The 53,382-nt window shown below is 31.2% G+C and overlaps 1 protein-coding gene and 1 non-coding gene across 3 annotated transcripts; both read right to left on the bottom strand.

The window, feature by feature from the left end:
* Positions 1–10,057: 10,057 nt before the first annotated feature.
* Mir184a (microRNA mir-184a) lies at positions 10,058–10,122 on the bottom strand. Its single transcript, NR_040124.1, has one exon. It is a non-coding gene; the product is annotated as a microRNA mir-184a (primary transcript).
* A 42-nt stretch (positions 10,123–10,164) lies between these two features.
* On the bottom strand, positions 10,165–46,657 carry LOC115033416. Of its 2 annotated transcripts, none has more exons than XR_003838760.1 (3): positions 46,531–46,657; positions 23,828–24,054; positions 10,165–12,604 (listed from the first exon to the last, which is right to left on the bottom strand). XR_003838760.1 is itself a non-coding variant. In XM_029485903.1 (3 exons), exons 1-3 carry the CDS (start codon positions 46,632–46,634, stop codon positions 12,443–12,445), a joined length of 489 nt encoding a protein of 162 aa, XP_029341763.1. In that variant the 5' UTR covers positions 46,635–46,651; the 3' UTR covers positions 10,165–12,442. The 2 variants fall into 2 exon arrangements, 1 of the variants encoding a protein (XP_029341763.1); XM_029485903.1 differs by having other exon boundaries at positions 46,535–46,651.
* Positions 46,658–53,382: the final 6,725 nt, after the last annotated feature.

Genomic DNA, 53,382 nt, shown 5'->3' with positions numbered 1-53,382 from the left:
TTTCTGGGGGGGGGCAAGTGCCCCTGCTTGCCCCCCCCCGCAATTATGCCACTGAATATAATATGCTGATGTATACAATATACATTAATTGTAATTATTAAGTAATAATAATGTAACAATACCAAATAGATATACATACTTCATTAGTTATGGACGGAAAAAAATTAAAGGATTTTAAGGGGATTGGTAGCGGTGATTTCCTGTCTTTGTCTATAACACACGCGCAACATAAGAATTTAGACATGCTTTTTGTCAAACGTACCGATTGATATAGTGAAGCGATAAAAATTCTGAATATAGATTTGAATTTGTCATCAAGTCTACTTGAGATCGATCAGTCCATATATTTTATATTATCCCCAAAAATCCTAAAATTATTGTATTATTAAAAGAGTAATTAAAAAAATTTCATATTTCATTTTTTGGAGAAGTGTAAATCAAAAAATCAAAAATGTAGACTGATCGATCTCTAGTAGACTTAACGACAAATTCAAATCTGTTTTCAGAATTATTATCGCTTCTCTATATCAATCGGTACGTTTGACAAAAAACACGTCTAAATTCTTATGTTGCGCGTGTGTTAGACAAAGACAGGAAATCACCGCTACCAATCCTCTTAAAGAAATTTTGGATTTTATAACGAAAATGCAATTATTTATCCATCATGGTTGTTTTTGATATTATTTTTTAAGTAACTCGTTATCTAAGTGTGATTTTGTTTTTACATTTTTAGAATTACATCATTATTTATATTAGAATAAATAATGCAACAAAAGATCAAATTAAAAATTAAATACCTATATATACTCTATCGTCAAGTGTTACTGCTGGGTAGCTACTCCCCTTACGCTTTCAAAGTCAACTGTATAATCCAACTCATATGCTTATTATTGTAACTACTATTACTGATTGTATATTTTCAAATAAAAGTTAAAAAAAAAAAAAGAAATACCTATATAAACTAAGTCCAATTTATGTAATATAATTTAATTAAAAATAAATTAATATTATGGTAATAAATAATAATATACCTACATGGTATCAAAACATTATCAGTACTCAGTAGGTATATATTTTATTTATCTTTGTCTGATTTATATAACTGCGTAGGACATAACTACATAAGTATACCTAGGTACATATTATATTATGGCAACAGAATAGGTAAATATATCCACGATTAATAATTCTCAGTTATAAATTGTATAATTATTATTAATCGTATTATATGAGTGTTCACAAGTTATACTATAGTTCAATAATATAAATATAATATGTATGACTTTTGTATTTTTTCCCCTTTGATCCTATCCAACGGTAACCACTAACCAGGCTACAAATTTGTTTCATGCTTCATTGGTTCGAAATATATCAATGTTATGTCACATAAATGTCAAAGAAAATATTTAAATGTTTAAAAATATTTTTATTATTATTATTAGCGAAGAAGGACAATACGTTAGTCAATATAAGCGTACAAGATAAATCTGACGAAAACTGAAAGAAGTGAAAAAAAAAATACTCAAGTAATAAAATTGCCTAATTTATCCAATAGTAATCAATCGACAATCGTAATTTAATTTAGTGGTAATGTGTAACTTTATTAGCAGCTACTAATATTTTACTTGCTAAATTAATAACACAATACCTAGACTCTTATTATATGATTTAGAAAAAAATATAAAATTTGAAATTTTAGATAAGTCTACATTATAGACATGTAAGATTTATAACGAAAACGCTATTTTTATACAATACAAATGCAAAATATTATACATATTATGTAGGTGATAAAAAATTTTAGTTAGTACAAATATAATATTATATGTATATACTATATAGGTATATATGTATTATGTGATGTATTATATAATAATTCATTTTTTCACTTATTTAAGGCGGCTCTTATATAGTAGCCACTGGTTTAGGGGCAAAAATTAGGTGATTTTTAATGTAGCCGTTACTGCACCTGTTATCTTTTTGATAGTCGTAGTTTATTACTTGTGTGTGGGAGTTTGGTTAATATTCGGGTAAACGTGGTATAATAATATATGTTCTATATAGCACATGTACGCACAACCACAAGTCATCGAATGCATCATTAGAAAATCATTTTGTACTTAGATGGATACACGACAATAGTATATTTTTAGTTCATTTTTTGGAGTTTTTAAAGGAATTGTACAGTTTTGTGTGTTTTTAGGTCAGATATCTTATCTCTGTACTAGTTTAGGTACTCATATGACACTTATATTATATTTAGTGTTGTTTTAGTTCTATCTGTGCTTTATATAAGATTAACCATATATTACTGAAATTTTGAATATCTGTGCTTGAAATAGTATCTATCACCTATTCATTATAGTTTAATAGAGTGGACCAAGACTGACCGTCGTTAATTTTAACTTCTTTATAAAAGTGAACCGTTAATATAAATATGAGTATGCGCTGAAACAGGAAGCTGATATACCTATTATTATAATGTATAGTACTACCTATACTATTATTAATTTTGTTTTAAAGTGCATTAATGATGTACCGTGGTATACTGCAGGTACACAACAATGAATAATAATTATTAATAACTGTCTATACTGTATAATAAATTAAGGTCAACTACTCACTTCATGGCCTACCCGAAGTAGTAAAATATTAATTATTACGATGATACCCACCCGATTTAATAAAATGTATCAATGTATGGTGCGGAATATATTATTTGGACGTATATATTATAATTTAAGCGCGGAGATCTGAGACAGTATTATTATATATGTTGTCCGATACGACATTACATTTGCCCAAGAAAAACGAATCGTAAAAATATGTGTCGTCTTTACGTCATCATGGGATCGTACATAAATGTTTTAATGATCAATAGGTCTGTGGTCGCGTAACGTCGTGGTATATGCGTACAATAGTATAATATACGCATTAATAGTGTATGTTGTAATAATAATAATAATAATAATTATTATTATGCGCCAGACGGGGAAAAAAAGAAGTGAAAAAAAAACTCATCGGAAATCGGGACGAACACACGTGGGAAACGAATCCTGATGTGCTCGTTTATATTATGGTCCAAGTACAGCTGCAGATTCCGACGAAGCGAGCAGCATATTTTCAACACGTTAGTTTTGCGGAGGTTTTTTTCACATGAACTGATTTTACTTGTATAGATCATAATATTATATTAACCATTTATTTCAATTACACAGATATTAATTTATCAAATAGACAAGTCTAAGCAGAGGCGTGCATAGGAGTTTTCAATGGGGAGGGGGGATGGTGTTTGAAATTTGTTTTCAAACAAGATATTTGTTATATTTAGAAGTATAAAACATTAAACAAATATAGCGCCCACGCGAATTTTCAACTTTTTTCTTCTGAAACCTATGTATTACAACGAGTTAAGAACGATGGTGCAAAAATGAATTGCCGGAAATCATTAGTTTTTATGGTATAGTAGTCTTACGAAGTACACGATTTTCGGTTTACGCAATTACGCACATGCACAACGCTTATAACAAATTTTCAATTTTAGATTCTGAGCGGATATTTAATATACCACCAAAATATTAGGGTTACCAAATGGCAAATTCTGTTTAAATTGTATTTGGAATAATTATAGTTTATTGCGTTGTATTGAATAGCGTTTGAACACCGGAAATTTAACACAGTCGCGTAGAGTGAGCTTTCCTAACTTGTTTATACCTAATAAACTACTTTAATTTTTAACGATGTCAGTACTATTCAATTTATTATTCTTTACAGCTATATATACGTTATTTATGCCTCTAATTATTATTTGTATGACTATATGGCCCTCCACTAGTCGCGGCCCATTAGAAAAAATCCTGATATCCCGCCAACTTAGTCCGCCACTGGCCCCTGTACATATATTATATATAAAATATATATATGTGTGTATAATGTATATTTTATATTCTATAATGGCTGCCTTACACGAGAAAAATGTACAGACATAAAATACTGCGCAATGTCGGTGTACCTCATCTCAGTTTTAGTATAGATAAGTACGAGGTATCTCAGTTCAGTTCGATACCGAGATGAGCAATCCACCAGAGTGGATTTGATATATAGCACTTGGTATACGTCATATTGTATTACACTATTACATAGTAGCAGTATTTCTACCACTTAACACTTTTCCTTCAATTGTAAATCTAGTCTTCTGGCAATTTTTTTAAAATTAATATTAATATTACATCTTTCCGTGTTTTGCGTGTCATTTCTTACTCTCCTGGTTCAGAATGAATAAAACATGTCGATAATTTGATGTTTTGTTAATGTATTGGCGTCAATTCTATATTGATAATATACAAAAGTATATGTATTATAGTCCCAAGTTTGATTAATTTAATTTTGAACTATTGAATGTTGTTCGACTGTGCTTTTTCAGTAAAAACATCAACTTTTTAAAGTTCTAACTAAGGACTAAACACATATTATAAACTAAATAAATGACTTCTACTGTTTAAGAGTTAAATTGCCATATGTTTATATTATATACTTTTAGTGTTTAGTTTCATGAATTTTACCATGCAAATTCTAGTGCAGTCGAGTAGGTTTATTAAACATTAACAATTGATTTGTGTAATGCGTAGGTAGGCCAAGTTAGGACCATTACCTAATATATTTAATATTTATAGGTACCTACTCTTTGCGAAGAACAAAAATTATTGCTATTCTGATTAATCAATCTATAATCTTCTGAACCACTGCAGAAAAAAAAAAATTACATCACAACTACCTAGAAAACTATTGCGGAATTTTAATTTAAATTGATATTGAAAAAAAAATAATAATTCTAAAATACGATATTGGAGTTTAATAATGTGTATTGAAAAAATTTAATAGATATACCTATTTAAAATTTTTTTTGTAAATTTTTACTACACGCGTATATCATAATATGTACATTGTACATATAAATAGTGAACAAATTCATTCTGCCTGCGAGTAAATAATTATTGTTCGTCGTATAATACATAAATAATATCAACGACCAATAAATTAAGTACATATATAGGTACCTACCAGGAATTGAATGCATTTGCATAATTTAAAAAAAAAAAGTTCGGAGAGCAATGAATTATGCCAAAGCAACTCGTAGGAATTACAGACAATATTTTGGTCTCGCATATTTTTACATACAATTTCGATAAGTTTTTAATTACCACTGTATAGGTATAATAGAGTACTTTTATTTTCAGTTATTAGTCATGAATGTCTGTTCAGTATACATCGAAATTACTAAAAAATATTTCAGCGTACTAGTGTATATATAGTCTATAGCTGCAAGGAATATTATAATAACATAATTACAATAATAATATGCGCTAATTATACAGGTCACTATTAAAATAATAAAAGTCTGGGTCATAAGATTTTTCCACCCGTGGGAAAAAAATTATATACGGCTCAAAAAAATGATATATTATACTTAGGTACATTGTATTTTTTTTACATTATAATTTCGAAATAATCCTATATGTAAAGTAGGGTAGAGGTATAGACTATATTTATAAGGTCCATTTGCAAAAGTGATGAAAAATAAATATGTTAGGTGCTGAATTACTTTATTTTAGATTCTGACAGAGTATTAGAATGATACATTTTTTAATATGTCTAACGTCGTTTTTAGCATCAGTAAAAATGCTTCAATATTTAACTTTGATGGTGATCTACTGGTCTCTTGTGGTACCCAAAACCTTTTGAAAATAGTCCAAAAACCAAAAATTATACCAAAATAATAAGTAGGAATATCGACGAAACACTAGTTTTTGACCACATCGATTTGTTTTTTTATTGTACTTAAAAAATTATAAACCATTGAGATTTTAAATGTTAACCAAAAATTTATAACATCAGCATATTCTTGACATTCTAATACAATTTTAAAATTTTAAATATTCGACTCTTTTTAATAGCTATTTATAATTTTTTTTTTCTTGTCAACGCTTGAACATCTTAAATTGTATACAATGTGTCTCGTAAATTATCAAATGCAATCCAATATCTAAAATACAATGTCACAATTTTTTCAGAGGTTAATATTTTTACGAAATTAGTTATTTAAAATTGAAATATTATTTAATTAAATTTTAAATAAATAATATTTTCTTCCAACGATTTTTGTTATTTTGTTACACCAATTTAACACAATGTAATTTACAAAACATTAAGATGCATTTCTAACTAATTATAGGTATCAAGATTCTATCCACACCGCCATTTTACAATACCTATTATAAATGTGTTGTCTTTGCAAAAAATTAATACTACCGTATTATTAAATAGTAAAATAAATTACTATATAACATCATAGTAACAAAAACAAATATCAATTAAAATACTCCTTAGAATTAGAGGCTGTCAGGCTGATACACTATCTCCGCTGGGATCTGATTTTCGTATGCAAAGATAAAGGCCCAAAATCGTGAATATATCTATGGGTAATATTGATATACAATTCGTATAAATTATTACTCAATATAGTTATACGTGACAAAAAAAAAAAAAAATAGTGAAAATTGAAAAAAAAATAAAACATTTCTCCCCATGTGTCTCTATGTTAACCGATAAGACCATCTATATCGATCTATGATGAATAAGTATAATAGAGTATACATTAAAGTATAAGTACATTTTAACAGAAAGTTTGAACTATGTAATTTTTTATAATTTTAATTTTGAAACTTATTTTCCATTTTTTTTGCGTTTTCAATGGTTAAGATAGTTCTTTAATCTTTGGACTTTTTAATTTCCATATTTTTTATTATTTGTAATCTGTATTTTTAAGGATCTTATAATTATATAGCCTTATTTATTCTAACTGCCAACAAGCTGTCGCTTTTATCGACAGAGTGATGCAATATTACACAGTGAATACACAATGTTACACATGATTGCATTTTAGGTTTACTATACGATACGAATGTCATAGATGTAACAGTAAGGATATATTACTGTTCTAGCAGTCTAGAATTTCCGGGGTAGTCAGTTAAACCGGAAAAAATGTAGATATACCCATATTTATTATACTATAACAATTATTATTTATTAGTGATGATGTGTATCGATAATATATTATCGTACAATATTATATTTCATTTAACTTGTGCCTGGCTCCTACACCGTCCTTGGGTTGGCCCGGCTCACAATCTTATTATTTTCACCGGCCCATATGTAGATATATCACCCTAACACAACCCCCCCCCCCCCCAGCCAGCCAACGTCCAATTCCACGGGGAATTCATAAAATAATATGTGTGATGTATCTATACATAATTTTAATGGAACCCATTTCCAGATAACATATAAGATATATAATATGCGTAATGGAGCTAAATGCCAATATCGTGTCCCTGAGGAACCCGCGTCACGCCTAATAAATAATATCGCGTACCACATAATATAATATAATATACCACAGCTATAATATAATATATATATGTATATGTAGTTGGGACACTAGTTCATCTGCGAAGTACCTATGTAGTTATGGAACAACGTTTCGGTGCGTAGGTACCTATTTATATGTATATTGTATATATTATGGGAATGTCGTCGTAATAAGGGACATATTATTATATATATAACCTACATCATACACACACACACATATATATATATATATTATATGCTTGGGGCGTGTGGCGTCCACGTTATTTAATGGAATTCCGAGACCATCGTTAACGATCGGGTAGCGGCACACACACGATATATAATATTATTATATATACTGATATACACAGATACGTGTACATATGTATTCGGTTTTGTTTGTCGAAATGGTCGGTCTGCGAGCTCTCTTTCTCTATATATATATATTATGTATGTGTATATAATACGCACACATCGTGCAGTGTACCGGCACCGGGACAGTCTCCATGTGTTGTGCGATGAAATATTATTATTTTCGTGCACACATGGCCGAGCAGTGTGACTAAACCGATAGGTATGATACCGTCATACACCGAGTTTATTATTATTATTATGTATCGAGTAGTATCAAAAGGACGTTAAACCGCCGAAATCGTATGGTGATGTGAAAGCACAACGAAGGAGGAGCAGTGAGAACTACAGTGATCATCACTTTTCGTGTACACTGGATTATGATTATGTGGAGGAAACATACAAGTTACCCGATCGTTTTAAAAAAAATAACAATCCAAAAAATATTTTGTACACAAGTCACTAGAACATAAACCAGTTTTCCAAAATCGTTCATAGCAAAAAAGTTGTAAAAAAAAACCTAATATATTAAAAACAGTTATGCATTTTGTCCAAGACATTATTCTCTTATAGCAAGTACATAATATTAGAGTAATAATTTAGATGCTATTTAAATCTTAATTTGGTCTAGACGCAGTAATGGTCGAGCTACGTCAACTTGTTTTAATTTTCTATATAATTTCGTGATAAATGTTTACGGAATGACCAACTACGAAAATGACATGGTAATGGGATAAAATGTAAAATACTTTGAATCGGAATTCAAATGTATTAAAAAATTTTCTCAGAATGTCGATGAATTTGTCTAAAACTCCTTTTTAAAAATTCCATTTAAACGCCTTCATATATTACATATTACCCTACACTTATAACCTATAATATTGTAGGTAGGTAGGTATCTAATATTATATTGTACCTATTTACTATTTACAATATGGGTTGAGGGTTCGCATCTAATAGATACATCTTTTAAATTTTAATACGGAATAAATTAAACATAATCGAAACAAAAAAATAATATAACTTATGACTTATAAGATATATTTCAATCGTACAATATTATGCCAACGCACGCGATAAACTAAAAATCACTTGGTACATGAAACACTTTTGTAATCGTCTTCGTAATTTTGTTTTAATATAATTATACAGTTCGCCATTGTCAGACGAGTTCGGGACTTAAAACGTAAAAATATGCGATTATATATAGTATTATGCTCCAAAAATGTAATTATATACACTAAAACGATTTACCTACTTATAAGGACAAATATTTCTTTAATTAAATACATTTTTAATTCATTTTTAAGCGTTTTGCACGAAGAGCAAATAAAATACCATAAGTACCTATAGTTAATAATTGTTTAACCTATTAAAGGGGATATAGTGTTATTCATACAATTTTGCATTTGAATTATCTGTAACTATTTTAAAACGCATTTTTATATTAAAAATCTGCCGTGTTTTACTACATTCAATAGTCAATATGGATATGTAATTACGATAAGTCTCGAACCCTGGTCGGAATAGATGGATAGATGTCCGGCGGCGCGATCGTTGGCGGAGAATGTCGATTGCAAAAGTAATTTCTTAGTAAAAAAAAAACTTATTACATTTTTTTTGTGACGTTATCGTCATACATCATAATATTATTAACCTTGAAGTCAAGCCAAACGGTTAATAGGCTACAGTTCAAAGAAACGTCCACGTCAAATAGACTTGCCTTTTTTTTCCAGTATAATATAATATTAAGTATATATACTTTATTTTATGAGTTTAATTCGTTTTCTAGTAAGTAGTATTTATAAATATATGATAAAAAAAAAATATTTTATACAATATTGAGATTATAATATAGTTGCACAATATTATTTTATAATTATTATAGATAAACAAATACAATACAACGAAAATGTAACAAAATCAAAATGTAGTATTAAATAAATGTGTGGGTATATATTATTATGTATCATACCCATGTATTTATTTTTACATTTAAAAGCAAAAATATATTGAGTACAATATCTCAATAGCAATTTACAAATTAAAATTTGTTTTTAGAACGAAAATCAAGTTTATTTTATTCGTTAGTATTTTGTATGTTGACACAAATGTCAATGTGGTAAAAATACGACGTTATATTGGAAATTAAAAAAAAAGGCAAGTCAAAGGTTTGATATAACTATCAGAAATGACACCTCACAACAAAGTTAGCTAATATTGTACAAAATGCGGTTTTAGTAGTTGTCATCGTCGTCGTCGTCGCTGGGCAGGTCTTGCACGAAGCAGTATCGACATACCAGCCCTTATCAGTTCTCCGTCCAGTTGTTTAAATTGCACACAAGGCGAAGAATGATAAGGACCGGTATGCGAAACGATTTCACGATCCACGCACGTCTATAACACAAAAAAAATGACGTTTTAAAAACACGTTAACTTGGTCATGTTAATATATTATAAAATATACACCATAATAAAGTGTATTGTGTTTCATATCAAAATTTTGTGTCCAAATTAGGTGCGGTGGCGAGAGTGTATAAAACATAGCGCCTGATCATCAGTCCTAAAATATTATATACACCGAAATTACGCGTGCCAAGCGAGATGTATTATATTCGCGTAAAATTATCATGTACACGCTGCACACAGGCCTAATTTAAAATTGTAATTTTTGAGGGGCTTCGGTCTCATACGATTTTTAAGGACCACGATGTCGTCGAGGCGAGGGTGCTATTATTTTTTGTTTTAGTTTTGCAAATTATGATGGGAAATTAATATGTCCATTTTAGTAATCTACGGGCTAGAGGTTTGCTGATGATCTGCTCGAATAACTGCAAATTAATAGTATAACCGAGTGCATCAGATTGGAATGATAATGCAAGCGCCCCCGTCGGCACACCTAAATCCACCCTCGTCAGCTGTGTAAATTATATAATATTATAATATGCTAACGCCACGCACCAAGTCTAATTGTTTTGAGCACCACGACTCTGTCACACGTTTAGTTTTCGCAGAAATCATTTTCGATGACGATAAATCGACCGGAAATTTATAACGTCTCGTATCGTAACCAAATATAATAACTCACCTCAAATCGTTGTCACACGTACGACACATACATATATAACATCATATAAATAATACGCTTAGGATTCGCGCTTTGTTGTGAGATTCGCCCGCACGTGACAAAAAAAAAACATACGATGTTTTGAGACTTTCTGTCGTAAAACGAGTGAAAAAGTGCGAATACTTTGTAATATAATACATTATAGTGTAATATAACACACAACAAAACATCGTATATTACGTCTCGTTTTACGGCGACGTTTGTCACTCGCTATATATATAGTCGCTGCCTTCATACAGTAGTATATGTCCTGGACCCTCGGAAAAAAACATTACGCGCTCTGCACGATTGATTGAAAACGAGAAAAGTATAATCGATAGCATTATTTAATGACGAGAAAAATAAATAAATAACCATGTACGCGATCCCTCGTGGGGAGGTGTACGTCCCCTCGCCGACCCGGCCACGTCTATAATAATAATATATGCCACGTCCGAGCAACGGAGGCCATATTGTATACGATCGTCGTCGATCGAGTCATTTTTCTCCGTCGCGCCGGCGTCACTGCAGTCGCGTTTACAGCAGTTTACTATACTCAGTACCATTTCATTGTACATAGGTAATTACATAGGTATATTATATACCTATGGCAGAACACTGGTATATAATATATGGTATTATAACATATATATATTATAAGGCACGTGCGGCACACGACAGTGGATATAAATAACGTTCGGGCGGCGTCCGAATAATAATGCGTACCCGTGTGGGGTCACAGAGTCCTGCGCAATATACATACTATTATCATTTGGGTAAGTACGTGTACAAAAAATCGAAATAAAAAGTTCGCTGTGGAATAGTACTAAAACGCGGGACGAGGTGAAGGCGAGCGCGACAGTATAATATTGTAATGTAATGCGATTAACATATTATTATTATGCATTAATGTATAATACTGCTGCACTATAACATAACCCCGGTATACACCTCTATACCTATATATTCGCAGTAATATTATGTAGATATACGCTCGCATATTATTAATTCGTACCCGGTAACACACACGAGACGGACGTTGTTTTAATACATACCTACCAATGCGTGTACAGAGCGTGTTACAGTGTTATACGTAAATAGGGTACGTATTACATTCAACACTCTGCAAAGTCGCGCACGCGAATACAATTATTGCAGTATAGGTACATATTATACAATAAACTTATACACATTATGTGTAGGTACCCATATAGTCGTATAAATGTGTATCTTTCTCTCTATCTCTCTCTCTCTCTGTGTGTGTATCTATCTGGATTAATAATAGTGTAACGGCGAACAACGTTATACGTGACCACTGCCGCATATTTCACACATACACCCACACATATATATTACATATAATATTATATAGTATGTAATATATATATATGTGTAATACATGTTTATAACAACACACACACACAGTATAGGTAAATTGGATCAGAGGGAATACGCGATAGTTAGCGGTATACGCATATATTATTATAATAAAGTACTACAGACGAATAGTATAGGTACCTATATGATAATATGATGTACCTCGAGGTGTATGCGAATGTCGTGTTTTGTATACAGTCACGTTGTTTTGCGGTCCATCCAGCATCCTTGCCGACGAGATATTTTATTGGATGTACGTGCACCATCATGGTATAAAATATTACGCACAATATTGTAGAGATGACCTCGTACTGCAAAACGCCTCCTCCCTGCGAAGCTTCCTCTCTTATATTCTCGTTTCTGCATTAAAAAAAAAAAAACCATGTTTTAATATAACGTGGAACGTACTTATACTCATTAACTGGCGCCGCCGATGGGCGGTATAATATTAATAGAACGACAGTAAAATAATATAATTTTCGTAGACAAATCTTCGGAGATTTTATACAATATGTCAAAACGATCGAATTCGCGTAATCGCGTTTATTCAGCCCCGATATCGCTGCACCAGTCGTGTACTCGTGTGTGCAAAATAAATATTATAGAAGTTGAGAAGTATAAATTTTCAAAAATGTGTCACTATATAATAATACAATTATACGACCTGTCTCACGCATAACCATCAGTCACACTCCGAAATTCGGATATACTAATTTACATGCACGCTGCCAATAATAATAATAATCGTGAACGTCCGCTTTTCGCTATTGTCGTCTAATCTGACTTACTCGCACACACACATTTAATTATCCGACACCACGTGTTTCACAACTACTACTATAATAAACACTGCGCCACTGTTTTGTCTTTATGCGGTCGACGCTCCCACGTCAACGCCGCGGCCGTCATAATGTTCAATTATATTAGTCGAAAAATAATATATTATTATTATTTCAATGACGTTTTTATTCGATTAACCTTCGAAAAGTTTACACGTAATTAAGATTTTTTTTTCAATTTTCGTAAACATTCGTTTCAATTTTTATTAAAATGTTATTGTTGATTTGACGGCGATGTTTACACATACCTATAACCCGATTTCTTTTCATCCATACGCTATAGTATCATAAAACACATAATACATATTAATACATAATATGGTATATTTTGTATATATATATTTAATAATATATAATATATAAACTGACGGAAGTAATTTTGATCTGACGACAGTTCGTGTGTGTAACAACGAATGGCGACAGACTGGAAAAAAATTGACCGTACAAACGCGGTCGGGTCACACACAATATTAAATATGTATTAATAATATTACACGCACTGTAGCACAATAAATTCGGTTTTCAAATTCGTTTTTATAGAATTATACGCCTAAAGCCGAACGCTCAATAAATACGCAAATCTGCGGATTATTATACGTGTATATATTATACATCCGAAACCACAGGCTGTCGATATTATAATATATGCGGTATTATATATTTATACAATATTATAATATATTATTAATACATGTACATTACACCATACCACTATATAATAATTCTACCATCACTTCACCATATTATATATATATATAGTATAAACCATCTATATTATAGTGTCACGTATATAATATTATACTTTCAATAATATCCTATTCCGACTATACTGTCGTGCTGGTTTACCATTGTATACATACCTACCTACTGTTCAGAATTCGGTACGTATTATTCATGCACATTCGACGTTTCCCTCGGATTAAACCCACGACAACATCTGCCGGGCGTATATCGTATACGATCATTTTGATTGCCCCAAATTCATTGTTCACAATATTCATCAATACATAATATGGTAGTACCCGCACTATAATATTGTACAGTTTGTCCCAACAAAAGTCAAGCGTATCGCCCTATGCATCTTCCGCTCTCAGTTTATGGTTCGAAAATTCAGAGAAATTTTATTTTCGTTTGATTACATTTTTGGAATTTTTTAAATAATCGTTTTTGTCAAATGATTTATAATACGATTAATAAATTGCCCGAGTTAGAGCAGAAGATTATAGCAAGTTAGTGTGTGAGATTAATTTAGGTATACATTTAATAAACTATTTATATCAAAATATTAAAACGGACTGCATTCATTTTTGTTTTTGAAAACTAGTAAGTACTTAGTATCATAATCCCAAAATATTTTCATTTTTTCACATTTTAGTAAAAACATTTTATTTTTTCCAACAACTATCTATTAATATTTCAAATATCAAAAACTTAACCTGCTTTAATTTGGTAAATTTTTAATAATTATTCTCAAATTGTTTGAATAAACTCACTTTTCAATTTATTTATTTTCAACTGGGGGATGCGCTTAGTGTAATCCTGCTGGACTTTTGGGACGACAACGACTAAGACGGCGAGCGATTTACCGCTCACGACAACGATCTCATAATATATATATTATTTTGTAATAATAGAAAATAACAAAATCTACTTTATCGAATTCTCTGGCATAGTCAACTGCCGCCGACATACCGTAGTCTGTAATTCAACCCATTTTTTATTCCTTCGTTTACTATAATAAATGTATATTATACCTATTTATATTTTATTAATTATTATTATTACTAAACATTTTTCATTTTTTATCAAACGTTATATTATTATAGCGTCGTTCAATGGGTCTGTTTTTTTTCAACGGGGTATTATAACAACTATTATTAATTATTATTATTATTATTATATTCAAATCGTACATTTTTTGATCGAAACAATAAATGCTTTTTCATTTCAGCGGCGGTGTTCAATCAGAAATTATATTTATAAATCGAGAATTGTAGAGTGGTTTTTTTTCTTTGTACAACTCACGCATGACTGAGTTCAATTTTCTTTTTTCCCCGAACGTAATAATTAAACGCAGGGGAAGAAATAATTAAAAAATAAACACCCGTAGCAAACTAGCTCTAATGAAAACAACACCGTTCTCGTCGTCGCCCTAAATCTCTTTCGCTCGATTTCGAAACGAATAACTTTGAGTTCCCGGCCGGCCCTATCCCGCCGTCGAAACTACCCACCTCCGACCACTGATATACCCACGGAGGGGGCCGTATAATCTTGACGCCGACGTGCAACTTTTTTTGTTTAAAAATTCAATTACGGGCCGACATTAAAAGTTTGGAAAATTACACTGTATTGCGATTTTATACGAAATTAGAAGTGCTCGGATACAACGTGGAACGTGTTTTAATGAATTACCTGCGAATGGTTACTTTATATAAACGAAATTTCCAGTCAAGTTATTTGAGAATTGCATCACATGAAATAATAATGATAGTAGGTATCATATTATTATAACGATAATTTTCAAACGTAATTAAGACAACTTGCAAGTGGTTATAATATATACAGTGCTGAACCAATCATACCACAATCCATAACCCACCTTCGTATTGAAGGTACCTACGACACGAAGTTTACGTATTTCCCATTTCCATAAACACGTTTGTCACATCACGCGATTCTAGTCATAATATTTGTTTCGCTAATTCGGTGTCTGAATATTTGAAATTAATAACATCATAAAAATAATTTTGTAACTATTATTAGGTACATTCTTAATTGATATTATATAAACTATGAGAATTTTGTGAAAAATATTAATTTCGATAACATTATTCTATTTTTTAAAATTTGTATTATTTTTTTTTATTTTTTAATCAATATGTATAGCGTATGATTAATGAATAATCGATTATTTAAACACTTATAGTAAAGTTATAAAAAACGAAAAAAAAAACTTGACAGTAAAATTGTAAAAGCGTGTAACCTACAATAATATGGGATACGCTTTATATAATATTATTGTTTTTAAATTCAATCTAAATTAATATTATGTTATTTTATTAAAAAAAATATAATAGTTATATATTCGTAAACGTATAAAAATTAACTTGACCAGTCTTGTAAAAAATATTCAAGTTAAAAATCAGTTACCTAATTAGTTGTAAACGCGTGCTTATAATATTTTAGATCATATACATCAAACATAAAAAACCTCTTGTATATCCTACTCGCATGATGCACATGTATTTTGTTTATATAATATGACGAACAAATGTACGTAAGTTTTTTTTTTAAATGTTTTTTGTACAAATCACAGACACATTATTTTGGGCGTACAGCTAGTTGCAGCCGCGTTTCTCACACACATTTTTGCGGGCCGGCTGATTCTCTATAACGGTCGCAGCTGTGCCACGGAGGGGGTGTCCCCTTTTGTGATTATAAAAGCAGCGTACACACGCGGTATGCCCTCCAACACCTGGTCGGTAAAAAAAAAGGGAAAAGAGAAAAGATTTCCTCTTCGAAAAAAAGGCGTCGAACTACGGCGATCAAAGACGATCTATAATGTAATAAGTGCAGCAGATAATTATTTTCGAGACGATCGACGGGGCATATCTACGTAGTAAATTGTTGAATTCTATATATTATGGTCGGCGCACAACACAATATTATTCGTTTCTAAAAGTCCAGAGCAGTCCAAAATTTTCCGGGACCAGAGACAAATTTATTTTAAGGCTCCCGAAACATCATTACACGGTATGATAAAAATATTACAGAGTCAAAGTCAAAAGTCATAGAGATTTGCAAGATGTTAGCAAATTTCACCAACCAATAAGGTCATTCATATAATATAATAACACTAATAAGTAATATAATTATAGTAATAGCGTCCGACTCTAGTACGCCGCGTTGATACTTGCAATAACGAATTCCTACGAAGAAATTTGGATATTTTTGTCATTAATCTTCGCATTCCGACACCACGACAATAATAAATTACTATCATATCATTCAATACCCGAAAACGTAGCTTGTTTATGTAATTTATCTAATTACAAACACGGAAACGAAATTAAATTGATTTATTGAAATTTCATAAAGAAGGTTTTGGCAATGATAGGCCCTAACGGGTGTAACGCCGAGTAGTCCTAATCATACAAGTACCAGCAATTGTATTATCTGACCAACACACAAGTTCATCAAGAATTTTTCAGGGGGCCCCTAAAAACATTGTTTTGGGTCGGAGCAATATTGTCACGTTCCACTCCGAATTTGGACGGCCCTGTGCTCGACGGGTACGAAGACGAGCATGACAGCATGTACCATAGGTCCCATAAAATAATATTATAATATTTATGGTTTTAATGGGGCTCTGCCGTAAAACTGGAACTAGGACTTTAGTTACAGCGGTTATAAACGCGAAATATTTGTGTGTACGGTTACAGTACAGATCGAATTATTGTTCACGAAACGCGATGACGGAAAAACAATACAAGAATGATTGGCAAACGACGCTTTCTTTTCGCGAGTGTACGTCCAATGATATTGTACGTCGCTTTTTTCGGTTAAATAAAATCCGTGTCGAATTCGCTCTGTCGCGCGTTCTTCGCGTCAGCGCCACAACCATAGTACGCCAGTCGTTGTATTATTTATTGTTATTATTATTACTATTTCGGTCGTAATATTTTAATTGTTATTTTTTTTCCGCGTTGCTTTCGAAAGATTTCATGCAGTGGCGACGGCTTTGACGATTATCGTAAAATATAACGACGTGGATCGTACGATATAGGTATAATATTATAATACTATGCATAATAGGTACCTACCTACGTCATAATACTATGTATACATACGAAATACAATTGCGCGCGTTACTAAACAACTAGGCGAACGACAATACGTCGGGCGCGTGCTATTTCGTAAAAATAGTATTAATGTAAAACGATTGAAAACACACGACTCTGCGCGTATGAGCGAAAAAATTATCACAACAAAGGCCTTTCCCCCAGGGCGGCGGCCGTATATAATAATATATATGTTTATATATTATATTATTATTTTCGTAGGTATTGTCTACACCGACATTAAACGACACACGAGCACAACGAGAACACCTACCACGTGCGTTTTGGTCGTAAGACTTTGTAAAGACATTTCCACGAGGGACGACAGCGACCGGGTAGAAGGTTATAATATTATATAGAGGGACGGCTGGCGGCGTCGGTCACGTATCACGCGTCCGCTTTTATCCCCTTTGATTTATATTTATCGCATTTCTCTTCTTCTTCTTCTTCTTATTATTATTATTATTCTTCATCAGTTTAGGTCCCTCAACTATTCCGAGTGACTATTGTTTGTGCTACACAATGGGATTATATTCGGTTTTATACTGATGAACGCGCGATCGCAACACGATAGTAGAGAATATAAGAGTGGCACAGCGATAGGGAAATGAAAAACAAGGGAAACATAACCGTGTTAGAAACGCAGAAGACAGATTTTAAGAAGAAATAATAAATATTATACATACAAAATTCTAGCTGTACAGCTAAAAGCCAGTCGCTGACAAACGAACAGCCGATACAGACTACAAGAAAATAACAACATTTTATGGTAAACATTTTTCTACATCGCTAACACGTGTCTGAAATACGCGCCGCCATGAATTCTTATAAATAGTGAATCGATAATAATATATAGATAAACAGTTTTCTGTATGAAAAGACGAAAACGATGAAATATATATTACACCAACTAATCAATTGTAAATTCCGTCCCCATTATACGTACGCATCCCATTTATATAAGACATACAACTTGGTGAGATATTTTAATTATTTTAGGTGGTGTTACTAAATACTATTTGGTATCATTAAAACATTTTTTTTAAAACGTTCTACCTTCTACGTCATAGCAAACAAATTGTTATGTTTGAACCGTAACCGTTTAACGTATAATCTCATATTGTCTATGTCACACGAACCGATAATGTGACTTAAAATAATTGTAGGCGTCGTAAATTATTAATAATGTTAATTATCGAATAGGTAAGTAAATGTCCGATATTCAGCTCGTTATGAATGCTAGCATTTATGATTATTAAGTCTAACGAAAACGACAAATTATTATTACGAAACATAAATGTCAACAAATTTTTGAAGTAAAATAAGTAGGTACAATGATTTATGTTTGTATCTATATACGGTTAGTTATAGTATTATAATAATATAGCGTAAGATTTTTTCGTATCTTTTGTTTGATAAGTTCAACATGTACCTATATTTTGTTTTGTTTTTAAATTAACCGTCGGGATTTAGAATGGTATTTTATTTGAAGATCAAGTTTAGTTTCGAAAATGACACAGTGGTAATTTGATATATAAGCGGCGCGCTTGCCACGGTGACATTTAATTTGAACGCACTTCAACATAGCTAGTGTGGCAGTCGAGGTGGACATTTTCGTTTTTGTAGGGTAACTATATATATATATATATATATATTATATATATATGTTTAATATTATATTATTAATATGTGACGACCATAAATCAAACGTCTGATGACAAAAAATGGCGGTCAAGTATAACAGCTTATATATACCTTCGACCCGCGCGCGCACATTGCAAAATATTTATACATGTATATTGTATATACTTACTATATAGGGATGACTGCAGCCGGCTGCGTGTCTTATGTATAATAATATGTACCGTGCAACAGTATACCCATTTGATAAATTATTGTGCAGCAGTGAAACGAGCCAGAAATAATGGTAATAATAATAATAATAATAATAATAATAATAATTCGCGTTCGTTGGACGTTTTCGTGACGATAAAAATTCAATATTAAAAGCTTTTTGCCGGCGAAAGGGATATAGATTCGATACCACAGAGGCACAGTACAAATACATTATGCACGTATAGTACCAGGGTTCATTGTTGTTTAGTAACGTGTAAGCCCCGTTTCGGGATAAAATTTTAATTAACTTTAGGGAAATTCTGGAAGTAGGACGGCCGCAGTGCTCGTGCTAACCAGAGGAAAAAAACCGCACGAATATATTATAATGTATATTGTATACATATTATAACTATGCCGAACTCACCACAGCAGCAATATATATATATATATATACTGCTGCAGTTTGCCGTATATACTACAATTTATAGTTCCACAAACTTTCAGGAAAAAAAAATTACGAGATAAAAACGGTCAACTGGCTTTTATGAAAAAGTTGAGCACATCAAACGAATTGTTTGGAATAGAATTAAACACGAGTTGGTGACTTGCCCGAAGGGATTACACAAGAATGCCGGCCGCATTCACTGGTGTATAGCGTAGCAATAAAAAATGGAAGGAAAAAATGGGATTTTAATTAACCACCTCTGAAAAAAAAAATTAAAAAATCAACAGAGTGATATTTTTTTTGCCAAACGCCACGTGTGTAGCAATTAAACAGGGTTGCAAAATTCGGTATGCACGCACAAAAGATAGTATTTAAAATTACAGTTTTCCAGGTGTGGATATTGCGTGTGCAATTCGACCCTCCTGCAGGCTACCTATAACGTCTGAAATACGCATTGTACCTAACGTTTTTTTTCTCTGTCACAAGTCCGAGTGAATCTCAATATAGTGTGCACGCATATTCGGATGAAAAAAATTTAATATTGATGGTCAGTAATGTATGATATTTTCTGATCGATTTGAAAATGCATTGCGTAGCAATATGACTGTTATATAGATAATAAAAAAAAAAAGAACGGAATTATTGTCATTAATTAATGTCGAATACAATGAAAACTATTCAATTTCCTCTGCCCTTCATTTGTTTGTAGCTTTTTGTCAGACGCGTAAAATGTGAGCGAACGTTTTAATTACTTTGTGGGACTAACTGTCACTGTGACCCAGAAAAAATGACAAAAGCTATTCTGTCCACCCGAAAAAAAACAAAAAGAGAAAGAAAGAATAAAAATTCGATAAAGTGTCACATTTTAAATCGTACATACTTGACCCTCGGTCATTATCCCATGGTCAACACCCACTATAAAGGCTTAAAATGTTTTTATTTTTAAGTTTCCCAACATGTTATTATATCGTGACAAAAAACAACTTTTAATAACATCATTCAATTTAACACATACGTTTAAGGTTTAACAAAACATGTTCTGGAAAATGCCACGCCATTAGCATTATTAGTTAATAGATACCTATTAAGTATTATGAGTTTAAAAACTTACTATTTAAATATATCGGGCGTAACATAATAATGTTTAAAGTCTTTATGACAATATTATGATCCGAGCAAAAACATTTTTTTTTTTATTTACTAACTGATATGTCGATCGTTATTTCAATAAATTTGATTGACATCTATGATTATTAGTGTCCACTAATTAAAATCATGGAATTATTTTGATGAGCACTTATAACTCAATATTCAATTGATAACCGAAATTACAAAACAATACTTTACGGAAGTTTGAACAAAGCAAATATTGATCGACAAAGAAAAATATTATATCCTAATAAATATTTATTTAAAAAACAAAAAAAAAATAAGTTAAATAAATAGTAATACATTCTTTACGTAAAATTTAGAAATAGACTTTATATTGTGTTTATTTGTGTTTAATTTAATATTATTTTCTATTAGAACTAATAATATATCTCAAAATATAGTGTGTAGTTTAATTCCACGCATTAAAATGGAACTTTGATTCACAAGTTGTGCTCCTTGTATTAAAAGATCAATGGCATAAAATATAAAATAATATTTAAACTGTATTTAAAATGTAACAATTCGATACCTACTTATAAATTATAATATTATTACATATTAGGAACTGATTATAATAATAAGCGACGACCTCTGCAGTAATAGACTTCGTTATCTTGGTATATAGTAATAAAAATATTTAAATTGCTTTTAAAAATCAATAGGTAGATAAATTCTAGCTGGCCCGTATAATAGAAGATATAAGTAAATTTTTCGTTTTTTTGTAAATTTGTGATCGATTTTTATGGAGAACACCGTAATAGATTTTTTTCGAACAAATTTACTTATTCGGTGATATTCCACTTCCATAAAGCCTCGCCTAACCTGTATAACCGACGTTCAAACGCGGGAAATGTACACATAAAACTTCATGATATAACGATAAAATATTATGTTATAAAAATGTCTACGTTTTTCCTACCCCAAAAGTAAACCACTAACTTTAAACCACAATCAAATATGGATGATGGGATTTTAAACGGGAGTCGTTTATCCTTATATTCGCAGACATCAAACTTCCATGCGCTCCGGGTAAGTTTCATAAAAAAAACTTTGGAAATCCGTTTATGCCTTTTTTCGGCTTAAATATTGTTCCGGCGATGTCGGAGGGACGCCGTGGTGAGAAGACGTAAGTAGGGTGCTAGTGGGATATATAATATTGTATAATGCACTGCAGCATAGGTACCTCATATACAATACAACTCGATTTTCGATGCGGTATAGAAATTAATTCTGGAAAAGGCGCAGCTGCGACGAATGATAATTATCGACGCGGTTATAACGACCGTTCGGTCTAACCGTCGTTGCCAAGATAAATTCATTTCGTGGCCGGACGCATTAGAAAACAAAATACCATAATAGGCGAGCGAAATTAAATGCGCGCGGATTAATTTATACAAAGCGATGTGTATCATTATTGGAACGTTCAACAATATAATAATATAATGTGTAAGGTCACTAGGTTGATTGGATCAATGATCTCGCATGGCAATAACAATATTGTAATATTGTCGTACACTCATACCGTATACACACACTTGCTATAATAATGTAGTATAAAATTAAAATAAACGTTTGAATTGACTATGTAATAATAATATGATGCGTAATACGGCGGTGACCAGCTCGGCAACTCCGAACGATTATCTTATCTTTTAATTTTGAATATTATTATTATCTTAAAATCGCGTGAGCGTGTACAATATAATATTGTATAATACGCGTTGTTCACTCGTACGTCATAATATTATCAATTGTCATACTGTACAGGAAATGCAATCGAAAAAAATTTACAGCTCAACAATAATAATTATTATTTTATATAATCTGATAAAATGACATTGTTAGCTAGCAATTATAACTGAAAATATGCCAAATAGTTTTTTTGAATAATATAATGATAATAAATAATAATATGCGACCGCAATGATTTTTTTTTTATCTTAGACCTGTAATGTTATCCAGGTTAAGACTTACCTAAATCGTATCACCAGTGACCTACAACCATTATATAACTAAAAGGGATCCCGAGGATATACGCTCACTCGGGGAGTACGTAGTTTCGTTTGGAATTGTATATTATATATTATATGAAAAAAACCAAAAATACCGTCTTTCGACTATACCTATATTTTGAATTTTGATGGAACCTAATATTATAATGTTCTCAATAAATGTGCGAAATGTGCCCTCGTTGGAGGAGTTGGAGAAAGTTTCATTCCCGAGCCCAAAGTTCGTTGTTAAATCACCGCGGGGTGTAAAATTAGTGTCAATATTATTTTTTGAGCGAGTGATGTAATATTTTTATAATCATTATAATATAACACGTGGTTCGAACCTAAGCGTGAAATGCCAGCGTTTATGACGTGTAAAAGAAAACCGCGAAATCGGGAAGTCGGCAGAATTAATAATAACAACAATAACTACAATACAAGTAACAACTAGAACAATATCAAAAGCCCGGAATACTTACGACGAACGAAACGGCTGTGTCGATCTTGGGGTCCTGCAGACTGTGATGGTCCGAACCGGCAGTGGGCACAGAGTGTGACGAGAAGTCCTCGTCGAGGACCATCGCCGCCGCACCGGGACCGGTACGGCACACGCGAGCCAAATGAACGTCGTCGTCGTCGTCGCCGTCGTCGTCGGTCGGCCGAGTGTGGGGAGCGAGTGCCGCCGAGTGGAGAGAGAACGGAACGGCTGTAACACAGAATAGAATAAAATAAATAATAATATAATACAATACGGCGCGCGCGCGCGAGTCAACGCTAGCGCTGCAACCGGTGGCTCGTCGAGACGACGACGCAAAGAGGGTTGATGGAAAATACGGTTTTGCTTTTATATGATTATCACGACCGATTTATAATATTATTATTATTATAACGTTTACATTTGACATTTTTTTCGTGTACATTTCGACGGTCGCATTTGAATTTCGTTTGGTCGACCTATCGCGTTCATAAATTTAGCACCGGGAGTCGCGTGGAACAATACACGTCTGCGGTTATAATATTATTGCCATTGTGTCACTATTCCGTCGCTATGATTAAATTAATATACACTAGCGGGGACAGGGACGGAGATAGTGACTCGGTCGTGGTGATTTTATTATTGCGATATTGTTATTATAATTATAATTATTATCATCATCATCATTATCGTTATTATTATTATTATTATTAATAAAATTTATGCGGTGGTTTTTGTACGCGGTATTTAGCAGAACAATGGGCGGTTTATTGTAATACAGAGGCAATTCGCGGTCAGACTTCGGTTGCCTAGTTCAGAGTTATTCGGTTGACGGTTCTCGCGTTGCACTCCTGAAGTGGCGAAGTCCGATGTTTGTCCGGAAAATTATAAATACCAGTCATAATCATAATTATGATATTGTTATTATGTCATTATGTAAGCACCTTAACCGCGACCTTAAAATACCTCACTAGTTACTGTACTGTCAGCTCACTTCTTCTCGTACATTATTTTAGACTTGTGCGCTGTCCTTTAGACAGCTCTTCTCAAAAAAAAAATAATAAAATGTTAATTCTGTCAATTATAAACAAAACACAATGGAGTGATATCTTATTTTTGTATTAGGAGGCAAAAACATGGAATATTTTATCGGCAGTTAACTTTTGCGCAACCTCTTTAAAATTAGGAGAATTATGACCTGAAATATATTTTAATTAACTGACATGATAAAAACGTAATTTTTTATTCTCTTATTTTTTTTTCTGTTCCTAGGAATCTAGTTTAATTAATGAATTGCCTCTCTTTACGAGTTTATATCGAGGGATGCCATCACATAAAAATTATAATATTTTTTAGTTTTATAATAGTGACAATAGCATTATTACATTATAACTGAAGCTGAACTAAACAATATTAAAGTACAGTGTAATCGATTTTTTTTAAAATATAGGATGTTAGTATGTCTTACGGCGATAAAAAATTACCAATTTGTTGAAAATCAGTACGTTAAGAGAAATTTAGTAAATTTTAGTTTCAATCTGATCATTATAAATTAATCGCCTTACTTATGTGAAATTTCTATTGCCCGGTCAAAATCGATAAGTGTGGTCATATTTTAAATTCAATAATTTTATCATAAACACCAATCTATACTCAAGTCATTTTTCCGGCGGTAATCCGTTGACTGCAGTAAAAACTAAAAACTGAATACTTTTTATTTGCTACGTTTTGTCCAATATGCATAATATTATATTATATAATGAAAAAAAAAATCATCTGAACGAAAGAATACTTTGTTTGGTAATTTCTCAAATGATAAAGTTAATGTTAATGAGGTATAATATTAATAATTTGAATGTTAAAAATATTTTTAAGCAAACAAATTGTACTTTATTGGTAGGTAGGTACTTATATTTTATAAGACACTATAATTTGTTTGTAAATCTATATCGGTACTACACAAGTACAAGGTATAATAATATTACCCACGACAATTTTTGGAAAATGATTGCGGGTGTTAAACCGGGGTTGATGACTATGTAGTATGTACCCATCTCAAATCCTAAATAATAATATTATGCCACTAACACGTATGCAATATCGATATTGCAATGGGTATACTATGTTAATTCGAGATGATTAATATTAGATGCATATTATTATTGCCGCATGTGTACATCCTACCGCGATTTATAATTTAAGACGAATTTATTAGATTTTATAACGTCGAAAAATATTATAAGCTATCATAGTTCATTAAAACATTTTTTTTTTATTGATTTTGTGTCATATTTGAATTTTATTTTATTTACGTATAGCTGTTACATAAAAATTAAGAAAAAAATTATTTTCATTGGCATTATCTCAGTTATATAATAAAATATTAATAATAATACAACATTTGACTTATTTGTACACGAGAGTATGAGACACGAACGTATCTATATTCCATACATATCCTACGATCATTATTACGACGGAATTGATAACCAGTTGTACATTTAACATAATATTAGGTATTCCATTTTGATTTCAGGCCACAGGTCACAGGATAACGTCACGGATGATGTATTGATACTTATTTCTGTTCTTTGTCTTTAAATTTCTATTTCAAGGCTGATTTCGGAATCTGATTAATATTTTCTCGCTAAATACGGTTATTGAAAACAATTAACAATTGCCACTAAATGCTAAACAATTGTTATTAAACGATTAAATGGGTAATATTATACGATAATATTTTTTTTTAGCTTTTATACATTTAATATATTATTAGTAGGTACTATAACAATACAAATCGATATAATCTAAGTTCAATTCATTATAATGATATCATATTAATTATATTATAATATACATATAGTTTTAAATTTGACATTTTGTAATTAAAAAATAATACTAGTTAATTGTTTTATAATTATAACGCCGTGTTTACTGTTTGATTAGCATGAAAAATATTTTACAAAACGTTTATACACGAAGTTTAAATTGCCATATTTTGTTTATTTTTTAGAATAACGATCTAATGCCTCTAAAAACTGCAAAATGTATAAACATTTGAATTAAACCCTGTGATAGGTAGCTATGTAAATCGTTAACACGTTTTCTCAAATATTGTATTAAGTTTTATATTTGTTCAAGTGTAGTTACAAAAAGTTTGTCAAGTATAATACCGAGTGTAACTGTACTTTAAACTTTAAACTTTATCTTATATATATATATAGTTATAAATCGGTTTTACTTTATAGAACGACCAAGAACGTAGGTAAGTATAAAATTGTTCGTTATTTTGTCGGATCATTAATGTAGATTTTGCCAATAAACATCAATTAATATTTTTATATTATTTTTATTTATATTTTTTTATCAATAACTTAACTTCGTTTTCTTTCGTAAATTGATTATTATATAATCTAATATACTTGGTCATACAATAATCACGCGATAGCGAGAACCGCTGTCGTGTAAAATTCGCATTTTTTCGTATTATAACGTTTTCGTTATGTTGCTCTAGTAAAATTATTGGATTTTTTAGGTAAATATTATAATTATTTTTCGTAGCTTTTATAGTTCTATATTCGTGTTTTGCGAGCGCTTGTAATAATTAGCGAACGGCTTTCATTTGGTGTCGAGATGGACAAATAAAAAAATTCCATATTATACTAGTATAATGAGAAATTAAAATCATCTACGTACACTATGCGTACACGTATTTTAATATAAATATCTACTATACATAGTATATATACATGTATATATATAGTTATTTATATATGCATATATAAATAACTTTTTCACTGGGCCACATTTAGTAGGCAGTGCAATCGTATAGGGAGGAAAATGTATAGGGAGGGTAGTATAGGGAGGTTGATTCTGGAAATAATACAACTACAAAATGATTGTAAAGTAGAATGTTTAAAAGACAAAAGAAAAGAATGTTAATTCAAAATCCAAGTCTTGACATTTACAGTAATAAGATATTTAAATGAAAAAACTGATAAAAAAATTATAATAGTGGTACATTATATTATTATGTTATTTAATTTAGTGAATTCTTGTAGCTGCCACTGAAATATGTGTTTAATCGTCGTTTGTTAAATGAATATAAAAACTGAAAATATAGCAGGGGAGCAGTATTCGTTTGTACTGGTTGATAAAATTCTAAACGAGGCCCATTTTTTTATATTCTATTGTTCATCATTTTATATTATATTACACTACTCAGTAGTCAGTACTCAATACTATAGAGAGCAGCCCACCATAATATGGAATTACTGTAGTGAAACACTACATATTATTATAATGTATTATAATAATATACCAACTATTTTATGATGTACATAATATTTTGTACGTCACATAATAGTATGTTATAATATGTGCCGCCAAGGTCTAAACAATTGACTCCATGCGGGCGACGGAAGATTGAACTTTTTTTCGGGTGATCGTAACTGTATATAATAATAAGGGTGTCGGCCATTTGAGCACGGATGACTTTTTTACCATAAAATGGTAACATAGGTCATATTATAAGCTCACATTTTTAGAATATTTGAGAACAGATACCCTTTTTATCTTAGAGAAACTCTATGTAGGTCAGGGGTAATTTCAAACCTGAGATTATTAGGTCAAATGGTATATGTGAAAAATGTCAAAATGTGTGAGTGGTACGTGGATATAAAAAGGTTGGAAACCGCTGATATAAGGTAATTTGAGCGTGGATTTTTAGCGATTATTTCTGTATTTTTAAAGGAAAAATTAATCATTTTCTTCACTTATTTCTGTTTGTAATTAATAATAAACGAAATGTATTTTTTAATTTTTCATTAAAAATGATTAAAAGGTGTTATTAATTTAAGAGTTCTAATTTAAATGATACTAGTATCCATAATCAATTGAACACTTTTTCATGTTACTAAATATTATTTTTTTCATTTCCACTAAGAACAAAATAAACTGTAACAACAATGGAAATATGTAAACTAAACTAGTTACTGACAGAGTTATAAAACGCATGTTCACAATGTGCTATGTAAAAAAATATAATTAACTTACTGGAAATAAAATCTATATAATATATATATTATAAACCATAATTCGAATATTTTTATGATCGATTTCATTTGACCCGTGGAACTTATCTACTCGAATAAAAAAACTACTCGACGTAGCGTTCTCGATTGATCATTGCAATAAACTGCGCTTACAATATCATGACTAATACGTTATACGATAATTTTTTTTTAATCTTAACACGCTCAAACGTTTACTCCTAACAGTATAATGTACATACATTATATAGGTGCCTTTGTAGTTACAAACATACTATAGGGGTGCGCCTCTCCTGAGGGCTAAACTTTTTTTTAAGCACAAGGCAATATTATACTATTGTCTAGAATCATGACTGATATTAATAAATTGTCTTAAAATATATTGCAATAACAATTGACAAGGATCGTGTTACCGAAAATTCTGGCTCCCTGTCAGCATAGTCTGCGAAGCTCGCAAATATATAATAATACAATATGTTTATACTACGCGATATACGATATATCCATACAGGTATGTACAGGTGTACAATAATATAGTAATACCTATAATAATACCTGTATATATGTAAGTATTCGTTTTGGGTGTATTCTGCGTGTGTGTGCAAAAAGAGGGAATATCGCATCCCGCTGCCGTATGTAGTATATTATATAGGTGGTATACCATCACCTCAATCTCCGCCCGACCTTATATAATATATATATTTTATATATACCTACCTCTAAGTTGTGTATTATGTACGTTTTTCCACTGCAGGCCAAAGCAATTTACTTACCACCCGCACGCGCCGCAAGTCGACGTTTACCGTCGTAATATATGGTATACACGCTGCACGTTCGTTTAAGACTTATATAAACTTCTCCAGGAAAAAAATTGTTTTCCATTTCATACAAATTTTGTTAGTGCACTCGATCGTTACGCGTTTCTTTTTTATTATTATTTATTTAAGTGGTCGGCCGCATTACCCACGTCACCCTTTGGCCATAAAACGCGTGTGCTCTGCGGGTTCGTCTGCCGAAATTCAATTTCGGTTATTACCGGTTCGGATAATAATATACCTACCACTGGTCAAAGTTTACCTGTGCTACAGATTGTCTAAAAACCAAAACGCGGTTTCGAACCAGAATTAATATTAAACAGTTCAAAAGACCGATTAATCGTCGTAATTATACACGTATATCGAGTGATATCATATTGAATCGATTAGACCAAAATATATATATAATAATATACAATCAGTAAGTTGTCGATAAAAACCATATTATATCATTATACTATAGTTCAAAGGCGATAATCATTACGAATCTCTTATTTGAATATTCCCATATAATATACAGCCCGCCGACGAGTTAACCGAGAATACCTAATAATATTGTGTTATACAATAAATACAATGGTAATGAGTTCGAATGTGGTTTGATAGTAAAAACGTGTAATGTGAATAATTCGTTGAATTAATATTGTCGGCGCTGTGAAGGAGTATAATAATTGTGTATTGTTTGGATTTTGAATTGCACAATAATCGGAATTTCGGAAGATAATATTATATTATAATAATGATGACTACACTAAAGATGCACTGGACTATTTGAACCGCACTTTAGTTTAGCATTGTGTCCTAGTTATCTTATCAAACGTTTAAAATTAATATAGCCTGCGTCAATAATAATATAATGACGTTCTTTTTATCGTTATTTGTAAAAATTTTAATCGTATTTAATAATATAACACTTAAAACATTTGTAAAATAATATCTATATGCCTGTAAAGAGAGAGAATAATAATATTTTATTATATTGTCCGTAGTCGTCCATGTCCGGATTGTTCCACCGATAATGTTTGGAAAATGTTTCAATAAAATGGAAACCAGCCTCGTTTTTGACGGACATTGAAGGACAATGGTATGCCTATTGTTTTTGGAGGAAAACGGACCCACCCATTATATTATAACCGAAAGAACGATGGTAATATATCTATTAATTATTGAAGATTGCTGCCAAGTTTTTTATTGCGTTATTAATTCTGGAATCAGTTTTTAGCTACATAATGAATAATAATACTGCTACAGTATATTTATATTATAACCACCTATTACTCGTGACTCGCAATCGCTGTTCGAGGTGATAATAATAATATGCCTGTCGGCGATAAGACTCCTATATGATGGACGCGGAAAATTAAAAAAAAAAAGATAAGGTTAGCGCGAACCACGCGTGGAATATTTTAAACGCTTTTTCTCGCAGACAGTTGCGTCAAAAGAAAAATATAACAACAATATACGGTATAACTGGCGTATAATAATATGTATTATAGCACTTCAAATATTATATTGGAAAAACGTACGCCTACGGCGAGATGGAATAATAATAATATAATATAATATCTCATTTTTGGAGGAAAATTGAACCACCCATTTTTATTATATCCGAAAGGACGAATAAAATAATTACTCGCGGTGGTCGCTGTTCGAGGTGACAATATTATTATATACTTGTCCGTGATAAAATTGCAATATGATGGACGCGGAAAATCAAAAAAAAAAGATTATTGGGTTAGGCGTGGACCGCGCGTGGAATATTAATTTAAACGCTCTTTCACGCAGACGACGGTCGGGTAAAAAGAAAAATATAACAACGAAAATATTACGCTCGTAAACGACATAGCTGCAGGCGGCTGTGGTTAAGATATTATTAACGTGTTTGAGTAGGTTTAGTGATTACTAGACGAAAGCAGAGCATATTATTATATAGACCGTACGTCGTAGTTAGTTGGGGGTTTAAGACGCGATCGTTTTCCCATTGTGACAACAACCCTTTCGTAGAAATACCTCTAACCCACATAATGCGCTCAAATGACCAATTTTATATGCCTATGCCCCCCCCCCCCCAAATCGCATTATACCCCGCACTCAACTCGTATGTGCTCGCAGTGCGTTATTATTATATCGTATTACAACGTTTTATATGTAACAATCGTTTTTTTTTGTATTCCGTACTAGGTATTATATTATATACTCGTATTATGGGCTGTACCGTAATCTCACTGTATTATATTATTATTATTATTACTACTATTATTTGTTTTTAATGCGTGTACCTACGTGTGTAAATGACTTTCGCCTGTTATAATATATATATATATATATATATGTGACTATTTATATATCTGTACAGACCAAGTGGACTAATAGGGCAATGTGTACCCATTAACCAGGTATATTATATTGTACTGCGCCCGATTTCGCTTTATTTAATATTTAGCTATAGTTTTGGTCAAACGTGTAATAATTTATAATTATATTATATAGTTTTATAAATTAATTTATACATTTTTTAAATATTGCTCTTCTATTTCAATTGAATTTAAACACTGCACAAACTTTTTAAAATACTATACGACTGCGACATATGCACAAATAAAAGTCCTACATACTATCAAATCACATGCCACGTATAGTTATACCTAATAATATAAATGTAAGACATCTTAAATTACAAATATAACATTTACTATAGTATGTTACCTTGCTAAATTGGAAATAAAAACCAATTTATTTATTTCGATAAGCCATATTAATTTAGTGGATGAAATAATCTCTGCTACACGTCAATAATTGACGAGATAATATCGAGAGTTTGATATAGGTACGGGTATTTTAAATACATAAACAGAAAAAAGTGAACAATATAGTCTCATGTATAGCATTAGAGCGTATATCATTACCATTTACCATATGAAAATGCGTAAGCAACTCCAGTCCATAATACTTATTAAACTGACAGGAAGCATTGTGTTGGTAATATTTTAATCAAATAACAATTTGTTTTCATTTTGTTATAATTAAAGTTACAATGCCCAATTATTTACTACGACAGAGAATTATACTGATGTAACACATTGCCCGCAATATGAAGTATAATATATAAAAATATATACAATCATACAGTCTATAGTGTACCTACTGAACTTAATTAAAGTCTTGCTTAATAACATTAGTTAAGTTTAGGGGGGCAGGAGTGATTTATGATATAACATTTTTCGTCTTAAACCAAATGATGAGTGGAAATTACTATAATATTTGCGAATTACGATCTCGGATGTTGTAACGTATGCACACTTAATAGGTAATATAACTGCATAGGACGAGTCATACAGACAGCATATAAATGCTACAGGTTAGGTCCAATTGATTGCGACGGACATAACGTGTAAATCGCGATCGGATTAATAAATAAATTACATTAATTAAACATCGCGTGTTCGCCTACGGTTCGTCTGGTACCTATAAGGTATAATACACAAATTCGTCGTGCAGTTAGTGGTCGTGTCTCGTGTCTATTAGCGTTTAATGTTATGTGAAATCACCGCTATTAAATCACATGTAACATTGGGTCAAAACCGAAAACTAAATAACGATCAAATACGACGACAGTATTATCGGGCTGCAATATCATCTAGTATTTTTTATATTTTTCCTCGTATAAGAGAGAAACCAGAAGGTTTTCGGTAAAGACTTCGACAGCAAAGTATATGCACAAGTACTTATATTCAACAACGTATATAATATTTTAATAAACATATATTACTATAATATAGTACACACGGTTGAGGGACTTTTCTCGATGCCGAGGGAAAACCTAAAGTGCGTTCATATATATTTTATATTATTATAAGAGAAAAATAAAGTGATAGAGAGAGTGCGTGAGGTGCATATTATATCATGGAATATCATATTATTAGTCTCATAGACGTATAATATTTGTATGGCCTGCAAGCTGGAGACGAAGAGAACGACAGAGTTGGTACTTCATTAAAAATGAAAAATCGTAAGGTAAATATTATATTTTCTGACTTTTGAGTGAAAGAAAAATATCAAAGAAAAATTACAACGGCTGGGTCGATTGTTAAAAGAGTAATCTCTTTAAAAAAAACTTTTCCTGCACTATATAATATTATGGTCACAAGCTCGCTGCACTTTTACATAACATAATATAAATAGTTCCCGCCATAAACTGCAAAGATGTATTATAAATTGTATACGGGCCAACATGGAAAAATGTTTTCCTACTTATTCAATTCCGATCGGATACGGCGCGTGCCTTCGCTCGAAACGAAGAATATTGTGTTATAAATAAATTAACAAATACAAAATATATTGCATTAACTTTTTTCATAAATTTATCGTGTTTATGTTATGCCGTATACATACGAATATAATATAATATTTATGTAGGAAAAAATTGTTTTTCACGAAACGACTTCGAAGATATGATAACATTATAATATAGTCTGTGAACTGACGTTTTCCAGTGTACCTACATTATAATATTAGCATAATATACTATATATTTATTAAATATTAGACAGTAATGATTTTATACGAATATTACATAATATTATATGACTACGGTTATACCTACATAGATAGTGTAATATCGGATCCTACCATTTGCGTCTTATTCATAATTATTTATGGGTCCAAGTAGGTAACATTAAGTCTGGAAAATTAATACTGCGGGGAAATCGACAAACTGCAGGGTTGCAGCGCATGCAACGGGTACGATCTGCACTGTATCAGCAAGCAATGTTGGCAGTGGGATAATTTAAATTTTATTTTAAAAAGTACGTATATTTTTATCTAAGCTGCACTTATCTCGTATAGAATTTATCCATTTTGAAGGTCAACCAATTTACGAAGTAGGCCAAATCACAATAATATTGGATTATAAATACGCAAATGTTTACATTTCATTGTCCAATTGACGCCAATGAATTTTGGCAGGGCCTGATTTAGATATTTTGAGACCTAAGGCAAGGGTGAATATGTGACCTCTATTCAACAGTATCGTCTCTACACCCTCCCTACTTGGAAGCTGACTACCCTCATTAATTTCATATAAACACCGACCCGAGTTATATACAGAACCTAAATTAATAATTACAATTTAAATTCTTGGTCACTCGACCACATGAAACGTTTAAATTGTTCGACTCATCCACCACACAATTATCCAGGACACGAGTATTATGGTCAACCATCCCAACTCAAAGTTTTCACTAACAAAATTACTACACTATAATTATTAATCCTTTCAGATGTTTACTAACAATTTTTTCATATTATTATTAATTTTAAAAAGCATAACATTTTTATTCTTATATTATCATAAATTCCGAGGCCCCTCTAATGGGCATCCCCCATAGGCCAAGTTTCCTATCGTGCCTGATGGTAAATTTTATAATATAATGTCTCTGAATTTATGTAGGCAGGCGTAAAGAATAATAAAACATAATATAGTAAATGTGTTGATGAAATTTGCTGTGTCCGGATCGATTGTTTGAATTTGGGACTCGAATTACATAAAGTATTATTACAGTGGTATGAACCCTCGTATACGAATACGAGCATAATATACATCCGGCGATCCTTTGAGATCCGTATGACACGATGTCAAAATATTATGTACAATTTACATAGTGCACGAATTGTTATGAATATACATTTTCGTAAAAAACTGATATTTAAAACAAAAAAAGTTACCAATTTTTTTATAATACCGATGAGAAGCATAATACTTTTATATTATGATTTCGTGCATGCAAATTGTTAGAAATTAAATTCAACAATGAAATATACTGCAAATCAATATGTATTATTATTTATTAAGATAACAGTACCCATACTGTGGTACACGATACGTAACCTTATACCTATTACCTGGGTTTGATTTATAATTGCTCCACTGGCGGTGCGTATATAATAATATTATTATAGTTATTAAATGCGAATTGACGTTCATATTATATTTGTGCAGAATAATATTTATGATGCGCAACGCTGCATTTTAGAATATTATCGTCGTCGAATCAATGACGCAATCTAATTATTAAGATTCGACCAATTTTGGGTTACCAAAGTCTCAAGTCTCAAGTTTAAATAATAAATCGCGGATGAACATTTTTGAAAAGCGTCCGTCGTGGCTGTAGTTTCGAATACGGGTCGTCGTCGTTAAGAGAATCACGCGCCTATGTTATTATTATTTTTATTAATATAATTTATTATTATCGTACCGACGAAACTGATTGTTTCCTGTGTATATTACGAAGGGACGAGCGTTTAAATGTGTCAATCAAGCGCGTCAGCTGCAGCTGTGGTGTCGGCGTCATCGTCCTAGGGGTTTGAGCAGATGAGAGTGCCCGTGCGACATTATACAAAACACGATTCAATATTATTATTATTATTATTAATTAAATAGCGACGCTTAAATCCTCCACCTCGCTATCTCTTGATTATTTTATACGCAAACCGTGAGCTTCAGACTCATCTTATTAAATCATCTCGCGTTATTAAAATATGTTTTAATATTATTGCAGTTTTAGACGGAATCGTCTTGCGGTAGCGATGCCGAAGTAATTATAATAATATGTATTTCGTGCTGTTTTATGCATGACTTTTGTCCTATTTAATATTTTAGTACCTGCCTGGCCACCTATTACACAACCATGTTCTAATGGTGAAATAATAATGTCATTATTGGTTAGGTTAAGTTATGCTGCGTTCAATAATACGCGTATTTTCGGCCGACGAACGCAGAGACTAATATTGATTTTTGTAAAACATTTGCAGAAGGGCCGCAACGCCAAAAATGATCGACACTCGAAGCTCGAAATCGGCATCTAAATCCTTTTACGACAACGGTATGCATTGTGTATAAATAATGTTATATGTTACAATGTGATATCACTGGCGTTTAATTTTTAATGTCACATTGTTTTCGAAAACGAGTTTTTTACTGCATAACATTATGAATTTATGATCTTATACGGTATTATTTTGCTATTAAAAAAAGCACTATATATTTTTAATCGGCACTTTTTGATGACACGAAATTACAACGAACTTACTGAAATAATCGTTTTTCTATTGATATAATTTTATTTTTAGGTTCGAATTAAATGATGTGGGAACGTCAGGAAATCGGTTTCACGGCAGCACGGCGGAAGTCGTGACTCGTGTGAGGAGGTCAAGTCAAGTATACATAATATCAATATAGGTAACACAAAATGATAATAATATTATACTAAGGCACTACGAATTATGATTATAAGCTATGCATAAAACGCATGGTGACTTCTGAATATTATTATACACTTGGCCCGGTGCATTAGCGACGATGCAATCGACAGAAAACAATATTTTGATTCGAAATACTTCCTGCGCCGACACGCAATACGTGTCCATAAATTTATTATTACAGCTGCTGGCGTCGCGACTCGTACCTCTATACAATTGTACAAGATTTGCATATTATACTCGAGGGTCGTGTTTAGAATTTTTGCGCTCGCGAAAAAAAAAATAATATTATGAATTGTGCTGCCTCTATAGATTTATCATTGTAAAACATTCGACTACATTCGTATTTTGTTCACATTAATTGATGAGTAGAAGTTTTTTCAAACTTCTTATAGTTTTCGTTTTAGCGACTATCAAAACCTATCAAAACCTATAATTTTACAAAAACAATATTTTTACAATATATATCTATAATATGACATAATATAAAGCCGTACAATTTGTTTGTACGTAAAGGGAAATCCTTGTAACTACTGAACCGATTCTGAAAATTCTTTAGAAAGCTATATCATTCCTGATTAACATTATTAATAGAAAATCGCGGAATTTAACCACTAAATGAATATTGTTTTAGTTAACAAAAAGCAAATATTTTATTGTTTCTTTATAGGTTTGCCATTGGTTACAGAAAAAAAATAAATTTATTACGAATGTGAAGCCGTTGCAAACGGCTATTGATAAAATAAATAATTATATTATTATAAGTACTTATTTATCGGTTAAGTAGCGAAACAAATAGATGACAGCTAAGTGTTTGAGGGTCCCATTCCTAGTAGAAAGTGCTCTTCCGACGCGGCTGTTGAGCAGAAAGAACGACGATTGCAAATGTCGTCGAAGAAGTACAAGGACAGAAATCTTCACGATCGGCTTGTAAATATTATTAAGTTAAAGATACAAATGTTTGGTAGTTTTATTTCCGCATAAATTTTGACTTAATCGTAATGTATGTAACTTTTTTTTCAATGAAATTTATAAAATATATATTAAATTGGAATGCTTTATAATATTGTATTCATTATCACTGAGTTGAACAAATTAAAATTTAAAATATCTGATAACATTTTTACGGAAAACGTAAACGAATCTTGGAATTATTCATAAACTAATGCAATAGTACAAATGAATCTTATCACTATAATTAATTTTATTAGATGCAAGAGTTCAAAATTATATCTTTTATTGTTAGAAACCGTTTACTTAACTGTTTTTTATAGTCACGTAATTAAAATAATAGCCATTTCGTTGTTATTCAACAACTTTTATTATTATATTATACTAGTTGAATGGAAAATATGAAGTTTTTCATCGATTAAAATATTAATGATAAAATATATTATTCTTATTTTTTATTTATTACAGAATACACATTTTAGACTCTAAAATTTAGAGTATTATTTAATAGTAATTAATATTTTTGTGCATACAATTTTTGTTTTTATAGCTGTTTTTTTCCATTTAGCATGTTATTTCTAGTAATATTATGAAAAAAAAGTGTTTCAAATTTTCAAACTGCAACCAAAGTGCAAACGTGCCACACTGAAAATGACTATGAAAAATTCTTTCTGAAAATGTACCGATTATTTCAAATATACCATTAATCGATACTTCGTACTATTAATCATGTATAAACGTATTTCAGAGTCCAAATAGTATACATTGATTGGTAGAAGAAGTAGGTAGGTAATAATATAGCAACAGTGCACCTCTGTAAATTCTATATATTATTTTATGAAGTTCATTATAAACCTACCTACTTCATAAACCTATGCTATAAATGGCAGATTATATTATGATGATACTATGATAGAATTTATTCAACGCCAAAATTGTTTTCAATGGTCAATTCAATTTAGATTTTAGATGCAAAATAACTATAGGTATAATTGATTTTTAATAGAACATCGTTTTAAAAATACCAATCTTAAAAACTAAATTGCTGGAAAACATAAAAAAACATAAATCATCGATTTTTTAAATCATGAGTTAAACATGCTCGGTTTATCGATAGTAACAAATAAAATACATAATATAAAACTTTTTCACGTTCGCAATCACATGAAAAGGTGCGATAGCCATTCGTGTTCTTATGTACACACATATTTTATTGTCCGCTTAAAGTAACTATATATTATATACACTTACCGAGGAGGGGTTTTTGTATTTGATGACTAATAAACACGTCGTCACACACACGCACTGATAGATTTGTACTTGAAGTCTTGAACCAACTAATAGCTCTTCGGTCCTATACAAATAACTAAGAACCCGATGGGTAAACACGCGTCTCGCCACTGACCACGGTCTGACTATAGAAGATGTCTACACATGGCGATATGGCACATACACACGCCAAAACTTATATCGGCGACAGACTCAGGATTTGCCCTCCCCTCTCGCATTTCGAATCACACGTCTATATAATAAACACACCGTTAAAAGCTTAGCGGAAAAACCTCCCATCTCCAACCACTCTGCTGTAGAAGTTTCCGACTACATAGCATTTTTTTCCCAGCCGACGATCGTACGGAATACGTATTTTATTCAGCATTCCTCGAGTTGCGACTTTGCACCCACTCACACACACTAACATAAGGATGTATACATATTATCGCATGCATTTGTGCGATAGCGGTGGCGGTGCAGGGCGCTGCACCGATAAAACGGCTAGTTTCAACGCTGCAAATAATGCCGCGGTGGCATTTGAATTAAAAATTCCTCCAGTATATCTTTTACTTTCTTCCTCTCTTTTTTTTTTTGTAAAACTCACTCACACACATACACACTCACATATGAATCCCTCCACAAAAAACCTATATTTTATACTTAACCTAACCAAAAATCTTGATGTACGCGCACATGGCATCCGCTCGTGTGTACACCGTTACCGACTCCGTTTCCCACACGGTCAAATACGTTTTATGATATTAATATTGCCACGGACCCACAGACATTTCCTGTAGGCACACGAAGCAGCCAAGGTTCACTATACCGACATCGCAGGGTAAGGGGTCACGAGTGCAGCGGTCTTTTACAGAACAATAATATATAATATGTAACGGTAACAAAACAGTAATGAGGAGCTATGAAATTATTACGAAAAGTTATAATTTATAGGTTAAATGTGTATTGATAACATATGTATATAGTTAACCGACGAACTGTAATAGTTGACTGGGTTATTACGTTGATGCATAATGAGTTTTTTTCAGTTTTTATAAAATCACACAGCTCGATCAAACGGCCGGATTTCTTAATAAATATTGAATTAAAAAATTCTTATAAAAAACAATGAGGATAAAAAAATATTTAAATATTATGTTCTTTTAGATTTACTGTGGTGTATTGAATAAATTACTTTTACACAACTCGCGATACTACGATATTTTGATTTGATTAGTGACTACGTTGCTCAACTGCTCAAGTGCTTAATGTCTACTGTTCGACTATTATATACTATTACTATTCACTCATAATATTAGTAATCCATTTAGTCTAGCAGTTGTTGTTATTATTAATAAATTATATATTATTTTATCAATTTGGAAAATCTGCCGATAATCGAAAAAATCGTTTCGTTTTATAATATCATCAATTCTCCCTCGCAGAAGTGTGGTTATTCATTAATTATCGACGACGACAATAGTGATATGACAGCGATGATTATTAGATAAGGCGCGCTATATACTATATTAAACTTACATTTACTCACAAGGTACTTATAGTAAGTTACGAGTGTAAAAAAAAAAATTGTAAAAACACGATTGAACAACTTGCATTTATTTGTCCTTTGTAATTAATTATAAACGATGTTTCGTTTCGCGAACTTTGCGAGCAAAATGACTCACCGAAAATGTCTGAAATATAATGGAACGGTAATCGAATAATAATAGGAATAATAGTAATAATAATACGATTGATCAGGGTATCGGACAGCCGCGGCAGTGTATGAACCTATACCTGCAAAGATTTATCGTCGATGTTTTATTTTTATTTTTAGTTAATGGTCTCGAAAACGAGGGTATGTCAAGCGGACGCAGAACGAAAAACCGATTATTATTGTAAGACACGAGTACGAGAAAATTATCGATTTTTATATACATTGTTGCTAAAGTTTCGCGGAGATTGTTTCCAACAAACTTTAATTAAACTCTTCACGACTAGAGCGAATGTTTGAAATTATATGTGTTTTTGTTAACTTTCATAGTGACTAATTTATATTTAAATTCGCCTCCAAGCAAAGCATATAATTATACCGAGGTATATGGTCGAAATTATGTGCATTAACACGATTATAATATAATATAATATACCGGAAATAAGTCGTAATAATATATAGAAATGACAGTGTCGTAGGTGCATTAGTTGTACACTTAAAGCGTGAACAAAAATGGTGTAATACTGCGTCGCTATAACCGCATTATAGGTATATATACCTTTATACCTGTGGTTTAGATTCATGATGAATTTGAGCATGTGTGAGGATAATGCGGTGGACGTTTCGTTTATACAATAATGTGCTCCTGTTTGCAGATCATGTTCAATTATTTACGTTGCAGATTTACCCGACAATTTGATAAATATGCATGCAACACTCATTAAAATTCATCGTCGTGGGGAAACAGCCACGAGAAAAAAAAATTATCAGAACAAATCGAGGGTTGAACGGTGGCGGCAGCGGCGGCGACGACCGGATATGCCGTGTAATATAGTTATAATATTATAATACCAAAGTGTGCATGCTAAAACCAGACCAAGTATATGTATTGCGTAAGGTAGCGACTATGTACATGGTATATAATATACTAAACACAACGAGCCAATGCATAATACATACGACGACGGTGAAATATGGCGAAGCGGTAGACGGGTATATTATATACATTTTGTATAATGGGCGGCTGCACTGCAGAATGAGATTCAGATTTTAGGTTTGTTATCGGATTCCCTAAGTGAATAACTTACAATTATTTATTATTTGCTTTGAGAATTTTTTCAAACGGTAAATAAGTATTATAGGCGCACACTTGAGATATTGTAAAAATAAAGATCAAATTATTATTGATACTACGCATCTTGGATACAAAATATTATACTATAAAAAAGACGTTATTATTATTGTTATTATATTATATTAGCATTGTTCAAAAGATTTCATATCATTTGCGAACGGCGAATCCCTATAGTATATTAGTAGTAATATTGTTTTTTATTTTTATATAAATTATAATATATTAACGTTAATGTATGGATGGCCGACGGTGTAGAAATATTATAATACCTTTAATGCCAAAAAAAAAAAATATTTTGAATAAAACAATTCACAAAGGGTTCTCGATGCGAGGCGAATGCTCGGAAAATATCACTCTAAACACACTCTAAAAGATATCGACATAAAGCACAAAAATATCATTTGTATAATATAATATTATACGTGTGCGTATCCCAGTGAAATATGATGTTGATAAATCAATATGACATTGGGAGGTGGTATAGGTACTTTAGGGAATTGGTGTGGTGCAACTTGTACGCATCGTCAATTTAGTCCCCGCGGAGGAAATTCACACTCAAAGCAAATATAATAATATAATCGTAAACCGAGTTTCGTTAATAGTTTTGGACATTCGATTCTTCTACGACAAGAGAGTCGCGTGGTAGTTTACTTAATTTAATGTTTGACTTTCGACTGTGAACACCAACAACGTACCATTGCTACCATTGCACATATTAACAGGACACAGTACACGTTCAGCCAGTGAAATGGCGTCGAATGCGTATCGGATTAATCTCAAAAAACTCTCATCGGAAAATGCATACATAAATCTGCAATAATGATATACCTCGATAATACAATACCGAGTGGAAAAGCATGTCGCCAAACGCGATGAGTTTCACGGAGTAATTCAATTAGACTTGTGTGTTCGGTTGTTTAATACCTAATTATTATCATAATCACCGTCCTACGATATCGGAGCTCGTAGTATAGTATATAAGTAAGCTTTTAAGTATACCTACGCTATCCTCGCTCTCTTCTGTTCATTAAATACTTTCATTTGTGTTTTGCGTGTTTGACTTTTCGAAAATCGTACTTAAAACGCATAAATACGTCCAATATTATAGGTACGTATTGATACCGCACAAGAAATGCAATAACAACCCTGTAAACCGAACAAACTGATTGAATTAATAATCCTTCATGATCGTCACCGCTCATTTGAAATTTGATTTCTCGAAATATTTTCAAATGCTTACATAATATTTTCATCAAATAGTTTATTTATTTTCAAAACTGCACGAAAAAATAATTGCGTTTTTAAATATTGTTTAAAACAACTTGTGTGGCTTTTACGTTATTGAACATCGAATCGTATGAATAACCGAACAATTATATAGATAACAGTATAATACGTTTGTAATATATTGTCAATTAAACTGTGTACACTATCATAAAACTGATAATAAAAATAATAATTTAGAAGAAATATTAGAGATTATAATTATAATAATATGATGATGAGTCACGTTTATTATAATTTATAATGGTAATACAAAATATTATTTGAATTTATTAGTAGGTATGTATTTTATGTAGAGTGTCCTGCTTTATTATGATAGTCGGAGATAAAAATAATAGTAATACATAAGTTCAAACTATTGTATGAATAAATAATGGTTTAAAAAAACCATTAAAAAATACGCCATTCAGATAAACATATGTAAAATAACAAATATATTAAAACAACTATTTTTAATTTCAATTTATATTTATAGACATTGACAATATTTTCAAAATATTTTCAAAGTAAAAAACAGTTCTCGGTTAACGGAATAAAACATCAATAGGTACAAATAATCGCAACATATTATTTAAAAAAATACTAAACGTCTAATAGTTCATATATTTATATATTTCTACCTTTTTTTTTAGGACAAATAAACAAAGAAATTGTACCAAAACTTAAAAAAATAACATTACTGTGCAACGGTGTTTAAAATATTTTACCTAATTAATGAAGTTAACTAAAATTGTACTGTAGGAATTAAAGCGTTTTAGTTGACTTGATAGATGATGGTTTTTCTTTCAATTTTAAAATTTATTAGCCGGGTTTTTTTTTTTAATACGTTTTAACAAAATACAAAATGTGTTGGGCATTTAACGATTAAACTGAATTGTATATTTTATTATGGTTGATACTGTCGTGAGATTTATGGTATAAAATTACCGCAGTTGATCAATAATGAAACCCGCGATTGCGGCGCACAGTTTAGTTATATTGAATTAAAATATTTATAATTCAATAAAAAAAATAATAAGCAACCGCGTTTAATAACGATTAATTGCTTCTGTTATTCGGGCGCGGAGGATGTTGGCCGGAAAAACGTCGTTACTCGTTTTAATTTAAATACCCAGCTATACATATATTTAATAATATATTATAATAGAGAGCCGGGAGTATTTGTTTAACACTCGAATCGCGCGGTATAGATGTACATTTTTTTTTCTTTCCGTTAACAGAGGTTCTGTAAATTACTGGCAAAAATACACGGCGTGAATTTATTACGAGAGACGGGGGAAAATTATGGCCTCGGCGTGTGAAAAGTCAGGGCAACATGTCAAGTGCACTTTTACCGCACGTACAGTCCAAGTGCCCCCCCCCCCCCCCACCAATCCGCTCGGCGAGCGCATCGACGGGCGGACGGGGACAGCCGCACTTGTACGTATACGTCGAGTTTCCTGTGGCCATCGTCTATACCTATCCATATATACGCACGTATAATAATAATAATAATAATAATAATAATAATAATAATAATAATAATAATAATAATAATAATAGTAATAGTAATAATGATAATATAATAATAGAACAGGGGATCGACTCATCGACTTCCTACGCGGCCTTCCTACTTCCTACACACTTGTCAACGACTAAAACATAACACGTACCTATCGACGTGAAGTTTTATTATTATTGTTTTTTATTATTATTTTATTCTTTTTTTTACGACCCGGGCGAGTCCCCCGCGACCGTACTTTATCGCTCCCGGATTGAATAATAAAAATAATAAAAACGGCCACGGACCAGGCTGTAAAAAAAAATGTTTAAGTGCGCGTACTATATTATGAATATGCTAAGAAAAAAAATCACGACCTTTATTGAAACAATTTTATGTTTTGGGGGAACGGAAGCTTTTATTGCCACGTTTCCGAAGCCGATTGAAGAAACAATATAATAAGGGCCACTTAATGTTTTTTTTTACTCGAATATATAATCTATATAGGTATATTCGGTTCAAAAGATTCAAACCGTGCCGTTTGATATTATTAGTACGATCCATTGAGAGTTAAATTTTACTTTCGCGCGTAAATGCCCCGTTTAAGTACGGTAAATCGTTGAAAATAAACGTAATTGTATGAATTTATTAAATCTTATCGTTATAATATAAACACTGAAAATTACCGTGTGAAATATATTTTTATTTTAAGTTTAAAATAAATATCAAAAACAAAATATTATACTAGCATGGATTCTCATAGGTATTATTTTAATTATCAAAAAGAAAATAGGAATCTGGAAAGAAACTAATGTACATTTTCCATTAAAAAAATACGCGAAAATTGTTTTCATACTATTGTTGAAGTATAACATGAAAGGAAATACAATTCATGCAAAACATGATTATCTTAATGGTAGTTCTTTTATAATTATAAAACATAATATCAATTATTAATGATTAATAAAATTAGTTGGTATTAATAAAATAATTATTGAGGGTAGAATACGCTGTAATAGGCTGTAATAGGTGGGTAAATTAGTTATCACGGGTACGACGAATTTTATATGATACAATGTGCTAAAATATTTTTTTTAGTCTTAAACCTTTTGAGAACGTTTCAAGCAAAAAAACTCTTACAAGTTCATACCCATACAAGTATAATACAATGTGGGTATTATTAATGCTTGTTTGATCATCGTACGCGTGTGTAAATCACGAATTGTACAGCAGTGTTGTAAAGAATATTTGTTAAAAAAGTCTAGTCTTAAATAATATATAAAAAAATAAAAAAATAATTGGTACCGATTTTAATAACGACATGAATGCTCACAATAATTGCCATAAATATGATTAAAATTTTAAATAGTACCTAATATTAAAAATAAAAAAATACGGTTTGTACGTGCTAATGAAAAAATTAACGTTGGTAATAATTATTGTCTGAATAGTTTTTAGTCGCGTTACAATAAAATTTTCAGCTGAAATAAAGCATAATAATAATAATAATAATAATAATAATAATAATAAAAAAGTGTTAAAATAAAAAAATTATCAGATATATTATAATATAATACTATTTATATAAAAAATATTACTAAATGTTATTATTACGATAAAAATAAAACAGTATTCGAAAACTTTTACTCGAATTTTTTTATTCAAATACTTTACAACACTGGTTCAAGAAGAATACGACTATATAGTGTAATCATTATTTCGACGTGAAATTTAAAAAAATTAAAACATACTTACGCGGACGACTTTGAAAACGCAGTCCCGGGTCGGAAGTCGGAGCCGGGGCCGGAGAGAGAGAGACAGAGGTTGAAACTGTCGTCGTCGTCGTCGTCTTCATCGTGTTCGTCAATGTAGCTGGAGTCCGAGAGTGAGCGTTCGCCGCGCCGGCATCAGCTTTTTATAAGGCGCGCGACGGCACCCCCCGAGCACCGCCGTTCGGGGTGGATTCTGCGCGCGTCCCCGTTTCTATGACGACAACCGTCAGCTAAATACTAAATGAGCTAACGGCGTGTAATTGAATTGCGCCGGCTCCTCCCCTCCACCGGACGCCACAACCCCCTCACAACTCCTTCGAACGTCTCACCCTCTCGTCGTCACAACCCTCCATCCCTCTGCTCCATCCCGAGGTATCCCTACCTCGCGCTAGCCGCCTCGACTACAACACTACCGCCGTGACTTGTATATACACGCGCGCACACGTACTCGGGGTATGTATATGGGATATTTATATATAGGTATATATATAATATATTATATATACACCCCTAAGTACGTATGTGTATGCGCGTTTTCTTTCCCCTGTGTATTTTCGCAAAATCTCTTTTTCACCGCCACCTCTCGCACTTCCCCCTCCCCTCCACCTTTCTACATAACATTGTATATACTGCAGGTGGTACCTACCCTTAGCCTCTTCCACCATGTCAGCGGCAGCGCTCAGAGTCTTACGGGTAGTTTTTATTTATTTTTTAACCTAAGTCGTCCACACGACTATCATTCGTGGCGTGACTTCAAATTTTTCGGGTCCGAGAGCAGAACTATCATGCAGTACAACACGGACATACATTTATCAAGAGCGGTAAAGAGGGCCACGAGATATTACGCCCGTTGTTTAAAATGGAATATAAAAATATTTGTTGTAAGCTACTATTAAATTACTTTACACCACGTACGATTCATCGATGATATTATCGTCACTAATTATTACGAATGGGACGAAACACAATGTATTTTATAGGTGTCGAGTTTTGAAAACTTGAGTAAGTGGTAACGTATTTTTGGTAGGTACACTTGTCGTTTTCACGTATTTTTGGTACACTCGTCTTCTATATTTTTATTATAATATTATATAATATGCGCGATCACAGAATATTATGTGAAGAATAACACTGTACCTATTTTACGATGTTCGGATTGCATTTTTTTTTTCTTTTGATTGTTGCACACGAAATATCTGAGACAGGGCACTCATATTACGAAATATTATAATGACGGTTTGTAAATATTTTAAGGCGGCGGTAGTGTTATTCGCCGAATGTCGCCGAAAACGTGCTCGGTTCTCTACCGCTGTTAGTGGTTTTTCCGTAACTTGGCAGACAATTTTCTGGGAAGAAGTTTTAAAAATAACCTGTCCAAACAGTACCGACTGTGTTCGGTAGGTCTCCTTCTACTGATAATAATATAAAAAAAACTTCCACTTTGAACCTATATAATATGTTGTAAATCAAAGAATAATTTATGTCAGTTGATAATAATTTTATCGACCGTGACTGTTCTGGACATACTGCTGTAATTGCCGTATTATTTTTTTTTGAAAGGTCTCTAGTCGATTCTGAGAAAACCTTCAGACCCATTCCAGTAACTTACGCCAATGGTAACACGGCGTTTCAGATAGGCAAAACGACTACATTATCACCAAACGTTACGACCCTCTGACTGTAGTGAAGCCCCTGCTTTTGAATTTTGAATTTTTTTTTAAATTTGTAACCAGTCCTAAGTTTGTCCTACATCACACGTGAATAACTTTTTTGTCTATTGTTTTAGTGGGCAACTCACACCGTAAGCTCCTACTAATGGCTAAAAAAAATAATATATCAATGGATATTACTATATTACAAGATGAATTAATGAATCATTTAAAAAAAAAAAAATTATTATTATTATAATTTCATCCGTAAATACTATTCATCTCGACTGCAATGATTATAAAGTCTCGACGATTACAATGTTTTGGTTACAATAATATGAACGATTAACTATTATAATACAATTATAATTTAATATAGGAATAATTTAGTTACACGCGTTTGTGCACATAATAATATTTTACAATTGTGATAAGTCGTATGCAATTTAAATCATAAACAATGAAATCCCTTTCCACGAAGTGCCATACATTTTCAGACGCAATTCATATTATTAACAGTCAATAATATTATATACGTTCCATCATCATAACCTCATCAAATAATCGAAACAATATAATAAATACAAATCGAAACCACGTTTTAAATGCGATCTAAAAATTACATAGTTGGAGAAAAATAGAAAGCTCACAGAATTGAAATCTAATAAATAACCATAAATATACCTACCTTTTTCAACTATGTAAGTACTTTCAAGTAAGTACCTAATATAAACAAAATTCAAAGTATGATGATAGTGACTAAATTGTGGAAATTGTTTTTTAATCATGTCTTTAAACCGTCGTTGATGTAGCGAAAACAAATTTAAAAAAATGTTAAGTTTAAAATCCAGTATTATTACTATTTTTTTATTACCTAATGTACTTGGAAATGTGCGCAGACGACATGAGGGGAAAGCGGTAAATTTGTGCGCAAAGCGGTTGTAACTATAATATAATATATAATGGGTATATTATAAACGGATTGTGATTGTGGATTATATTAATGTGTTTATAATAATTAATGCTTTTGGTAAATGAAATGCATTTTGAACTGTTGATAGGAAGTAAATTATAGCGGGCTAAATATAGAATTTAAGTTTCAAACTAATTTGTATAAGATATAATTAATATATATGTAGACGAATATTGTCTCGTCTTTATAGTTAATTTTCTGTAATATGATTTATTCAAGAATTGTGCATGGCTATAAGTTGGAGGAATATCTAATAATAATATCTAATTAATCCTTTATAATATACGTCAATAATAAAGATAAAAATAATAATATTAATAGTCATAATAATTATAGTATTCATTACTTTATACATCATGTTGTATAATGTGTATAACAGGTTAATAATAAAATAATGATTTTTGAACAAGTAATTTGTTAAAAAAAAAACAATTCCATGTTCAAAGTTTCAAACGTTGCATTTTGTTTAAGTTCTATGTGTCATAATATATTATATTTGATATTTATTTTGCTCTATAATAAATTAAATTTAGTAATTAATTTATTTTACTGAATTTAAAAATTACCTAAGTACCTATAATTATTAATTAACGTATGTATTGTATTGTTTTTTTATATATATATTACCACACAGACGAGAAATCATCTACTAGGTAAACTTAAAATAAAAAGTTATCGAGATGAGGTATCTGATCTATTAAATTAGTTATAAAATGTAAACCAAAAACTCCAGTCCCTACATACATGGTTACTATATTATTGTTCATTAATCAGAATTATACACAGTATTACATTATCATTATCAAACGCTATCAATACAACTGTGAATCGATCCGTATTTTTTATTATTAACATTACTAATAATTAATTCATTTTTTTCATATATACTTGTATAATATGATAAGTATGATTTAATTATATCGAATATTCAAACGTAACTATAATAATGTTCATTTCAACTTTTCAAGTTGGTATGTATTAATTATTGTTACAGTAATAATGTAATATACACATAATATTATTATATTTACTAAATACTTTTTTGTTATAACTAGCTGCAAAATTATAATATTCAAACATTTAGGTTTTTAAAAAAAAAAATATTCTATTATAGCATTCTTATATTTTGTCGTTTATGACGCGTTAGAGAATTACTAAAACTGCGTCGGTAGACTTACTTTGTACTCGAAAATCACTATAGTAACTCTATTTGTGTGATACATTTCTTACGCTTGACTCTTTTTCCACGGCACTTACATTTCATTGTGTTATCTCATATAGAATGTTTTATGTTTTAGATTCTGAGGATAAGTGCGTTGAGGAATGATGTGTTTCAAAATAAAAATTGTATTTATTGAGTCCGCAGTGAACATATTTTATTTGCGTAGAAAGAGTTAAAAAAGGTTTTATATAACCCGTGCTATCGATTGGAAATTGAATGCCATAGTATTTTGGAATTATAAACACATTCCTCCTCGCTACGACGTTCCGAATCTAAAATTACAACATTTCCCGAGTACATTTGACTTGTACATTTTTATTGTAAATTGTTCACGGTTCCGTAAAAATAAAAATTCGTTAAAAAAAAAAAACTAGTCGGAGGACTACGCGTGTTCAGATTTTAAGTATTATAAGCATAATATTGAAATAACTTATAACTTATTTTATACAGAAATCTCGAGACGGAATTCGTTGGTTTTATAGTTTATTCGGACCTCTTTGTTTTTGCTGAAATGTATTTTTCGCTTAAACTTAAAAAAGCAGTTATTGTAAAAGCCTCACTGTTAAAATATTAATATAATTCGAATCATAAACATATACCAATTATTATTTAACCAGATTTTTTTAACGGTTCTTATTATTAATAAATAAAATTATATAATATTTTTCTAAAATATGTTTTTTTTTTAATTAATAATAATTAATGTCAATGTGTGCCGTGTGAGTATACAAGCATATTATAATCACGTCAATTATTTTAAATAATAGCGGCTTAATTATCTACACCTTTACCTACTAGGGGCTGGGTTTTGATTCAAAGCCCTTTTTTTGGAAGTCTAGGCCAATGCATTTCAAGTACATACTTAATTAGTTTTCTGTATCATATACTTAAAATGCGATAAATTTATTTTGCATTTTTATTTAGCGTTTTTAAGTAATCGTATTAACTTTTAGTGCATATTAAAATATTGTACCAGCTTGTTTTAATGTAAATAAGAAAATTAATAAACATTAAATCAAGAAATATTGTTTCATAATATTTGCTTTAATAGATTTTAGGTAGGTATTTTACATCCGTTAAATGTCATTAGCTTATATATTTGTGAATGCGATAACGTATTTATCTATTTACAGTAATGTTGTAGAGTCTTATACGAAAACATATAAAAACTACCTAATTGGTCAGCTTAAATTACATGTTGATCGCGTTTGTTTCGAAAATACTGTTTATTTATTGTACGTGTTTAAGTTCGGTATTTTGTTATTGTATTACTATTGTTAGTTTAGTTAAGATAAAGAAGTATTGATAATTCCGAAAGTTAAACAATCGATTTCCTCTCACTTATTATGTGCATGTTAAAAAAATAACGTGGATCATTTTTAAGGGCATTATTTCGATTGAAAATTAATTTTTAGACATTTTTGGTGATTCTTAAAGTAGAATTTTCTAATAGTTTTTAGGCTATTTAAATCTGGGGTATGCTAATTACTAATACGTTTTTATGATTAATATTATAAATAATAATTATTATGCTACTAATGTAATATAAAAATTCTACTACTATAATATAATCAACCTCAAATTAAATGTTTTTATCAAAAATATATTATATACACACATGGACCTCATGAGGAGTTATATCGTGTTAACTGACCTGATATTTAATATGAATATCATATATCGTTTAATGCTAAGTGCATCTATAATGCTCTTTTGGTGTCATAGAAATATTTGTGATATTATTTTAATATAATATTAAAAGGTTAGTTTTGGGTAAAAACTAGGGTGAACACTGGACACCGATCGTTTAAAAGTTTCAAACCATTTGATAAAGTTGCGGCGCGTTTGACTTACCGAAATATTAAATACTAACGCACGAATTTAACGGCGGTTTGGCTGTGTCACGTAAGTGCTCAATTATTTTAATTTATGATTGAATTTGCTGTTACGATTTGTGTACCGGTAATAAGTTCACAACGTTGTTATTGTTAATCTCATCTAAGACAAAACAAAGCGTGGGCAGTGTTGTGAATAGATAACTTAAAGAGTGGCTAGAAAAAAGATAAAAGATTAACTACAAAAATTCCTAAATAAAAAAATCGAAAATCATCTATATAAAAAAATGTAAAAGGGATACCGGTGATGTATTTATCTGCAAATGCGAACTATAAATAAATTATGTTTATGAGAAAAAAAATTTGCAGAGCACACTAAAAATGTTATTATTCAATTTGTAACCTTAGCTATAAAAAGGTGTGTAAGTGGATGTCGCTCTGCTGTACAGTAGGTTACAAGTGGGTCACTGTATAATGGATGGTATTAAATTTGAATTCAATGATATAATATCACTGTATAAAAAAAACGATTCTGAGTGGAGACGGTATGTCAGTCTAGGTATAAGACATATTATATACTTGTCTATGGTATTAAAAAAAAAATTGACCTATAATAAATTCCAAATTAATCATATTACAATATCCATTAGGTACGTATAACGCATTATACATCAAGAACAAACCGTGATACTATATATATAATAGTATACTTTAAAAGATTCAAGTACCCACGAATAATATTATACAATCATAACAAAATAACTAAAATAGTTATTCTAGGTTTTTTAATATGTAATCTCGACTAAATTTGAAATTAAAATGACTAAAAAAATAAAATGTGACTATGTATTTTTAATATTTTTCAACTGCTATTGTAACAGTATGTCAAGAGCCTTGTATTAAATTTTTACACGTTTTGGCCCAACATATAAAACTTTATTGATATTTATAGAAAAAAAAAACTAAAAAAATTGAAAACTGACGGTGTCCGTAAACAGCTCAAAAAGTGTCAAATTATTTTAAAAATTTTATAGTGTATAAAAAATGCTTATATAAATATTTCGTGAAATTTTCAAGTATCGACAGTCATTCGTTTTTTAATTACAACAAAATAAGAAAATCGTTACATGACAAATCAAGTGAATATCAAAT

Source organism: Acyrthosiphon pisum, chromosome X, assembly GCF_005508785.2.
Source record: "Acyrthosiphon pisum isolate AL4f chromosome X, pea_aphid_22Mar2018_4r6ur, whole genome shotgun sequence".
NCBI lineage: Eukaryota > Metazoa > Arthropoda > Insecta > Hemiptera > Aphididae > Acyrthosiphon > Acyrthosiphon pisum.
Note: the sequence above shows the minus strand (reverse complement) of the source record. Positions and strands in the feature narration are given on the sequence as shown.

Bases quoted from the DNA above. Each gene is read 5' to 3' on its own strand.
- LOC115033416 (XM_029485903.1), bottom strand. From the start codon at position 46,634: ATGAAGACGACGACGACGACGACAGTTTCAACCTCTGTCTCTCTCTCT. The intron at 24,055-46,534 runs GTAAGTATGTTT...TCTGTGTTACAG, and splicing joins GCGTTTTCAAAGTCGTCCGC to CCGTTCCGTTCTCTCTCCAC. The intron at 12,605-23,827 runs GTAAGTATTCCG...TTTTTAATGCAG, and splicing joins ACACAGCCGTTTCGTTCGTC to AAACGAGAATATAAGAGAGG.